General features: G+C 39.7%; 6 protein-coding genes across 10 annotated transcripts; 4 read left to right on the top strand and 2 right to left on the bottom strand.

The window, feature by feature from the left end:
* Window positions 1-17,678: 17,678 nt before the first annotated feature.
* Window positions 17,679-25,137, bottom strand: LOC143722668 (uncharacterized). The gene is made up of 4 exons (XM_077214153.1): window positions 24,901-25,137; window positions 19,236-19,367; window positions 18,798-18,935; window positions 17,679-17,948 (listed from the first exon to the last, which is right to left on the bottom strand). The coding sequence occupies exons 1-4, from the start codon at window positions 24,986-24,988 to the stop codon at window positions 17,815-17,817; spliced, it is 492 nt and encodes a 163-aa protein (XP_077070268.1). The 5' UTR covers window positions 24,989-25,137; the 3' UTR covers window positions 17,679-17,814.
* An 834-nt stretch (window positions 25,138-25,971) lies between these two features.
* Window positions 25,972-33,665, bottom strand: snx21 (sorting nexin family member 21). Of its 2 annotated transcripts, none has more exons than XM_077214135.1 (4): window positions 33,482-33,665; window positions 32,355-32,640; window positions 30,322-30,479; window positions 25,972-28,250 (listed from the first exon to the last, which is right to left on the bottom strand). In XM_077214135.1, the coding sequence occupies exons 2-4, from the start codon at window positions 32,620-32,622 to the stop codon at window positions 27,486-27,488; spliced, it is 1,191 nt and encodes a 396-aa protein (XP_077070250.1). In that variant the 5' UTR covers window positions 32,623-32,640; window positions 33,482-33,665; the 3' UTR covers window positions 25,972-27,485. The 2 variants fall into 2 exon arrangements, with proteins under 2 accessions (XP_077070250.1, XP_077070251.1); XM_077214136.1 differs by lacking the exon at window positions 33,482-33,665 and adding an exon at window positions 32,915-32,980 and having other exon boundaries at window positions 32,355-32,824.
* Window positions 33,666-34,132: 467 nt separating this feature from the next.
* On the top strand, window positions 34,133-39,237 carry haus8 (HAUS augmin like complex subunit 8). Its single transcript, XM_077213999.1, has 10 exons — window positions 34,133-34,275; window positions 35,049-35,110; window positions 35,204-35,262; window positions 35,402-35,534; window positions 35,693-35,800; window positions 35,894-35,985; window positions 38,106-38,264; window positions 38,350-38,491; window positions 38,734-38,875; window positions 39,048-39,237. Exons 1-10 carry the CDS (start codon window positions 34,208-34,210, stop codon window positions 39,175-39,177), a joined length of 1,095 nt encoding a protein of 364 aa, XP_077070114.1. The 5' UTR covers window positions 34,133-34,207; the 3' UTR covers window positions 39,178-39,237.
* A 716-nt stretch (window positions 39,238-39,953) lies between these two features.
* sac3d1 (SAC3 domain containing 1) lies at window positions 39,954-44,294 on the top strand. The gene is made up of 4 exons (XM_077213997.1): window positions 39,954-40,016; window positions 41,212-41,584; window positions 41,666-41,942; window positions 43,700-44,294. Exons 1-4 carry the CDS (start codon window positions 39,991-39,993, stop codon window positions 44,161-44,163), a joined length of 1,140 nt encoding a protein of 379 aa, XP_077070112.1. The 5' UTR covers window positions 39,954-39,990; the 3' UTR covers window positions 44,164-44,294.
* A 702-nt stretch (window positions 44,295-44,996) lies between these two features.
* mrgbp (MRG/MORF4L binding protein) lies at window positions 44,997-53,196 on the top strand. 3 transcript variants are annotated; one of them, XM_077213995.1, is made up of 6 exons: window positions 44,997-45,432; window positions 45,934-46,055; window positions 47,759-47,840; window positions 47,932-48,006; window positions 48,206-48,354; window positions 52,319-53,196. In XM_077213995.1, exons 1-6 carry the CDS (start codon window positions 45,297-45,299, stop codon window positions 52,334-52,336), a joined length of 582 nt encoding a protein of 193 aa, XP_077070110.1. In that variant the 5' UTR covers window positions 44,997-45,296; the 3' UTR covers window positions 52,337-53,196. The 3 variants fall into 3 exon arrangements, with proteins under 3 accessions (XP_077070110.1, XP_077070109.1, XP_077070111.1); XM_077213996.1 differs by having other exon boundaries at window positions 45,077-45,432; window positions 48,206-48,242; XM_077213994.1 differs by lacking the exon at window positions 48,206-48,354 and having other exon boundaries at window positions 45,037-45,432.
* Window positions 53,197-54,066: 870 nt separating this feature from the next.
* eef1a2 (eukaryotic translation elongation factor 1 alpha 2) lies at window positions 54,067-60,437 on the top strand. Of its 2 annotated transcripts, none has more exons than XM_077213992.1 (8): window positions 54,067-54,312; window positions 55,108-55,302; window positions 56,824-57,003; window positions 57,214-57,510; window positions 57,645-57,795; window positions 57,953-58,209; window positions 58,298-58,532; window positions 59,701-60,437. In XM_077213992.1, exons 2-8 carry the CDS (start codon window positions 55,159-55,161, stop codon window positions 59,826-59,828), a joined length of 1,392 nt encoding a protein of 463 aa, XP_077070107.1. In that variant the 5' UTR covers window positions 54,067-54,312; window positions 55,108-55,158; the 3' UTR covers window positions 59,829-60,437. The 2 variants fall into 2 exon arrangements, with proteins under 2 accessions (XP_077070107.1, XP_077070108.1); XM_077213993.1 differs by having other exon boundaries at window positions 54,087-54,312; window positions 55,044-55,302.
* Window positions 60,438-70,060: the final 9,623 nt, after the last annotated feature.

Genomic DNA, 70,060 nt, shown 5'->3' with positions numbered 1-70,060 from the left:
TATTTTTGAACAATGACTGGTTACGTTTATAATTATTATTATTATTATTTTGGATAATTTTTAACCAAAAAAGTTACGGACTGCAGCTTTAAGACCTACCGCTGCTGAGAGAGACGGGCATCTCACACGCCTCACACTCTTTACGATCTTTAATATTTTATTTAATTAATTTTAAGACTGATCTTATGAAGACACTCACAAAACGGACATTTTGCCGTGATCACGGAGTTAAGAAAATTTTCCAAGCTAGATTGTAATTCAAAATCTGAGTTAATAACAAGAGGGAGGTATACGCCAGCCTTAGATGGACTAGTCCAGCAAAAGGGCCAAAAAATTGTCAGATCGTTTCAAACAGACGTAGCTACTGGTATCATTGATGCGCGGGTTGATCCAAAATGAGCGGGTGCCTCCAGGCACCCGCGGTTACCCGCGGTTACGAGTCATCCAAAAATATTTTTTTATGATATTCGGGTCGCGGTCGGTCGGGTCGTTTGAAATAAAGATTCCAATTAAACCTTTGCAATTTATAACGCCTAGTACTATATAGACACAATTTTCTATGAAATATATAGGCCTACACTTTATTGGCTGAATAACTGGCACGAAGTATGCCTGTTCGTGGTCAGTCAATAGCCGCGTGTGGTGTCTTAGGGCCGCGTCTGATATATTTGTATAGCGATTTATTCATGAGTGCCGTGAGGCCTGATTTCGGCCTCTGTGCTCGCGCTGGCCAGTGGAAAAGCGGCTAATGGGTTAAGATGGCATGAAGAGTACATTCGCGAGATGGACGTATGCGCATTAGGCTACTCTATTTGTTCTGTGTTTTCTTTCTAAACAGTTAGGCTATGTTTAGGTGGTATTTTTCATGTTTTCATCACGCAATCATGTTTTTGATGCGGTGGTGACGCGTTCACGTAACATGATGTAGGCTAAGGGTGGCCGCGGCGCATCCGATAAAGCACCTAAAAGATGTCAAAAAGAACCGGCAAAAGCAATGAATGATTATGAATATGTCAAATATAGCAAGGAGACATTTTAATTGTTTATTAATAAAGATGAAGTTAACGTTGCTGCCTCGCGATCTTCGCAGTAGTGAATGCGCCAGAGAGAAATGCACATTTCATACAAATATAGGCTAAGCAGAGAGCAGTCCGTTTTCCTTCGTTTTGAATTGTTCTGTTTACAAGTAGACATTTCAATATAGATTGAAATATATTGTTCAGGTCTGTGAAGTATACGCTGAGTTTCAGTTAATTTATGAGACGTGCTCGCACAGGCGCCTCCGTGTCTATTGTCTGCTATATTTACTTCTTATTTATTAAATTCCAGGCAATTGGTTGATGAAACATTGATTAAAATTAAGATACAATTAGTACAAATCGAAATTCACTTTAAAGAAAGGCTTTGTGTCTTCTGTTTGAGGTGAAAGTTTTAAAACAGTAGCCTAGCCTATTTTAGTGCCGCTTCAGAGCGGTCCCGTCCGGAGAACTGTCACGTCCTTACATTGTTTTTCCCTCATAAATACGAACACGAAAAATAAAATGAATATTTATGTTCTGTGGAGAGCCAACCCTTCTTCATCCGGTGGGTAGGCTAGTATTACTTTTGATTTGCGCAGTGTAATTCACAGAATTACAAACAAAATATTTTACCTCCTAAATATTTGTTTTGTCACGCATGAATGCGTGTCTATTTCCCTTATATTAAATATAAAACGCATGTGTAGACTGATATTTTTTCTAATGTCTGGACTCCTTTAAGGGTTAGCCTATGGATAAACAGACGTTTCAATATATTGGTAGGCATATGCTATTAAATGCATTTTCTGAACATTTATATTTCAAGTTTTGACTCCAAATGTCACGTCCATACGCTGGAATTCCCCAATTATAAATAATGTATCCTCAACTAGTTTTTTGGTGTAGGTTTACGTATTTTATAATGTTAACTATAAAATTCAAGTAATACTAACAGTAATTTAAAGATGTTGTAGCATTGGATCTGGACGGGAAGAATAACTCTTGGAGTTGGAAGGGGTGTGTTGCGATTCTGCAGGTTCGTGGATCCGAGTGTTTGATATCGCATATCGTTACAGCCTTAGAATGTTAAGTTCTACTACTGTATATCTATTTTGGTGAAAGTAACTCAAAAGTAATACAGGATAATGTAACGCATTGCAATTCTGAGACAGTAATATTGTAAGGTAATGAATTAGGCTTACAAGTAATGTATAATGTATTACAGTTTGGAAGTAACTTCCACAACACTGACTACTTTAAAAAAAAATGCGGGTCAGGAAGGGGGTCGGGTACAATATTTTCTTCTTTTTTTGCGGTCCGAGTTGCGGGCGGTTAGTTGAAAACGTTGGTCGGGTGCGGGTTGTTTATACATTGACCCGCGCATCACTATTTGATACCAATCTTTCATTTGAAAGACACGTGTCTAGTATCTGTAAAACCGAATTTTTTCATCTTAAAAATATCTAAATTACGTCATATGCTCTCAATGAAAAATGCAGAACAATTAGTTCATGCGTTCATGACATCAAGGCTAGATTATTGTAATCCTATTATGGGTGGTTGCCCTGCACGCTTAATAAACAAACTACAGCTGGTCCAAAATGCAGCAGCTAGAGTTATTACCAGAACCTGGAAGTATGACCATATTAGCCCGGCTCTGTCAACACTACATTGGCTCCCTATTATACATTGTATACATTTTAAAATATTGCTGATTACTTACAAAGCACACAGTACTTGAGTGAGCTCTTAACGCATTATAGTCCTTCACGTCTATTGTGATCTCAAAATTACGGTCAGTTGATAAAACCTAGAATATCAAAATCGACTGCTGGCGGTAGATCCTTTTCCTATTTAGCACCAAAACTTTGGAAATATCTTCCTAACATTGTTAGGGAAGCAAACATACTCTGTCCGTTCAAATCTACACTAAAAACACATCTCTTTGGCCTAGCATACACATAACACATCATAGACTTCTATAATTGAATGTTAGGCTGCATAGTTTAGATCAGCCAGGACCTGGAAAACTTCCCATAAATCCTGATGTACTTGGTACATCATAAGAAGGATGGCGTCTATGCTAATATTAGTCTCTCTGTTTATCCTGAGGTTTACTGCAGTCCGCTGGATCGAGGCTGTATCCAGATCTGAGGAAGGACCAGTGCCTGAACATGACGACAACGCAGTCCTGAAGTGTCAACTAGTCTCTCCCCTGTGAATGCCTCCTTCCTTTTACCTCTGTGCAGATAAAACTTTGTCGGGATAATTCCGGTTTGCGTGGCTACGCAGACGCGACAAAAATGTATGTATTATACATTTTTAAGGCCAGACAAGTAGTTTGTTGAGGGTTGATTTGTGAAGAAGGACTACATGCCTGCACACATATATATTCAAACGCGCATACCTATTGTCTGAACACGTGATACGCATGTGCGTGCTGTCTGCGTTTTCGCGGGTTTGCGTTTTTGAGGTTTGTGCAGAGAAAACGGATGATAGTTTTCACCTTCGAATCTATTTGAGGGAGTGCATTCTCAAGACACCAGGCACTGTTTTGTGCAGATGGGCGGCCGGGCCACGTTAGGGTTTTTTTCTGTTAGAACGGTGTCGTGTTAGCGGCCTCTAAGTTAATAACTAATGATCTTCGCAACGGAAGTGAATCAATCAAGACTATCTTTAGCTGGACAATAACTTTGTCCTAGAGCTGTGGTAAAGCCTAAACAATCTGTTATGGTAATTTCTATGATCACTGTAAAGCTGATTCGAAACAATCCATACTGTTAAAAGCGCTTTATAAATGAAGGTGACTTGACTTGACTTCTGGGAGCAACAACCAATAGGTCAGTGGAGCCCATGTGATCTGTTGCTCTTCAGTGCCGAGGCAAGATGAATGAGAAGCTCATTTTAGCAATCAGCAACTGTCTTATAACTTATGATATGTCTCTGTGTACATAAGGTGGTACTCGCCATACTGACTCCGAGCCTGAATGGATTTGTGAGCCCAGATAGACCGACATTTGCCCTTTTGCGGCAGATAAATAGCTGTGATGGCAAAGAGAACTCGCTGTTTTTCGTTAATCTTAAATAGGAATTTGTTTACTGATTCCATTTATATTTAGACTTTTCCATCCAAAATGCATGTTGGTAGCAACAAGAAGCAACGTCCGCCCGCTAGCAACTTCACTGCCAGCCACTTGAGACATGCAGCACCGGTAGTGTGAATGCAGCTTAAGAGGAAGTAACAATGGAGTTGCAGGGCTGAGTGGACGGGACTAAGTGAGCTCACACCTGTCCATATCCCACGGCTCTAGAAGTGCCTGCCCACAGCAGCTTTGAGGAATAGTTCCTGCAGCCAGGGTGATCCCAGCGAGCCCCCCACCAGGAACCTACCCCATTCGTTTATGATGAACTTACCAGTTGTGGCGCACCCCCAAATGTACCCCCATGCACACTCTTCTGCTTCGCCGATTGTTGACAGTGCCGAAAGCTTCACCCTGGAGGAGGCTGTCACAAACCTACTCTGTGGCCTGTCAAGCTGAATCCGCTCTCCATACGATGGTGGTCCTTCAAGTGTTTCAAGCCAAACTCCTCCACACTATGGATAAGTGCGGCCCAGACCCTGCTGCTTTCAAGGAGCAGCACAGCGCGACCGACCTCGCTCTCTGCGCTATTAAGACAATGGCCCAGGTGATCAGCTGTATGACAGCCTGTTTAGTGGTGCTCAAAGCGATAGTTAAACTTGAAGATCAAGTACGCCGACAAGGCAGCCCGCCTTGATTCCTTTGTTTCTCCCTCAGGCCTATTCGTTTCTACATGACTTTGCAGAGCATTTCATGGCGGCCTGGAGGGTGTCACAGGCTATGCACCACTTCCTATTGAAGCAAGGCGTGCCAATTGGGTTTTAGAGAAAATAAAGCGCTCCAATTTACTTGCAGACCCCCCTCTTCAGGGGTGTGACTCACACTTTGGTCTCTGATGCCACGCTCATGTTCTCCGAGCCAAAGTACAGGTTCTGCTAGCAAAGGCATGCAGGAAAAGTCCCCACAGCGAGTCAGGCCTTTGCAGCCGCTACTTTCTCATCCCCAAGAAGTATGGTAGACTCAGGACCATCCTCGTCTTAAGATGTCTGAACCACGCTCTGATAAGAGTGCCGTTCAGAATGTTAACTTTGAAACAAATCCTCCTGATGATCTGCCCAGGGGATTGGGATTGGGCCCTACCATTCAGACTGTCCCTAGCCCCATGCAGATCTCTGCTCCATGCAGATCTCAGGGGTTCATGATCAAATTGAGCAAATGCATGCTGGTCCCCAGCCAAAGCATCACATTCCTGGGGGCGGTATTCGATTGATCCCAAATGCGGGCCTGGATTTCACCGGAACGCTCCCTTAAAATTCTGAAGTTAGCAACTCCATTCAGATTGGAAAATGTTCCGTTCACCCCTCACCTTGAAAATGTTTCAGAAGCTACTGGGCATCATGGCAGCAGCCTCCACAGTAGTTCCCTTGGATCTGTTACCCATGTGGCCATTACAATGATAGTTGAAGGTTCACGTCTTTATTCTCAGGGTGACCTACGGCTGCACCAGAGCCCTGGTCCCCTGGAAATCACCCCATCTGTATCAGATGGGAGTGGAATTGGACATGGTTTCCAGAAAGTCGCCTCCTCCTGTGGGGACAAGACAATCTCCTCTCAGTAATGTGCTCAGTGATACATGTGCCGGGCACCATGAACATAGGAGCAGATATTCTGCCCCAGGACAGACTACCTCCAGGGGAGTGGAGACTCTACACCCAGACTGTCTGCATGATTTGGAGCATTTTTGACTAGGCAGAAGTGGATCTCTTTGCATCGAAAGAGAACACCCCCTGCCCAATATTCTTTTCAAAGGAAAGGATGCATTATCCACTGGTGGCTCTCTCTGCGCCTTCATGTCTTCCTTTGAGTATCACTGCTCCCTCAGGACATCATCAAATTCAGGGAGAACAGATGCTCAGTCTTACTCATGGCACCAATCTGAAGAACCAGCCATTATTCCCAGGAGTAGTTCAACTGCTGTCAGCAGCACAATGGCCAATCCCGCTGAGGATGGACCACCTTTCCCAGCGGAGGGGTCAATATGGCATCCTCAGTCCGAGTTGTGGAGCCTCCATCTGTGGCCTCTTGACAGGAGCCTTTTCGTCTCTCCAAAAAGGTTGTGAACACATTAGGGCTAGGGCACCTTAGAACATTTATGTGCATAAAGACGCCTCTCGTAGATCTTTTCCGGCTAGTGCTCAGTACCCCATGTCTTGTGAGATCACTTCCATTCTCTCATTTCTGCAGGAGCTGTTGGATGGTGGGTGCACCCTGTCCACACTCAATGTATACGGCAACGTACCACGCTCCTATAGCTGGCCAGTTGGTTAGGAAACACAACCTGGTTTTCAGATTTCTCAGAAGGGCCAGGAGGCTAAATCCGCCTTGCACCAACACAGTCTCTTCCTGGGACCTGTCTTTTGTTCTGAGGACACTCCAGGGCTAGGGATGGGAATCGAGAACCGGTTCCACTCGAGAACCGGTTCTAGGTTTTACGAACCATCGATATTGTATGCCCTCGACGTTAACGATTCCTCTTATCGATGCTCCTGCTCTGAGTCCCAGCCATAATATACAGACCGCGAACTCACAACTTTACCTTTTGTCCTTTATCGAGCACCATAGCGCGACGTCCAAGTGATTTGAGCAGAGAAGGTAATCATGGAGAGGAAAAGACGATCTAAAACTTGGCTTTATTTTACTAAACGAGACAAATTATGTTTTTTATTATTGAATTTTTTTAGGTGCCCGCCAAAGCGAATTTTTGTCCCACCAAAGTCTTATTTGATCGGTGAGTAATGTGGATAAACGGCTGCGCTTGTGACAGGGTACATGTTTAACTGAAAGAACGAGCAGAAAGAGAAAGAGAGAGAGAGACCCGGTCGCACGAGCACGCACTCTCTCACTTCGGAGCCAGGCGAAATTGTAAGCAAGACTTCACCATATCTCTCCCTCACACATATTAACCAAAATAAATCGACACGATGTTAAAAGGTCGGAAGACCAAAGTTTCATGTGGAGCATTCTGAGATTTTGTTTTCCTGAATTACCGCTTGGTGTGAGTTGTGCTAAAATAAGTTACCATATCTTCTCTGAAAAGCGTTCCGTACATTCAGCTGACATAAAACAACCCTTTTAATAAACGAAAAAGAAAAAAAAAAACGATCCAGTGATTAAATGTTGACACAAATCTTGTGGGATGTCCATTCTGCTGGGATTATCACACAACGCGCATGACACGTCCAATTCGTGAACATTTGAACCGATTAATTGAATGAATGGTTAAAACGACTGATCTTTCCAACACTGAACTCACCAGACGTCTGAATCGGTGAATAACTAATCAGTAACACTTTACAATAAGGTTCCATTTATTACATAAAAAGTACAGTTTGCTTACACAAGGGTAAGTTAAAAAAAATGACTATTTTCCACACAGTGCTATCAGGAATCGATAAGAGAATCTTTAAAGAATCGGATCGATAAGCAGAATCGCCAGTGGCATTGATATTTATAAAATCGTATCAATTCCCATCCCTATCCAGGGCCCTTAATTTGAGCCGCTTATGACCTACAGCCTCTCTTGCTATAGACCACCCTTCTGCTGGCTCTGGCATCAGTCAAGCGAATTGGTGACCTGCAGGATCTGTCTCTGGACACTTTCTGCCTCGAGTATGGGCCCAACAACAGCAAAGTTGTCCTTAAACCCAGACAAGGCTATGTGCATAAGATACTTTTCACAGCCTTTAGGCCACAGGTCATTTTGCTCTCTGCTCTCCCCTCTACTAAAGCTGAGCAGATGCCACACCCACTTTGCCTGGTTCGGGCCATTAGGGTGTACATTGAGCGCTCTAGCCAATTCAGGCAAACAGGACAGCTGTTTGTAGGCCGCTCTAAAGGGCTGCCAGTTACGAACAAGAGACTGTCACACTAGATAGATGCGATAGTGCCTCGCCGTCTACCTTTGCCAGGTTTTATAACCTAGACATCCCTGCCCTTCAGGCATGGATTCTTTCTGCCTAGCCGGCCACCCTTTGGATTTTATTTAAGTGACATCATTCCCACCTCGAGTCGATGCTACTGCTACTCAGTCAAAAAATTGAAAATGTTCAAAATTTTCTTATTTTGTTTAAATATAATTGTATTTTTATTTAGTACTACCTTTCGGAAGCAACATAAGATACTTACATGTTTCCCTGAAGACAAATTAGGTACAATTTACCTTGATCTTCAAATTCAAAAAGTTTTCACCCCTGGCTCTTAATGCATCGTGTTTCATTGTGGAGCATTTAGTTTATAAGTATAAACTGGCCTTGGTGTTAATAGTAAATTAGGTGTACATTATTTGTTTTGGTTCTTTATAACTTTTCACCTCTGATTTCCAGTGTCCCAGTTAAAGAAGTATCAAGCTACTTTGTGCGAGTGTAACCCGAACCCCTGTCACGGTTCATGGATTCATTGACTCTCTCTCGCTATGTGTGTGCGTGTTGAGTGAATGGGCGCGGCTCATCAGCTGGCTCGTTTTCCACTGATGAGCCAATCAGCGCCAGCTGTTCTGAATGAGGATGTCCTATATATTGTTTGTTCACTCGTCTTGTGTCTGTCAGATGGTTGTGGAGGTTCTCCTGGGTCTCCTGAGCCTTGTCTCCTGTTCCAGTCCTCCTTCTTCGACGTTTTCCCGAGGATCTTCTTCTCCACGCAGATCTGCATTCCGCCCACTGAGTCCCTGCGTTACCGAGTCTGCCTGAGGATTATCTGCCACTTCAACTCCGAGTCTGCCTGAGGATTATCTGCCACTTCAACTCTGAGTTTGTCTGAGAACTGTCTACTATTCATTCACTGAGCTATCCCTGTGGATGCTGCCTGTCAAATTGAGTTTCTTGTCTTCTCTTTTTGACTAATAAATACGTTTTCACTCGCATCTGAATCCTTGACTATTTTCCAGCGCCGCATGACAGAACCATCTGACCATCTTCTCATGGTTTCAGCGAGTGATCACGGAATTGAGCAGATGCTCGCCGGAAACCACGCCCGGATGGATCACCAGCACGAGCAGATCGGAGCTTCGGGACAGGCGATACAGGCTTTGGTAATGCAGGTGTCCGATCTCACCTCTCAAATCCAACGCCTGAGAGCTCCCACTGCGCCAGCACCGCCCCCGCCTGTTCCCCAAGGGATTTTCCATCAACCAGAGCCGCGTGCCCCCGCACCAGAACCGCGCATCCCAGCACCTGAGAGGTATTCGGGCGAGCCCAATCTTTGCAGAACGTTTCTAACCAAGTGCTCTATTTCTCGCTTCAACCAGGGACATTTGCTTCTGAGGAGTCGAAGGTAGCCCTGGTGATGACACTACTCTCTGGGCGCGGGACTCAGTGGGGAACAGCGGTGTGGCAGAACAAACATCAGTGCTGCTCCTCGTTCCAAGCTCTCGAGCTAGAGATGACACGAGTGTTCGACCGCGCCGTCGCTGTACGCGAGGCGGCCCGCCAACACGCCGTCCTTCGCCAGGACCAACAGTCAGTCTCTGACTATTCCATAGAGTTCCGGACATTGGCGGCCGAATGCAAGTTGAACGAGGAGGCGCAGTGGGACATGTTCCTGCATGGGCTGGCTGACTGCGTTCAGAGGGAGATTTATACCCTGGAGCTGCCCAAGACACTAGATGGACTGATCGAGCTAGCATTACGAGTCGATGCTCGTCTTCAACAGAAAGAGAGCCGACCGTACCGGATGCCCACGGCCTATTTCACTGTGAGTTCCAGTGCCCGGAGTATGAACGCGGTCAGTCCCCCTAACGACCCTTAGCCCATGCAGGTAGGTCGAGCTCGGCTTTCCCGGGAGGAGAGAGAACACAGCCGCTCGAGGGGTCTATGTCTTTACTGCGGGGAGGCCGGCCATTTCATCAACACCTGTCCTATAAAAGGCCAAGCCCGGCGGTAGGTCGGCGGCTACTGTCGGGCGGGCTCTCCATGATCGGACCCTCGAGCGCCACTCTCCTCCCGGTTAGACTCTAGTGGGCGGAACACTCCTTCAGCTGTCAAGCGTTGGTGGATTCGGGAGCAGAAGGAAACCTTATGGACTTCTCACTGGCACGCAAGCTTCCCCTCCCCATCACTGCGTTAGAGAACACGATCACCATCAACGCACTCAATGGGCAAGAACTCCCGGGTATCACTAACTCCACTGGACTTATTACACTCATTACCTCGGGAAACCACACTGAAAGGACTTCACTCTACCTCACTTAGTCACCCTACGCTCCTATTGTCCTGGGTCACCCGTGGCTGGTGAAGCACGGACCTAGGATAGAGTGGGGCCAAAACTCTGTTTCTGCTTGGAGTAATGATTGTTATGCCTCATGTCATTCCGTCTGTTTCTCGTTCTGTGTTGCAGGAGGAGTCAGTGAATCTGTCTAACGTGCCACCGGAGTACCGCGACCTGAAGGAGGTGTTCAGTAAGTCTCGGGCTGCTTCTCTTCCTCCTCATCGTCCCTATGACTGTGCCATAGATTTACTGCCAGGTACGTCTCCGCCTAAGGGCAAGTTATATTCACTTTCTGCTCCAGAAAGGGAGGCTATGGAGAAATATATTTCTGATTCTCTAGCTACCGGGTTCATCCGCCCTTCCTCTTCTCCAGCGGGGGCGGGATTCTTTTTTGTGGGGAAGAAGGATGGTTCTCTGTGACCTTGTATTGATTACCGGGGGTTGAACAACATCACGGTTAAGAATACTTATCCTTTGCCGTTGATGTCTTCGGCTTTCGAGAGGTTGCAGGGAGCATCTATCTTCACAAAATTGGATTTACGTAATGCATATCATTTGGTTCGCATCAGGAAGGGGGATGAGTGGGAGACCGCTTTCAATACTCCCAGGGGACACTTTGAATATGCGGTTATGCCATTCGGTTTATCGAACTCCCCAGCGGTCTTCCAGGCACTCGTCAATGATGTGTTGAGAGACATGGTTGATCAATTTCTATATATTTACCTGGATGACATATTGATTTTATCTTCGTCTCTCCAGTGGCACGTTCAACGCGTCAGACGAGTGCTTCAGGGGTTGCTAGAGAATGGGCTTTTTGTCAAGGCGGAGGAATGCGCTTTTCATGCACAGTCTGTTCCTTGCCTAGGGTACATCATTTCGTCTGAGGGAGTACGCATGGATCCTGAGAAGGTTAAGGCTGTGGTGGAGTGGCCAAGTCCAGATTCCCGTAAGGCCCTACAGAGGTTTCTGGGGTTCGCCAACTTCTACCGGCGTTTCATTCGCAATTTCAGCCAACTAGCCGCGCCGCTGACTGCCTTGATCTCCCCCCGAACTGCGTTCAGGTGGTCAGACACAGCTGAGGCTGTGTTTGCCAAACTAAAAGGCTGCTTTGTTTCAGCTCCCATCTTGATAGCCCCTGATTCTTCACATCAGTTTGTGGTGGAGGTCGACGCATCAGAGGTGGGGGTAGGAGCAGTGGTTGTCCACCGAATCGTTTATTTGTACCGGAGGGATTACGGTCAGACGTCATTCAGTGGGGGCATTGTTCCAACGTAGCTTGCCATCCAGGAGTTAATCGCACCAGTTTTATGTTCAAGCAACGATTCTGGTGGCCACTTAAGGCACGCAACATTCACAGTTTTGTTTTGGCTTGCTCTGTATGTGCCACTGGTAATACTTCCAATCGACCCCCAGATGGGTTACTCCGCCCGCTGCCTGTCCCTTCGAGACCCTGGTCCCACATTGCGCTCGATTTTATCACCGCCCTCCCACCCTCTCAAGGGTACACGGCAGTTTTGACCGTGGTGGACCGATTCTCGAAGGCGGCTCATTTTATTCCCTTGCTCAAATTAACCTCAGCCAAGGAGACAGCGGTGATCGTTGTAGATCACGTCTTTCGCTTACATGGCCTTCCGATTGACGTGGTTTCCGACAGAGGACCCCAATTTGTGTCCAAATTTTGGCGAGAGTTTTGTAAATCACTGGGAGCGACCGTTAGTCTGTCCTCAGGGTTTCACCCCCAGAGCAATGGCCAGACCGAGAGAGCCAACCAGGATTTGGAGAGAGTGTTGCGTTGTTTGGCCGCCAGGAATCCTTCCTCTTGGAGCCAACATATCTCTATGGTGGAGTAAGCCCACAATGCATTACCAGTGTCATCCACGGGCCTATCTCCGTTTGAATGTAGTTTAGGTTACCAGCCACCAATTTTTCCAAGTCTGGAATCCGAAGTCGTGGTCCCCTCCGCTCACGCGTTAGTCCAGAGGTGTCACCGCACATGGACCAGAGCCCGTGAGACTAAGGCTAAGGCTAAGGCCGATCGCCACCGGTCGAGGCCACCTGTATACGTCGCTGGTCAAAAGGTGTGGCTTTCTACTAAGAACATTACTCTCCGTTCCGTCTCTAATAAGTTAGCTCCTAAATTCATTGGCCCGTTCACTATCACCAAGATTATTAGTCCGGTGACAGTCCGCCTCAACCTGCCTCTAGCGTACAAGAGAATTCATCCCGCATTTCATGTCTCCAAAATTAAACCCGTTTTTCGATCGCCTCTTAATCCGCCTGCTCCGGTGAGAACCCAGAGAAGTTGGGTTCCTGCCAGGCACATCCTGGATCACTCCCTTATCGATGATTACAATCGACAGGTAAGGGTGTCTGGGAACGCCAGGCGGCGTTCCTAGGAAGGGGGTACTGTCACGGTTCATGGATTCATTGACTCTCTCTCGCTATGTGTGTGCGTGTTGAGTGAATGGGCGCGGCTCATCAGCTGGCTTGTTTTCCACTGATGAGCCGATCAGCGCCAGCTGTTTCTCAATGAGGATTTCCTATATATTGTTTGTTCACTCGTCTTGTCTCTGTCAGATGGTTGTGGAGGTTCTCCTGGGTCTGAGCCTTGTCTCCTGTTCCAGTCCTCCTTCTTCAACGTTTTCCCGAGGATCTTCTTCTCCACGCAGATCTGCATTCCGCCTACTGAGTCCCTGCGTTACTGCCTGAGGATTATATGCCACTTCAACTCCGAGTCTGCCTGAGGATTATCTGCCACTTCAACTCTTGAGTTTGTCTGAGAACTGTCTACTATTCATTCACTGAGCTATCCCTGTGGATGCTGCATGTCAAATTGAGTTTCTTGTCTTCTCTTTTTGACTAATAAATACGTTTTCACTCGCATCTGAATCCTTGACTATTTTCCAGCGCCGCTTGACAACCCCTGCTGGTAAATCTACCCACATCTGACTTCAGTATGCCCTACAACGTCATCTGCCTCACCTGCAAGGTGGTCACGGCTCCTTTTACAACCTGCTGACCCGCATGTTCCAGGATGCACCGAGTCTTACACTGCCCTAACGGTTGGCCAACCTCGTTCACCGCATAAGGGGAGTGCAACTGCTGACCTAACTGCCAAGAGCAGGTCTGATGCCTGAAATGTCCATATTAGGTGGCTGAGAGGATCATGACCCGGCATCTGCTGGAGTTTAAAAGGACACGATGCCTGGAAGGACACGATGCCAAGTGACTGTTCTGAATTTTTGTTGAAAACCTCCAACTTTTTTTTATTATTATTGTTTTGTCGAGACACATTTTGTTGCAGTGTTTTTTTTTAGAAAACCATTGCTTGCTGTCATAAGGAACTGGGTGGTTCCGGCATCTGGGAGAAATATGCATGGAAGAGCTTGGATTTTGTCGTCTCAGTTTACACCACACCTTTGAGAGCGTGACCAAGTTTCACAGAAACACAGACACTACAACCCAGCTGCTGAAGATGGATGTCTAAGAATGTGGCAAGTATTGTCCACTCTCTGTAAATCACTGATATTCAAATATGTGTTGTTTTGAAGGACTGGACTGTTTTTAGGGTTTTGCCTTTATTTTCATACATTGCCTGTGGGCTGACCCCATAATGATATCCAGACTGGGTGTTATTAAATTCCAATCCTGAAGCAGCTCTTTAACACTTGTTAACTGTCCTATAATAAACCGACTGGAAACCCATAACATGTTGAGAACGATTTGCAGCATTTTTGTTGTTGTTGTTCAGTATGCTTCGAGGGATTTTGAGGAAGAATGTAAAGTTTTTTATCCCACTCATCTGTGCCATTCTGTTTGAATTAATGTATGTGAAAGAGCCTCTGCATTGGCTGACTGTAAATCCTTTCTATCATCTGTTATTTGACATGGTAGTTTGTAATATACATATGCAAGTAATGTAGTTGAACAGATTTGTAGTTTCTTAAACTAAAAGTACCACTGATTAAATCAGACTATCCAAGTAGTACCAGCATCAGTTTACCTATTTTTGCCTGGCACTAAAGACGCAAGTGTGTGAAACTGCTGTAAACATGATACAATCCCAGCCAATCAGAAGAGATTGATGTAAAATCTATGGTTATGAATGGGATTTCGGACAAGTGGGATTTGTAGATACCAGGGCTACTCTCTCTCTCTCTCTCTCTCTCTCTCTCTCTCTCTCTCTCTCTTTCGTTAGGTGGTAGTTCCTTTTATTTAGGTTTATTTAGGTGGTACTTACTCGTATTTAGCACCCAAACTCTGGAATAGTCTCCCTAACATTTGTTCGGGAAGGAGACACACTCTGTCCAACATGACATCATGACTTTGCGTAAACATACACGCCACTTGACTTGAAAGTGTTATCTATGTTATCTATACGCATTTTGAGCTATCCGCGTGTATATCCACGCCGAAATCTTTTGCGTGTATGTCTACGCCATTAAATGTCCGAGTGATTCCGCGTGTATGTGTACGCCGCTAAATGTCCGAGCGAAACGAAGCAAAATCTATATCTACATCTGTGGAGCGATCTATTTTTTCCTAGGATGGTAGGAGAACACTCATAAATGGTATTAACCCCAGTGACGGGTAGGTTTAGGGACGGGGTTGGGGTAGGTCATATATCTATATATACATAATACAGTAATATAATGTTAAGTCAAAGGCGTTGATAAACACGCTGAAAAGCGATTATGCGTGTTGATAGCACGCCAAAAATGGGAATACGAATTGGCGTGTCATACATACGCCATTTCATGAGATCAGTCTGCTCTGTCAGTTTAAATCTAGACTAAAAACCTCTTTAACCTGGCAGACACATGACACATTATCACTTTATATTATTCAAATCAGTTAAATATAATAATAATAATAATAAACTTTATTTATTTAAACATTTAAAAGTTGCATCTCAAAGCTTTAAACGGACATACAGAAAAAATACATTGAGATAAAAGGAAAAAAACATAAATAAAAAATGAATAGAATAATACAATCAAAATCAATTTAAAAGACATGGAGAAAAAAAGAAAAACAATTCACATATATGCTAGCAAGAACAGATTGGCTTTTAAGAGAAGATTTAAAAACACTAAAGGATTCAGCATGTCTAATCTCAGAGGGGAGAGAATTCCACAATTTTGGAGCCAAAGAAGAAAAGGCCCGGTCACCCATAGAGCGTAAACGAGTTAAAAAGCCAGAATCAGAAGAGCAGAGATTATGCATTTCTTAGGGTGTAGAAAGTAAAAAGTTCAGACAGGTATTCTGGCGATAAATCATGCAGGGCCTTGTAAGCATGACAATTTTAAAATCAATGCAAAACCTGACAGGAAGCCAGTGCAAGGACTCCAAGATTGGATTAATGTGCTCACTTGTTCTGGACCTGGTCAGGATTCTGGCAGCTGAGTTTTGAACATACTGCAGTTTATTTAGAGGTGATTTAGAGACCCCAGTGAGCAGAGCATTACAATAGTCGATGCAAGAAAAAACAAACCTGTTGATCAGTTTTTCTGCCACGTAGAAAGATAACACGAGCCGCAGTCTTGCAATGTTTCTCTAGTGAAAAAAATGATATATCCCCGTGGACATGGGGATCAAATGTTAAGTTTGAATCAAATATCCCTCTAAATATCAAATATCTAAATGATTGTTAGGGCACATAAATTAGGTCAACTGTAACTGGGAATACTTCCCATAACAACCAATGTAGTCGTTACATCGTAAGAAAAATGGCATGCGCTAATATTAGTCTGTCTGTCTCATCCTTATCCTGAGGTTATTGACGTAGATCACATGGTGGACCTGCACCTAGACACGACAAAAACGCAGCCCTGAATGTCAGCAAAGATCGTGTCTCCTAGACAATCCCCTTTGAAGACCTCGTTGACATGACAGCCATCACCACAGATCCTCAGCAGAGACCACAAGAACCAGACCGATCCTCCGCTCACACCCTATGGCCAGCTTCGGCTCCATACCGGGTGAAGAATCGATCTTCAAGCAAAAGGAACTGGATGAATATTTGAATTCTGACTTGTGATGCAGCCATGAATGACATCGTGTTCGTTTGTTGGCCAGAGGAGAACTGGCTCCTGACTGAGCCTGGTTTCTCCCAAGGTTTTTTGTTCTTCTCCATTCTGTCACCTGATGTAGTTTGGGTTCCTGCCCATTGTTGACTCTGGCTTGCTTAGTTGGGGCACTTAATTTCAACAATATTATTGATCTGACTGTACTGATTCTGTTGTATGAGAACTGAGCTGGGTGATGACAATTTTTTTACAGAACTGCTTTTTATAAAACTAATTTAAAGGTGCTCTAAGTGATGTTGGGTGACGTCACTTCTTGTTGACGTTCGAAGCATTGTCAAACAAATAGCAAGCTACCTAGATCCTCCCTCCTCCTCATCTGCGCACTAACCCCCCAAACCCTATCCCCAAATCGTCTTGTCGGTTTTTGGCTGGAACAGTTTATGTTTCGTGGTGCAGGTTAGCCCAGTTTGTTTTTGTTGCCGTTTTTGGAGCCTGCGGTGTCTGCAGAGACTGCGTGTTTTTGCAGTGTGTTCAGGGGACAGTCAGCTTGCGGACAGTGAGGAGATGTTTGCTGTATGTGAAACGCGTGACATCGCTTAGAGTAACTTTAATAATGGATCATTTTTACAACGGAACTGAATCCACACTGAACTGACTTAAACTGAACAACAGCCGAAATGCATAATTTTCCTGTTATCACTGTAAAGCTGCTTTGAAACAATTTGTATTGTATAAAGCGCTATATAAATAAAGGTGACTTGACATAAATGTTGTCTTTCTTAAATATAGTATGTAAACATTGTTTCCTTCCAGACAGAATTCAAAGTCTGTTCACATTCCTGGAAACTGATGCAAGCTAACCTCGGTTCAGCACAAATTCCTTTCATTTTTCCACTTCTTTTCTCTTTATATGACTAAATTGCCAAAAGTACAGCGTTAACCTGCATTATCTGATCGATTAATTTCTGGTAGCTTAGTACTTTTAGTTCAAGGCTTTTCCATCACTGTCATGTTTCGCTGACAGTGACAATTGTTTTGACACTTTTGCTACCAAGCTCATGGAGAGGATGGTAACAGAGGTCTCTTTCATTACAAAATGTTTTGCACGTGTTTGGGTCTCAGGGAGGGGAACTTGTACATTCCTAAGCACTGATGCCAATGAGCTGTTATGTGAGAAGAGAACCTCCAAATGAACACTGGCACACCAAAAAATACCAACTCTTCAATGAAGCAATTTTCTTTGTTTTTTTCATGACCAAAAAACTCAACACTAAAAGAAGGTTTGATGTCTAAAACTATGATGTTTTATTTGGTGGTTACAAAGAGGGAAAACATCCCCTATGAATAAAGCACTGAATTGATTTAAGTAAAATAACTACTGTTTATTATGCAAAATTTATCTCAGGACACTTTCTGGTGGTTAAATCAGCACGGTTCACTGCATGCATGACCACAGGTGGTCGGGCAGCATTTCTGTTCAGCAGGGCACTGACCATCATGGTAACAGTATTCGGCACACATTGGAGTCCCCTTCGGTAGGGCACATCGACCAGGCTTCACTGCATGGATGGAGATATTGAGCTTTAGTCAGGCCATTTAGTGGCATTCAGCCTCAGATGTATAGCACAAAAAATAGAAGCTTGATTCTGTCATGGAATAAAAAATTTAAAAGACAATCATGACTTTTTGTCTTACAATTCTGACTTGTGAGGAAAAAGTCAGAATTGCGAGAAAAAAGTCAGAATTGTGAGTTATAAAGTCCAATTCTGAGGAAACAAAAGCCTTTGTAACTCAAAATTGTGAGTTTATCTCGCAGTTCTGACTTTATAACACGCAATTGCGAGTTCTGAATTGTGAGATCGCAATTACCTTTTTTATTTTTTATTCAGTGGGGGAAACAAGCTTCCATACAAAACACTCAAAACAGGCATAAATTGCTAGTTTTCTTAGTTTTACTTACAGAGTGAATTGCATTCTAATTATTATTCTTCATCTTTTGTAAAACCACATTGTGCCTAAAACAGTGCTATAGGCTGAATTCATGTACTTTTGGCATAGTAACTAATACTTAGTTACTAGTTAATAGTTAAAAATCATACTTATTAAATAAGACAAACTAAAAGGCAATGAGAAAGCTGACCCAAACATGAACAGAATAATACGGTAACACTTTACAATCCATTTGTTAACATTATTTAACTATAATAACTAACATGAACTGACAATGAAAAATACTTTTACCATATACTATTACTTTATCAAAATCAAAACTTCTGATCTGAGCTGACATGAACTAGCAGTTGTATTTTTATTAAAGTTAATAAAGATTAATAAATCTTGTATCAAATGTATTGGAACCTTATAGAAAAGTGTTTAATATACTATAATATAATATAAAATAATAATACCTGTATATGGAGCAGTACATTCATGTCCACATCCATTGCTGCAGCATTTCTCATTGTTGGGACAGTCACTGTCATTGACACAGTACTCAGCACACACTCCTGCTCCAAATTTTCTGCGTGGACACACTCCTGGCTTTGCTGTTATACAGACACATGACAGAGAAACCATATTACTAAATGCTGAATGCATTTTTTTTTCAAGTTTTACATATTATTGTAATACGTTTTACAAGAAAAAACTATTTCAGTCTTTCTACTTTAAAATTCCATGTATTATTCAAGTAACACACTTGCCGTTTTCTTGTAATATATATATATTTTTTACCTTTATTAGCAATTTCTGATCCACCCATTATTTTTTTTCAAACTGTCCAATTTTTTCCCCATGTTCTTTTGAAAGACCTCTAGTATTATTATCTATTACTCATTTAAACTCACTGAAAGCAGGCGGCACACACACAGCCCCACATTCAAATACACAGCATCTGTGTCCTCCAGAGCAGTCTCTGTCAGAAACACATCCTCGACTGGAAGGCACGACCATCAGTTTCCCCGGACAGTGATCGACCACTACAGAAAGAGCATCATTAGTTTGAAATAGTTTGTTTCAGCATCTTTAAGCTTTTCACATATTTATCTGCTTCAAATCAAAGTAGTTTAGAAATCTACTGTATCCCTAAACTATGTCAATTAATGTCATATAAAAAGTGTGTAACAAGAGTTGTAACCAATTGTATCAGTCAAAATAATTGTTATGCCAACCCAGGGGCGTCAGTTTGTGTTGAAAAGTGGTGGGGACAAAATATCAGATGAAAAAAAAACATTAACGTTACAGCAGGACGGGAAAAATATTGAATAACGCGCATCAAAACGGGCATTGAAAAAACGGGTTACAACTCAGTCGTGGCCAGTCAACAACACGAAAATACTAAGCATAAAACCCTCAACAATGTCGACTGCACATGTAACAGTCTTTTACAGTCTATGGTAATAGTACCTGCAACAGCAGCTCAACCGAACAGTGCCGGGCACCATGCTGTAGGCTACAGGGCTCGACATTAACGCTTGTCCGGGACAAGTGGATTTTTTGAAGGGACAAGTAAAAGAGAATTTTACTTGCCCGACCGGACAAGTAGCCTGATTAGGACATCAATAACAAAAATAAACAAATAACCAGGGAATCACTAAACCGAGAGAATGATTCTAATTGTATTACATTTATTGTAAGTTGCGAGCGATTGTGAATAATGTAGCTATTACTGACGGAAAGGTTGCGCTGTTGACGCTCGCGCAACCTCTCGAGGAGAAATCTACACAAATTAGTTTTTATAATTTTAACATATGTTAAGCAACCTCAATTATTTTTCCTGAATACCAAAACAAAAATCACAGCAGAACCACGGCGCATCTCACAGGAACACTCAACCTGTTTTCATTACTGAATGATTCAGCATTTACAACGAATCGGTTGAGTCAAAGATTCAATGACCCATTCATAAACATCTGTCTCATACTTCAATGAATCAGCCGTTTGAACGAATCGTTGAATGAATGAATCAGTGACTCACTCATTAAGACGGTCGCCTGCCACCACTTACTGGCGGTTTAGCGTTATGTTTAAAAGTAGTATCATTCTTTCCAACGTTTCTTCAATTTCATAACATTATTTTATGCAATTGTAATTTTTCAGCGTAAATTATTTAATTTGATCAGCCCTACCTAGGTTCCAGCCCTATAGTGTCTTATTATTCTAAATAATTGAATTTATTGATCAAATTTAGGAATTTAAAAAGAAAGATGAAGCATACAATTAATAAGATTGGGGGAGGAGATGCCCTTTAAAGGTGCAGATATTACAATATGCTGATTTAAATATCAGAGCTGATTGAACACTGATGAGAATATTGCTTCAGAATAAATTAACGAAAAAAAAAAAAAAAAAATCCGGACAAGCAACTTTTTTACTCAGACAAGTGAATGACAGATTTACTTGTACAAAGGACAAGCACATGAAAAGGCTTAATGTCGAGCTTTGCTGTAGAAAACAGCAGCACGTTAAGTCAATGATTAGAATGAAATTCATTACATATGTAAAAGAAAACACACACCATAAGCATACAACGCAACATATCTGCATCAAATTAAACCAAATTAAAACAATGTGGGATTTGCAACCCACATAGAATGCAGTGTGTCATGTTCACAGAGAAAGAATGGATAACTTGGACAAGAAGAAACTGTGTCAAGAATTTGTTCAAGTTACTGATCGGCTGATCTTGATTTTTCAGAACATTTGAACCAAAGGCTTTCAAAAAGTTGTGGGGACAAAATCAGCCATTTCAAAAAGTGGTGGGGACATGTCCCGAGCGTCCCCGTGTAAATGACAGCTATGTGCCAACCCCTTGAACACCCTTATTTCATTTTAACCATGGGGGGACTATCTGAGCCGCTCAGCTTGATCATGTCACTATGGGACCCTAGTTGAACTCTAGGATTTTATGTCATCCTGGCATTGCAGCTGAGTGGATCCGCATTTACTGTGGGTGTCATGGAGGAGGAACGCGACATTCACTCTGTCTGTACCCGCCACTCTAGAGGTTCCAACTATCATGGCCGCCACGCCAGAGTCTCAAACTGTCATGGCGGCCACTCTAGAGTCTCCAACCGTCGTGGCGGCCACTCTAGAGTCTCCAGCCGTCGTGGTGGCCACTCTAGAGTCTCCAACCGTCGTGGCGGCCACTCTAGAGTCTCCAACCGTCATGGTGACCACTCCAAAGTCTCCAGCCGTCGTGGCGGCCACTCCAGAGTCTCCAACCATCATGGTGACCACTCCAAAGTCTCCAGCCGTCGTGGCGGCCACTCCAGAGCCTCCAACCATCATGGTGACCACTCCAGAGTCTCCAGCCGTCGTGGTGGCCACTCTAGAGTCTCCAACCGTCGTGGCGGCCACTCTAGAGTCTCCAACCATCAGGGTGACCACTCCAAAGTTTCCAGCCGTCGTGGCGGCCACTCCAGAGTCTCCAACCATCATGGTGACCACTCCAGAGTCTCCAGCCGTCGTGGTGGCCACTCTAGAGTCTCCAACCGTCGTGGTGGCCACTCCAGAGTCTCCAACCATCATGGTGACCACTCCAGAGTCTCCAGCCATCGTGGTGGCCACTCTAGAGTCTCCAACCGTCGTGGCGGCCACTCCAGAGCCTCCAACCATCAGGGTGACCACTCCAAAGTCTCCAGCCGTCGTTGCGGCCACTCCAGAGTCTCCAACCATCATGGTGACCACTCCAGAGTCTCCAGCCGTCGTGGTGGCCACTCTAGAGTCTCCAACCGTCGTGGTGGCCACTCCAGAGTCTCCAACCATCATGGTGACCACTCCAGAGTCTCCAGCCGTCGTGGTGGCCACTCTAGAGTCTCCAACCGTCGTGGTGGCCACTCCAGAGCCTCCAACCATCATGGTGACCACTCCAGAGTCTCCAGCCGTCGTGGTGGCCACTCTAGAGTCTCCAACCGTCGTGGCGGCCACTCTAGAGTCTCCAACCATCAGGGTGACCACTCCAAAGTCTCCAGCCGTCGTGGCGGCCACTCCAGAGTCTCCAACCATCATGGTGACCACTCCAGAGTCTCCAGCCGTCGTGGTGGCCACTCTAGAGTCTCCAACCGTCGTGGCGGCCACTCTAGAGTCTCCAACCGTCATGGCCGCCATGCCATTAAAGATTTTGCCTAATTTGGCATTGACATTACCCCTGGATCATGCCTGCTCTGTTATGGCAAAGCAGGCCATTACGGAACTTTCTGCCTGTCTTTACACTGCCTCCAGAAGCCAACTCTAAGCTTTCGGTACGCCGTGGTGGTCACCAGCTCCACCTGCTCTACCGTGGGGAACTTCTGTCGAGTCTGCTCTATCATGTTGGTCCTCAGTTACACAGTGGTGGTCTTCATCTCCGGCAGCTCCGCTGTGCTGGTCATCAACTCTGCCTTCTGTACGGTGGGGGTCTTCAGCCCCGTCTGCTTTGCTTTGGTGATCTTCAGCTCTGCGCTGGCCTCCTGCTCTGCCCTGGTTACCCATTCTGCTGGCTCCACCCTGGCTCCCTGATCCTCCTCAATCTCCAGTTCCACCACACTTGCCTGGCCCTCCATCCCTCCCCCTCCTGGAATTATGTGTCTGTTTGTTGAGGAGCATCTGGAATCTGCTCCTTGTTTTGCATTCCCCTGGTCTTATGTGGACTTATTTATTATGTTATTTCCTGCTTTGAGCCATGTTTTGTAGTCCTTTGTAGTTGTTCTTGTTGATTAGTTCCTGATAGTTCCCAGGTGTGTCTTGTTTGCCAGTCACCTCTTGCCTATAATTTCCACAGTGATTCTCATGTTCTTTGTCTGGTGTTGTTCTTCTATGGATGTTATATGTGCGCTTGGTGTCAGTTTTCTTGGCCTTCCTTGCCGGTTTCTGGGTATATCAGTTTTGCCTAGATTTACTTTTATTAGGGCTGGACGATTTTGGCTAAAATCATAATCGCGATTAATCGAACAAGTTACCTCGATTACGATTATCGAACGATTATTCAAAAAAAAATTCTTCCTCATGTGTCACTGGCAAGGCTTATACTGTAAATATGTTCATCTTTGTGATTCTAAAATAAGGAAACACACAGATAGCTTTTAATGCTTACTTATTAAATATTTCAAACAATTGAATCAAACAAAGCATACAATGCCTGAAATAAAAACGTCTTATAAAAAAGTGATTAAGTTTTAATGCAAAAAGAAAGTTTCCTAAAAATGTAGAAAATAGTTCTTTTTGTAAACAAAATAAATTATTGAAAATATTGCCATCTTAAAGTAAAATATAACTTGTATAAAACTAAAAAAAACTAATTCTTTTCATATTGTGTAGCATTTGTAAATGCTTGTGTTATCGAAACCTGCTTTATGGAGTGGAGGCACGTGTTCCTGGGCGTTTGTCAGTCTCTCTCTTTTTTCGCGTGTTTCTATGGTACAAGCGGCTCCTGTTGCTGAGTTGACTTAGTGTTTGAGTTCCCTTTCACACAGAGATTCCGGAAAATACACGGATAAAGTGGCCCGGGATTTGACCCGGGTTCGTTTGACTTTGGTTCATTCAAACTGACAGTGATTTTCCGGAATCAAGAGAGTGCGTTCACACAGACACGCACAACCCGCAAAGACACGTGACATGTCCCAGCGGCGTCTATAGTTTGCTTATGAGCTGCGATTTCTCTCGAGAAGCCACGCTTGTGCATTTTTTTTCTCTGATTCGATCATAAACTAGCGCATTACGAACCGTTTCACGCTGGCGAACGATCCCGGCTTAGCGCCATCATTACGACACGGCATTGATTACGGCTTTTGCTCTCGGCATCTCGAAAACGCTTTGCCGATATTAATCCTCGTTTTAGTTCTCCTTTTGTCCCAAAGTCTGCTTGCCATGATCCATAATTTTTGAACGAAACAACAACAGTGTGTCTCAAAACATTACGCAATTGTCCACATATGTCGCCATGGTTAAAATGGCATTACAAGTGGAAACCAGAGATAACGCGGATATAACATCATTGGTCATTGACAGGCTACAAGTGACAATGGACGGGCACTATTTAAAATTGTGCATTTCTCTGAATTTACAAATTCTTGGAAACATTTAGGATCATGTAAATACATAATTGAAAGAAATATATAACATTGTGCAATTGGTTTTTTGGATCTTTGGATACAAAATTCTTACATATTGCACCTTTAATATTAAATATAAATAACATTGTCTATATGTGTTTTCTTGTACAATAGGAAATACACACACACACACACACACACACATATATATATATATATATATATATATATATATATATATATAGCCTATAAATTAATAGCCTAGATAAAACATAAAAGTTAACTTTAATACAGTATGACAATTTATATATGCATATAACTTTTTTTTAAACTTAACTGATGTAGGCTTTATAGTTAATCTTTCACTGGACGCCTATATGGTACTCTGCATGTTTGAGAATTGAGATGTCATAATATGCAAGGCACTTGTTAAATGCATTCCGTCGGGCTGCGTATGAAGTTACAAGAACATGGATCTCACCTGTAAAGTTTCGTCCTGGAGCAGCTTCTGTTGAGCTCCAGGATCCAGACAGACACAATAACACAGTGCAGTACACTCGAGCTGTCATCGTTTCGACCTGCGATAACAATGAACTCTGCTGGAAAGAAAATGCGCTGACTGAGTGAGTTCGTGAGTCAGGAGGGGCGGAGAGATCTTAGAGAGAGAGTCCGTGAGGCTTCAAGGTCCTTGCGCGAGTTATAACGTTACACTGGCGACGAACCTACCATCAAAAACAGCTGACATAAAAAAATAAATGCTGGCCCTACATTATGTCAAATGTTATTATAAAAAATATTGCTAAAAGAAATCATACTTTTTTCAGAATGAGAAAGTATATGAGCGCGCCAGTAAGCCAATCAGAAAACTTGAAGTTGGCACTCAACCAATTGCGTGAGTTTGGGGCGGGATGATCTGAACACATCCGCACGTTTTGTTCTTAGTTCTGAGTATTCAGAGAGCTCTGATGCTGGCAAAAAAGTTTTGAATGGCCTCAATGGAGTAAAATACTTCCCCCCACATATTAGTTTGATTTAGATTATGATACAATCCCACCGGAATGTTTTTTTATGACAACCAGTTTGGGCACTACTCAATCCCAAATCTGGAACTAATCTCTTACTAAATTATATTTTTTCTCAAAGTAAACTGGATGGAAACCCCTCATTTGTGCATGGAAACAGTTTTTGAAAAGAATTAAATTTAAATAATTTTGAAAGAAAGAAAGTTGTACGGTGTTTCCTCGCTGGATGGGGTACACAGAAATATTTGGCAGCAGTTATGCTTGTTGTTGGCATAGGATATATTCTATATATTCCTTTGAAACAGATTATGCATTAACACAGTAATGTGCATAATGCTGTATAGTTTTATATGACCACTAGATGGCAGGTGTATAAAAATTAGCCGTAGGTGTTTGTTAGCAATGCAGTGTAAGAACATCACATCGAATGGGCCTTTTATTCTGTGGAACCTTCTATTGGCAAACTTGAAAAGAAGGACAAATAATATTTTTCCATTACCAAAGTGCAGTTCAAATTTAACACATCTGAGGCTGGTGTAAAAAGTTTATTGATATACTGTAAATTGAACTGGATTTCCCTTGAACAATTCCAGTGCATAAAACCATTTGAAATACAACATTTTAATAAAAACAAGGAAGCATTTATTTATTGTATAGCCCTTTTAGCCAAAATGCATTTCTTTTAATTGGAAATTTTGAGAAACCTTAGAAATCTCAAGTTTTGCAGAGTATATTACGCTGTTAATGTGTGAACTATACTCAACAACAAATAAATTAACACATAAATAAATATATTCAAATTCAAATTTAGTAAGTAACAGAGGGAAAAACAGTAAACTGTTTAACCAGTATACAAATATATCTGACTTTGTGTGCAACAATCTGTAAAACAATGCAAGATTTTACAAAAAAGATTGGGCTCAGATATTAAAAATACAATTTTTGAAATGAATAACTATGTAGTATTGAAAGAATGATTTTGTTTTCTAAATATATTCAAAATCATTCAATAAAAAGGCTCTCCATGACACATAAAGGCAATCCTTTGAATTATATGGAAAGAACAATCTGTTAAAACACGTGTAGTGTTATTTGCACTGCAGAAATGAACAGATTTGACGTTTGTGCAAGAGTAATTCAAAATCACTTTGAGCTCAGTAACAAAACATACATTTAAAACTGTACTTTACAGCATTACCATTTGAAGGCTTCTGTTGTAGCAGTATCTGACAATTTCCTTTATAATTTACACCAAAAGTGGATATTCCCTTTATTTTAAGAATTTATACATCATTTACTGAAAAGGCAAGTCAGTCCAGATGCTGAATGTAAACAACACCGTTCAGAGTCGACAGCCTTGCTTAATACTTTCCCATGTCCACTTGAAATAATGTGTGATAGTGGTGCTGAAATAAAGGCTGATAGTTTCAAGTCTCCTAAAGAACAAGACAAACACAACTGTGTTGCATCTCTGTGAAATTCATGACAGCTGAAAATAAATGTTCTTCGTGTCACACCAAAAAACACCCGATTCCCAGTTGAATATTAACTGGATACAAAAAATTGTGTAACACTTTACAAGTTCAATTTGTTAACATTGATTAATGCATTAGGTATTACGAACTAAGAATAAACCACGATTCTTTACAGCATTTATTAATCTAGGTGAATGTAATCAATACACTATTGTTGACGGTAAATTAACTCATAATTCACTAATGTTAATTTATACTTGTATTGAAATGTTACAATTGTATTAGTGTATTTTAGATATGAACTTCACCTTTAAACGTATTGTTTGTTGTCAATTCATAATACTAAGTCTTAAGGCATTAAGTTATGTTAACAAACTATGAGTCTTATTGTAAAGTGTCACAATTCAAGAATAAGGCTAATAAACACTATTGAAATGTGCCCATGAAATGCATGTGTTTTAAAGTGTAGTTAATCTTAATTCCACAGGTTTCCATAGTGACCTAACCTTACATATTGCTTTCAGAAACACCCCTCATATTCATATATATAAAAAAAGAACCCTTAATGCTTATGGGACATCTTCAGTTTTGCTCTTAGCCCTGACCAGCCCCTCGCTGTCCTCGATGCTCTCTTTAATGAGAAACTCCTTCAGGTTGGGCTGATTCCCTAGATCAATCCCCTGCTCCTGGATCTCCAGCAGAAGAGCTTCCCAGCGCCTCTTGTCCTTCGAGATCTTCCAGGACAGCCTGACGTTGGATTGCAGGAGGGGGATGAGCAGAGGGTGCAACTGGTGCTGCTGCAAAGCCTCCTGGGAAGGCGCTAGATCCTGCAGGGCTCGGTCGCAGTGTTCCTGAGCCTCTCCGAGTTGTTCCAGCTCTTGGAAGCAGATGACCAAGGCGGGGAGCGTGAAGAACCAGTGAACCCTCTGCATCTGGTTGAGCTGCAGGATCTGATGACATCCTAACTTCTCCTGGAGTCTCAGAGAGTTGAGAAGAGGCCCCAGGGCATCTTGGTAACGGCCCACTCGCATCAGCATCTGGCCAGCGCGCAGATCACCCAGGTAGAAGAACTCAAGGAACGTAGGTGTGGTCCGCAGTTCAGGGAGGGACAGAAGGTGGGTCAGGTACTGCTCGAACGCCCGGCTGCGCTTGGCAATGGTCTCGGCGGCGAAGTTTTTGCGCAGCTTCTTGCGAGGGAAGTGCACGCCATCCATTTCGTCTCCGTGACGCCGGCGCAAGCGGCTGTGTAGCCGTTCGAAGTCAGTGTAGCGTCGCGTGATGACAGCGGGAGTTTTGTCAAATGTGCCAGAGTGGATGACATGAATCGTGTAGAGCTGATGAGAAAAAGTGAATGTGACTTCATGTGAAACCAGAGAAACAAAACCAGCAACTGTTCAATTGATCCATGAAATGACGCTTGTTTTTGTTCAGAAAATGCAGTTCATGCATACACAGAGACCGAATGATGAGCATGTTTTTCATTTCTGAATTAAACGTTTTTGGAGCATAAATTAAAAAACTGTGATTATACTATCCTGATATAATAATGAAGAATAAAGCCTCATTCAAATGTTTGCATAATCGTTTAAACTAACATTTATACAAAGACTACATTTCTTATTTTAAAAGACTTTTGCTTTTCTTTAAAGGCCCTTATCAAGGCTATTAATTTTTTGTTTTTTTTAATAGGTATACATGCATCCAATTGGCTTACATTGCAGCATCACTTCTTTTCTCAAAGCAGGGGTTCTCAAACGTTTTGGGGCCTGGGACGCTTTAGAGGGGGACATTTTTTCCAAGGACCTCCTCATAATTATAACAGTAAATAAGTGCTTGCTACAGTTTGTACTCTTGTAATCAAAAAGCATGTCTAAAATGAAATTATACAACATACACAATTTATCAAAGATTTATTAAACGTTTAACAAGAAATAAATGTTTAGGGCCATATGAAATCCATTTGATTTTTTCTCTTTTTTTCAATTTAAGGATTGAATTCAATTTTAATAATCAAGAAGCAATTCTAATCAATTGAATTCATTAAACTTAAGTTATTGCAAACATTTTAAAAATTAAGTTATGTAAAAAAAAACAAATTTATCAAAAAAGGATTAATTAAATGTTAATTTAATTATTATTATTACTGTGAGAATTACATTGTACAGTACAAGAGTAATATATTTCTGTTATTATTTAAGTTAAACTGAACTTGAGTTTTGAATTTTGATGAGTTTGAAGACTGCATATGATATGATGATAGTTTTATCAAGTGAAATGCTGGTGAAGGGACTCTCAGAGCAGGTCTGGAGATTAAGTTAATGTGTTCATGTCCTGATATAGTGAGACAGTAAAAACACCATGAGCATCGTGCGTGCTTGAGCATGTGTACAGACGAAACTGCTCGCCTGCGGCGCTCATTCACACACAGACGCACAGAACATGCAGAGTTCATATTTAAATAGCAGTCTTTAATACTCACAGAAGCTAGTGCAGATCGCAATTTGATAAAGTGCACAGTCCTACTTTTGATTTAATAATCCAAAATTTGCCAAATTCTGTGACATTCCACGTTATACTGTGAATTCCATTTTCATAACTGAATTTCTGCGATTCGGTCCGCGTTTTCCGCATTGCGAAAATCATAGGGCCCTAAATTTATTTTGAGGACCGCCTGGCTATGGGGCACGGACCCCACTTTAAGAAACCCTGCGATAAAGGATCAAGTCTCTTTAAACCCCTACTTTCAGAGAGCCTGCTCTGCTCTGATTGCTAAGATAACTCAGAGTCTGTTGTGATTGGTCCACCGCGTGTTGGAAACGAAACACACCATATCTGAATTTCAACTCCTGATCATCCTCAGCACTTGATACACAGTAAGATAAACAGTAATGATGTTGTCTTTTTTATTCGAGCCCGAGTCCTCATCATTTGAAAGTTCATGCAAATTGGATTTGCTTTGGCAGAGCAGAAAACAGTTTCTTCTCAACAACACAAACTCAAACTCATTCCAGTTTGAGGGTCAAAATAGATGCTGTTCCGGGCAGCTAATGAAGACTATAGGTTGGCATTATGCAAATTTCTTACAAACCTACGTAGATTTGAGCAGGAAGTAAGACTGGTATTACTAAAGTCTCCTTTCAGGCAGTTCAGAATCGAAACTTTGCAGACCTTTTAAATTCTCAAACAGCTATATTACACATTACATGAAAGGTAATATCTGAAAAAGCATACCAGTGTACGATAACTTTAAGAAAAGTCATGTAAAAATGACTTTTATTTGGACAATCTTATTTGTCATTGGCCCAAATATAAAATGCTGTTTTGAATGTTTGTACAAATATGTAATGTGTTTTGAAGTTGCTAAAAATGACTGAAATGGTTCACAATTGTGTCTTGTGTACTTACCACATACTTGGAATTTGTATCATGGACAACACTGGCATCCGTCACCTCAAAAATTAGTTTTTCAGGAATGCAACGAGTTCTTGAGCTCTTGTAGTTTTCTTGTAGTTGTCTGGTTATCATATTTGAGGTTTTGGGGGAAGGACCTATTGGGCTGGTCTCTATAAAGCAAAGACAAAATTAACTACAAATGTGAAGTATCAAGTGAACTAAAAGTGAACCAAAAAGAAGAAGTGAAATTTGCCTACAAATGGATTATTGTAAGTTCACAAACAACATGTACATATGGTTAAGCTTAAAGGAAGAGCTCATTCCAAATGCTGTTTCTAAAACAATGGGGGGGTTTCCCATGCAAACTCTTTTTCCATACAATAGCAGTTTCATAATGACAGCTGTCAAGCTCCAAAAAATAATACACCATCAAAGTTGTTCATTCAACTTCTGTGCTATAATACAAATCTTTCAATTGTAAGCTGCTGTGGGAAAAAAAAGTGTCAGCTAAATCAACAAATTAATGTAATAAAATGTAACTGTAAATCATCTGAAGTCATGTTATAGCTTTGTGAACAGAAACTTGCTCATCACTAATGAGGTTCCATATCACTGAAGATCTGAAATCGCATTCATATTTAGATAAAATATAATCATTGTCACTAAAAGCTACTGTTTTTCATGTGTCCAAATCATTTGGCATCATAAATATGCAGAATAAGGAATGTGATTCGAGAACTGCAAGAACTGAGATGATTTTCAGTGAATTCTGAGCTAAAATTGAGTATGTTCCTCACACACAGTTATCCATAAGATGTGTAATATGCCGTATAATATAGGCAAATGGGCTACATTTAAGTGTTCTTGTCCTTTTTAAAGCTTGACAGCTTTGCTCAATAATAACAGCATGTACACTACCATTTAAAAGTTTGGGGTGAATAAGATTTTTTTTTTTTAAAGAAATTTAAATGTTTATACAGAAAGGATGCAAATAAATGTATTTAAATGTCTGTATACATTTATTTTAAAAAGTTTTCTATTTCAAATGCTTGTCTTTTGAACTTTTTATTCATAAAAGTATCCTGAAAATGTTTTATCTGTAACATCAATGTTTTCTATGGAAACATGTTTCTGCCAGGGAATAAAATGTAATATATATATATATATATATATATATATATATATATATATATATATATATATATATAATAATTTTGACTTTTTATCTCACAATTCTGATTTTTTTTTCACAATTGTGTGATATAAATTTGCAATTGTGAGTTATAAAGTCAGAATTGTGGGATATTAACTGGTAAATGCAAGAATAAAGTCAGAATTTCGAAATATGAAGTCGAACTGCGTGATATAAACTTGCAATTGTAGAATTGACAGCTGATTTTCCCCTCAGAATTGGACTTTATAACTCTTTATACGTTTATTTCTTATAACTCTGAGAAAAGATGTCAGAATTGTGAGATACAAAATAAAAAAGTAAATTGCAATTAACTTTTAGATTTGTTTTATTCCATGGCAGAAACAAACTTCCATAGTTTTCAACATTGCAAATAATAAGAAATATTTTTGAGCATCAAATCAGCATATTAGAATGATTTCTGAAGGATTTGTGACACTGAAGACTGGAGTAGTGATGCTGAAAATTCAGCTTTGTTATTATAGGAATAAATTAACTTTTTCCAATATATTAAAAAAGAAAACAGTTATTTTAAATTGTAATAATAATATCTCACAATATTACTGGTGTACTGTATTTTTGATTGAATAAATACAGCCTTGGCGATCACAAGATACTAAAAGTTTTGAACAGTGTAAGTTTTGGGACAAGATAAGGATGAGTAAATGACTGTATTTTAATTTTTGGATAAACAAGCCTATTCCTTTAATAGCTTCTGCACATGTAGCTTTGACTTCAATTCACCAACACAAATTTTGCTGTTCTACTCCTCTATGAAGCATATACTTTGTCCTTTACACTACCAAATTATAATATGTTAGCTTTTTAAAAGATAGGTATTATTGATGACTACCTGTGCTGCTACATGCATTATCTATGGACTCTCCAAAAAAGTCAGAGTCACTGTCTGGTCCCGACGCATCTTCCGGATCCTCAGAGTCCAGGACCCCATCACCCTCGAAGCACAGGGTCCCCCCGAGCCTGGCCGACACGCAGTCTATATCATCCTCAAGCTCAGAACTTTCTGGAAAGTCATCCGTTCTGTGGCCGACTGTCTCTGAAGGAAGCTCCCCTTCTTTGAACAGTGAACGGCGAAGTCTGTCGAATAGTTTAGAGGCCATCCCAGCTTTGCTCCAACCCTGAAGAGCACAAAAGAGGAGGATTCCTGAATATAATATGCATTCAAATCATGACATTACTTATGGCAGATGATTTAATGTCCTGTAAAACCATTGACTATCAAATGTGTCAAACAAGCCTGCTGACAGTCTGAGGCAGTAATGGAAACACTGAAGTTCAAACCTCTCATGAACTTTCATTGAGCTGTGAAACGAGAGAGCAAACCTTCAGGGAAACTGATCTGTCACACAAATATTTATTATTTATTGAGGGGTTTGGTGTAAAGAGCCTCACAACAGCATTGAATTACTGTTATTTCCATGGAAGAAATTTGAGTAAAACTCTTTTTTTTTTTACAGTCTATGGTAAAAAACAGACGTCATACTTATTTATCGTTACATACATTTGTGAACACATTATGCACAACGTTTCATAAACACTCATGAGTATACAGCAAGTTTCAGGGCTCATATTTAAAGTTTTCCTAATAATTAGTATAAACAAGTTATATTTATCACGTTTCGCCATTTGCAAATGGAGAAACTTTATTTTAAAAAAAACATCCAGGAAAGTGGGAGCAGCGACTCCAGAAAGTGAATTATAACTCTTAGCTTGCTAACGTACGTGCTAATAATAACATCGCGCTTAAGTTCAGCAAAACTTCCACAACTTATAAATGTGAAGAAATTTTACAGTAACTAAACAAAATCATCCCTTAAATCAATCAAATGTCTGATAAGCAGCACTACAAGTTGTCAGACACCAAGTTTGATGTTAACTTTTCTTGCTAACTATGGCTAATCTAACATTTCAACTCCAGAATGATGAACAAATATATGAAACATGAATATCTCAACTCACCCGAGTTATAGACCTCTAAACTACATGATCAGCTCTTCATGGTGCTGGATAAATCATTTCTAGAATGCAAATTAAGAGAAGGAGCGTTGTAAACATGGATGGGAGTTCAGTTGGGAGTTGTTCCCTGTCCATAAGAAGAGGACGGACAGACACGCGCTTGACAACTGATTGACAGACACAAAACAGGAGAAAACGTTTTACATGTCTTCATAAAAATGCATTTCATAATACATTTATGTACAGATCTGTGCAGTTTTGCTTGGTGCATTTGTGTTTAACTTTTAATTCTGAATTATTTCGTGGACATGCGAATCGTTTCTAACTGTCTGTTTTTAATTTAACCGCCATACATGGAACATATTGCATTCAGAGTATAAGAATATGATTCTATGATCTATAAATTAAAGCTACTTAATTATTACGTCACGATTTTTTAAATTACAAAATGTTATAAAATTCAGGAAGTGAATTACTCATACGTGATTCATTACAATGGGGAAAAATAATTGCATCATTTTATTTGTGATGTAAATGTTACAGGAAAAATGCGAAACTATTCGCAATCTGACTGTGTGTGTTTACACTCCAGGCTGAGAGGTGGCGCTGAACGCAACTCGTGTTAGCGCTTCAAGCACACAGAGGAAAACAATCGATAAAACGCGGGGTTACAAAACATCATAACAGACTTCACTTCGATCCGATTAGGAGTTGTAACGTTATAACGAAATGGCATCTAAAAAGCCGTCGTTAAATATACGTAAAGTTGAGAAAATAGCTTCAAGTGACTCAAAAAAGTAAGATTTTATGTTTTAGTTCAAGTTCAATTCTCATTGTGAACTGTTGAATTATGAACTTGCTGCTTGTACAATGTACACACTAATAACTTTTTGCATTATTTGTTTTATTTTAAGTGTCATGTGTATTAGCCTTACTCTTGGGCTAGTGTTGATATTGTAAAGTAATAGTTAAGATAATATAAGTAATATAAATATCTAATTTATTTATGTAAAAATATGTTCAAATATTGTGGCCCACTAGACACTATTTTGAAAATGACAATGAATTAACCTATTGACTTGAAAACTGGAAATGAAAGTAACTTAAGTGGGCTAGATAATATGATATTATTACTACTACTATGAATTATTTTTGGTCTAAGTTACTTACTAAAAGACATGTGATATCTGTTTCTGCTACATAAGCTGAAGTTTGGGTTAAAGTCCAATTCAAACTCTCAGACCGTGATACTAATTTCACAGAACAGTTGAAATTTACTCTTTAGAGGTGCAATAGGTGATTCTCTACCAAAAAATGTTATGCTGATTGAAAGTCTTCTCATATCTTCATGGCAATCACTGTTAAGCGGTCTAAATGCATTTTTATAAATATAATCGTCAGTGGAAGACATATGACCATTAAATTTTCGTTAAATCGTTGCATTCGGTCCGAATAAAAAGATAACGTGTGTCTGTTCATGCAGACATCATACCTCATCAGTGCGTTCACGTACACCCCTATTGCAGTCAATTTCATGAATGCAAATATTCAGACAGCCTCTGTCTTTCAGTTTATCCACCGAAAATGAAGTCAGTAGTGGAAATAACAGTGGTGCGAGGAGGAAAACCAAAAGTAAGAGCATGACTTAAAACTTCTCATAACTCATTAATGTTATTATATTGTAATTTCTGACCGAAATTCATTTCATCTGATCTTGATTTTTAGCCTCGGGCACAACTGTAAAGTCTAGGTACATGCAAACTGAAACAAAGGCTCCTGCAAAGGTAATTGAATAATTCCAAAATAATGGGAATAAGCTGTACGTCATGTTTCCATACTAAATCTTGACATCTGTGTTGTGTCTGTTTTCTGTCATTTCATAACAATATCAAGGTTGATTATTTTATATGATGTGTTGTTTAGAGCAGTGTACAGCAGCAATCGATGCTGATGCCACCCAGACCGTCCTCTCCCAGAATAGGCAACACACGAAAGCCGAGGGACGGCGTCCAGTCGAGACGTACAATAAGCACTCTGGCATACAATGACAGTACCTGTAAGTGTTGGGCTAATCTGCAGATATGTCAGATTGAATATTCACTATCTGTATCTATATAGGGTCTATGTGTTGGTTAAACAAGTTCAGTTGTTGTATAGGCTTAATTTTATTAGATAAATTACTTGATGACTGATGAATGTGATGTTTTCCCATAGTGGCCTCCAGCATTCTGGAATCCTCAAATTTGGGAGGAAATGTTTTTCAGTCGACTGTGTTGGATGGCCACTGCATATGTCCAGATTTTGATGTCTCCGTTATTAAAGGTGTGGTACGCATGTCGTCTGGAGTAGAGCAGTAATGTGATTTTGTTTTAACGGTCGTTTGAACGGCTTGCATAACAAGTTTACATTTTCCAGACAGAGTTGTGCTGCCAGGCACAGTGGACCCCAAGAATGAAGAAAAGGACATGGCGATGGAGACGTTTTTGCTGGCCTTCCTCACTGCTAAGGTCTGATGTTAAGTTTATCAATATAGTTATTGAATATGTCCCACAACTTTACCTGTGATTTGTTTTTGAGATAGATATATACATTTCATTTGCCAGCATTTGATTTAAGTGCCCCATTATGTTCCTAATTTTGTTTTGGAGGTCTCCTACAAAAGTGTACGTGCATCCATGGTCAAAAAACTCTTAATTTTCTTCTAATATATATTGCAGCATTACTTCTTTTCAGCTCGATCAAGGATTCTCTAAACCCCATCCTGATACTCTGTCTACTGTCTACTCCGCTCTGATTGGTCAGATGGGCCAGTCTGTTGTGATTGGTCTACTCCGCTCTGATTGGTCAGATGGGCCAGTCTGTTGTGATTGGTCTACTCCGCTCTGATTGGTCAGATGGGCCAGTCTGTTGTGATTGGTCTACTCCGCTCTGATTGGTCAGATGGGCCAGTCTGTTGTGATTGGTCTACTCTGCTCTGATTGGTCAGATGGGCCAGTCTGTTGTGATTGGTCTACTCCGCTCTGATTGGTCAGATGGGCCAGTCTGTTGTGATTGGTCTACTCCGCTCTGATTGGTCAGATGGGCCAGTCTGTTGTGATTGGTCTACTCCGCTCTGATTGGTCAGATGGGCCAGTCTGTTGTGATTGGTCTACTCTGCTCTGATTGGTCAGATGGGCCAGTCTGTTGTGATTGGTCTACTCCGCTCTGATTGGTCAGATGGGCCAGTCTGTTGTGATTGGTCTACTCCGCTCTGATTGGTCAGATGGGCCAGTCTGTTGTGATTGGTCTACTCTGCTCTGATTGGTCAGATGGGCCAGTCTGTTGTGATTGGTCTACTCCGCTCTGATTGGTCAGATGGGCCAGTCTGTTGTGATTGGTCTACTCCGCTCTGATTGGTCAGATGGGCCAGTCTGTTGTGATTGGTCTACTCCGCTCTGATTGGTCAGATGGGCCAGTCTGTTGTGATTGGTCTACTCCGCTCTGATTGGTCAGATGGGCCAGTCTGTTGTGATTGGTCTACTCCGCTCTGATTGGTCAGATGGGCCAGTCTGTTGTGATTGGTCTACTCCGCTCTGATTGGTCAGATGGGCCAGTCTGTTGTGATTGGTCTACTCCGCTCTGATTGGTCAGATGGGCCAGTCTGTTGTGATTGGTCAGATGGGCCAGTCTGTTGTGATTGGTCTACTCTGCTCTGATTGGTCAGATGGGCCAGTCTGTTGTGATTGGTCTACTCTGCTACGATTGGTCAGATGGGCCAGTCTGTTGTGATTGGTCTACTCTGCTCTGATTGGTCAGATGGGCCAGGCTGTGTCCGATATCGCCCCCATACCTTTAAATAGGGCACTTTTTAAGGGGACAGCCATTTGTAGTGGTGTTCGAAACCATAGTGGATGTTATCGAGTGCACTCATTCAATCGCACAATGCACCGCATTAACGAGTGTACAACTGATGTTCGCTCAACGGCTAGAGAATACCCATAATGCCCTGTGAGAGTCGTGCGCTAAATGAATTCTCGCGTCTCGCCAATGGTGCCTGCAGCTGAATCAATCCATACATTTTTAAAGCAGTGCTGGTCTAGCGTAATATTATACAGGTATAAATTGTTTAAGCAAGGCTTATACTGTATGCTAGTTTCCATGTCAGGGTTCAAGATAAATCTTTTCATTACTACTGGAGCTGCCAGTTTACCAAGTTTAAAATGATTATTAAACAGAAAGTACAAACTATGCAGAAACAGCAGCCATTCCGGCGCACTCAGTGTCAGATTTCACTCACTCGTTTTCATTCACCTTCAAGTGGCCTATATTTATGGAGTGACGTAGGGAATAGTGAATGAGGGTATAGGGGGCGATTTCGAACACAGCACTAGTCTGTTGTAATTGGTCTACTCTGTTCGGTCAGATGACCCAGTCTGTTGTGACTGGTCTACTCTGCTCTGATTGGTCAGATGGCCCAGTCTGTTGTGATTGATCTACTCTGTTCTGATTGGTCAGGTTAAATAGCTACTGCATTTAGAGCATAAACAAAATATGAAAAAATATTGAGCATATTAATCCAAAATAGGTAGGTGATGCATAAACATTTAAATTTTTTAAAGCCCTTGTTTGATAATGTTTTTGTTTCTAGATTGAACATAATACCCGAAAAATGAGAGAGGAGGCTGAGAGGAATATTCTGGCCGTCATGGAGAAAGAGCAGCAGTTGAGAGAACAAGTTAACCAAAAGAAACAACAGTATCTGCTGCTGGAAAAGCAGAAACAACTCAACAGTTTACTGGACGTACAGGTGAGGTCATCTTCACACATTTAACTCTGTTGCTTAAATCTTAATGTTAACACATCTCACTTTTGAGCTCTTTTTTTTAATGCAGATTGAAGCTTTAAGTCCTGTTGCTACTGCAGCAAACACATTTGCAGAGGAGTACAAGTCATTTGCCCAAGCCGTTGATGCCACGAGACACAAGCTTCCTGTGAAGAATGTGCACATTGGAGAGGACCCAGAGGAGTTTTTAGGTGAGATTTGCTCAACATTTGATTTTATTTGTTTTATGACGTTTGTATTTTATATTGTGCAATTTTTGGGTATGTCTTCTTTGTTAAACATGTTATATTGTTGGACTTGAAGTCATTAAGTACGAGACATTGTGTGTTATTGAGGGATTGAAATAACTGGTCGGTGTGCATCCTCCTTGAATCCAACTGGGGATTTTAAATAATTCCAATCAGATCTAATGAATAATATTTGTCTTACACAGACAAAGCGGTCGGATGTCTAAATCAGAGCGAGCGACTCTTACAACACTATACAAAGGACATTCCCATTGCCTGTGAGGCTTTATCAGAGTGTCTTGGAGAGATGAAAAATACAGCAAATGAAATCAGCCTGCAGCTGACAAGGTAAGAGCAATTCAGTCTCCATATACTATGAAAGACTTTGCACATTGTGAAGCCCCTAGTACTGAAACATGTGCCTTATTTTTCAAACAATGCTTGATGTGCATTTCATCTGTGCTAGTCTATATTTTAACTTACTTTGCATGTCCATTTATTGTTTCATATTTTCTCGTAGGACTTTTTCTGATCTTCTGGAGGTTTCTTCATTAGTAAGCCGGGAGACAGTTTTGGTCCAGCAGTCACTGGAGGAAGGCCAGATCGGACAGAGCACAGCCCAGACACTCTTCTGCCCCTCCATGACATGATATGCTGTATAATTAAGGCATCTATTTACAGTGAAATAATTAAAGAATGTGAATAATCAATTAATTGTAGGTATTTATTTCATACGTTACTGAAGCAGGATTTAAGGAATTTGTCACATATTCATATGTCTGGTGATGGTGTGTATTTTATTAGAAAAACTACAGTGATTCATATTTGTATTACAGATTAAAACATTTTGGTTGAGAAATTGATAGGTTTATGTTGGATTTGTTTTTTATTGTCTAAATTCTTAAATTGAGATCAACACACCAAACATTATGCATATGTACACAGAGAGAGAGAAATATTTGATACCATACTGAGTTCATCGTTAACTCTAAAGTCCTTTACACCTAAAACCTGGGAACTGAACTGACTTGTGAAGGGGATTTTGTAGTCATAACTGGTTGCTTTTAGTATTTAAGGTGATCATATATGTGATTTGCTTTCCCTAAAAAAATAACCATAATAATGTGTGTATCCTATTTCAAAAAGATATTGTGAACACTTTAAAAGTTTATTTTGTGAATTTTAAAGTTGATGGTCTTAACCATAGACTGTAAAAGGTATTAACGAGAAAAAAATAAATCCATGAATAGAATCTCTGCAGCTTTTAACGAGAAATAATTTTGAAGTTATATTGCACAGTTCGTTATTTTATGGTCATAAATAATTTTCTGTTGTTTTAAAATTGCTAAAACATAATATATAAGAATTTAGCGGATGTGACGTACAGTGTCGTAGGAACAGGCGACCAATCGGAGATGTATTTACGGCAAGTGACGTGTGAGCAGTTGTTATCAACAGACAAAATGAACAACACATCCATGAGTAACGCGTGAGTCTTCCGAAAGCTTGTTTTTATTTTGATTAATGCACGACGATACGACATGAACATATATTTAAATACCTCCTTTAAAAGTTTAACTGAAACCCGTTTGATACTAAGAGTATCCGCAGACAGAAACCGTCTTAGTTAGAACAGGGCTGATGTCAACAGTATAAAGCACTACCTAGTAGCAGATTACTACCACTTTACTACATTACTACAGATTACCAGATTACTACAAGCACATGACAGATTGTTATAATAGCATAACATGTGTTTTGGCGATGTAACTAGTTTTGAATCTTTAAAAAGATAAATTATTGTATATAAATATAAAATAATTGCTCAGAAAGGTTACAGTGAGCATCTAACAGACCTGTGCAATACTAGAAACTTAAGAGATGATAGAGTCTATTTATTTCACTGCCTTTTTGCAATTATTAATAATTTTCATATATATATATATATACTGGTTAAAAGAGCTGATTTTTCTACTTGAATATAAGTGTAATTTATTCCTGTGATCAAAGCTGAATTTTCAGCTTCATTACTCCAGTCTCAGATTCAGTGTCACATTCAGAAATCATTCTGATATCTGATTTGATGCTGTTTTTATCAATTGTATGATGCTCAATTATTAATAATGGTTATAGTCATTAATATTGATAACAACAGGTTTTACTGGTTAATTATTTGTGGAAATAATTAATAATTTTTTTCATTCTCTGATGAATAGAAAGTTTAAAAGAACAGCATTTATTTGAAACAGAAATCTTTTGTAACATTATAAATGCATTTACTGTCACTATTGGTCAATTTAATGTGTTTTTACTGAATAAAAAATATTAATTTATATTTCTCCACAAAATATTAAGCAGTACAACTGTTGATAAGAAGCAGCAGCAAATCATCATATCAGAATGATTTCTGAAGGATCATGTGACACTGAAGACTGGAGTAATGATGCTGAAAATTCAGCTTTGACATCACAGGAATAAATTACATTTTAAAATATATTATTAGAGTAGAAAACAGTTACTTTAAATTGAAATAATATTTTACAATTTCACATACAAACATATGTACAGTAGCCTATATATATATATATATATATATATATATATATATATATATATATATATATATATATATATATGTGTGTGTGTGTGTGTGTGTGTGTGTGTGTGTGTGTGTGTGTGTTCAGGTGGCATCACTCTCGGAGAGGTCGAGGAAACAGGCATAAGGAGCAGGGTCGACCGAACAGGGAGCGGGCGGTTGAGCAGAAAGCTGAAGACTCAGTGCCCCGTGGCGCCTGTATGACTATGTGCCCTGCCATTGAATTACGCCAGCGGGAGGCCCAGAATCGACTGCACAGGTTTGAGATGTTGGCTGGCACAGAGCGGGATCGCTTGCCGTGTGCTGATGTGTCACGTGCTGTGAAAGAGTACTCGCGACCTGCCGCGGGGAAAGACTCCACGAGAGGCAGTGACCTTCGGCCTCCATCTGTGCTTTTAAAGACTGTGTACTACCTAGTTGATGACATTGCAGCTTCCTCTACATTTCAGCCATGGACGGAGGTATGGAAATTGCATTTTGTCATCTTTATCTATAATATGATGGCCATTTGAAGCCTGTCTTGTTTACGTTCTGATCCAAAGGTGTACAGTTTTGTGTCTGACCGCCTGCGTAGCGTTCGGCAGGACATGATTATCCAGCGTGTGTCGGGGCCGGACTGTGTGGCTGTGCTGGAGAAAAGTGTGCGATTCCTTCTCTATGCCTCCTACAGACTCTGCGGGGAGCCACTTCAATATTATGACCCGCGTATCAATGACACACACCTGCAGGAAAGCTTGAGCTGGTTGCTGGAGAGCTACAGAGATGGGGAACACCGACATCAAGAGGAGTTCCAGGCCTTGAGTTTGCTCTATAACTTGGGTGAGTGAGTGAGTGAGTGAGTGAGTGAGTGAGTGAGTGAGTGAGTGAGTGAGTGAGTGAGTGAGTGAGTGGAAACTGCTAGAGAGCTCAGTGCTGGTTAGTATCCGTATGATGATTTTTTTGTAGTGTGTGTATTATAGTGATTGCCTTGACTTTGTTCATCTCATACTGCGTGTACACCGGACACAAGCAGCGCAACACAACACAACAAAAAACAATAAAACCCAAACAATAATTATATTTTTGTTATATAAATAATTATATTATTTTAAAACAACATTATAATTAGTGATGCACCAAAATTTTGGCTACCAAAATGTTTTTATCTGAAATTTTCAGACGGAAACATTGACCGAAATGGCGACATTTAATTAGCGCTTCTTCAGTTTTGACAGCGTCTATTTTGTTCACACAATGTGGATAAACGTGTGGAAAGCTGTGTGGACGCTAGGGCTAGGTTGGCTGTATAATTTTCATGGATTATGTATCACTAAAATCTTATATCTTAAGTATTATATGACAAGGGGGAAAGATGTGTCAGGTGTATTATTTTCTAGTCTTGGGACCATATATTTAGATTTTTAGGCTCCGTCATGTACAGCAGCCTGGGAGATGTCCATGAAAGTAAATGAGAATATTATGCTAAAAACTCATTTTTTCATGTCAAAGTAAATTTTATACATGACAGGTCAAATCAATTTTATGTCGATGCAAATTTATCCAGGTGTAGCGAACTGCTAATGTACAAAATCATGTAAATTATTTGGTTAAGGATTAGCTGCAAATTATTATAGGCATTTAAGCATTTTCCCAAAAATTGTAGTTGTGGGGTAAGTTGTGTCAGATGGTTTAATATCGGTATTTTAAGGGTCCGATGACTTCCATGATGCGGAAAACGCGGACGTAATCACGGAATCCAGTCATAAAAACAGAATTTACTGTATAACACGGAATTTGTCACATTTTTGATGAAGAAATAAAAAGAAGGTCAGTACACTTAAATCAAATCACGATGTAGACTAGTGTCTTTGAATATTAAACCTCAAAAAGACAAATATGAATCCTGCATAAATATAAATTAAAAAAATTATAAATATGAATTCAACTAATTAGACATGCGTTTTGATTATGGGAAAAAATTAAATGGGACCTATATTTTGCCTTCATATGCTGGAAGTACTTGTACAGGTACTCTTAGAAAAAGTTTAAAATGTGTTCACCACCTTTAAATATCCTGAATATTTCACCTTTTTTTCTGAATAATGAATAATAGTTTGCAGCAAAATAATAGTCTGAAATGGGATTGGGTTTGTTGTTATCATTAACAAATTAAAACTATCAAAAAAATATTTTGTTAATTGAAATAAAGATAGTAAATATAAATGGATGAAAAATTATAAATAGATAATAGTTTATAATTTAAGGTGTAGTTCTAATATTGCTAAATAAAATTCAACTAAAACTGGAAAAATAAAGAATAATAAATAAAAAACCTAGGAATATATTTTAAAAAATGACAAAAGCATATAAGAAAAATACTAAAAAGTAACCTGAAATTACAAAATAAAAATAAAAGCCAGTTCAAAATATAAATAACAATAATGGTATTTAAATAATACTAAAATAACTCTGGCAATAGTATTCATATTTCCACACACGTTCCCCATTACCATATTTTACTTTGTTGCTCTCAAGTGTAAAAATGGAGTTCTAATAGAGAACAGATAAACATTCATATCTTTTCTTCATGCTTTCAGGTTCAACTCATGCCCTTCAACATGTTCTTGAGCTTCCCGAGAGAATACGCAGCTCTCCTGCTGTTCAACTTGCTCTGGCCGTAAACAGGGCACATTTGGAGCGCAACCCAGTCCGGCTGCTCCGTCTAGCCCAGAGACTTGACTTCATCCAGGTCTGTGCCATCCACCGACACCTGCTGCCCTGCAGGAGAGACCTGCTCCTGCTCTACAGCCACGGGCACAGCAGCCGCAACTGCCGGTACCCTCTGCAGAGACTGGCACGCCTCCTCTCTCTCAAAGACCCGCTGGCGGCCGAGCTGTGCCGGGTGTACGGCGTCAACGTCAGCGGAGAGTGGGTGAGCTTCTCTAAGAGCTCCTTCACCGAAGCTCCGTCTGGAGATCTGCAGTGCAGGCGCACGCATGAGCCGGTGGATGACGAGCAGTGGAACTGTCCTGCCGGCAGCGTGATTCACGGCTGTGCCTGAAACCACTGCTTTTAACTCTTGTTCATTTGCACTTGGCGTAATCTTTTAATAATGAGCATTCCAGAGGCATTTCCCACTTCTGGAATGGTCAAAAAAAGTTTCAATAAAGTTTTTGTATTTTATATATATATTAGTGGTTGACCAATATGGGTTTTTCAGTGGTCATTGCCAATATTGACAACAGAAAGGTGGCCGATGGCTAATAATTAGCCCTATGTTAGTGATATCGGCTAACACTGTTTCTTAACCTGTAGTGACACAATGAAGCACAATTTTGTTTACACAGTATATACTAGAAATTCCTTTTTTTCCCCCTTTAATGACATTTATCCATCAACAATCAGTTAGGCACATACAGCTAAATACTGTTAATTAGACAATCTTAAAATAAGCAAAAATTGTCTGATTAGCATTAATGTCTATTGCTTCATGGTAATGCATGTATTAAATGAATAGCATAAAATTACCAAAATGAATAACAAGTCATAACAAAGCACTGTAAGCAAAAGAGTGTCATTCTGATCTAAACAGTTAAATATTGCAAAGAAATAAAAATTAACAATATTAGTAACAATTCATAACAAATCCCTGTTAGAAAAAAAGTGCCATTCAGGTATATAAATAATTATTATGCAATGTATATTTTTGTTTATATTATATTTTAACTATAATATAAACAATAAAAAACAATGCATTAAATTAATGTGAACCGACAGTTAATAACAATCCCCTGTAAGCAAGTGTCATTCTGTTGTGTGTATATACAACAACAGAACGACAATTGCTTTATATGTACCTATAATGTGTGTGTGTGTGTGTGTGTGTGTGTGTGTGTGTGTGTGTGTGTGTGTGTGTGTGTGTGTGTGTGTGTGTGTGTGTGTGTGTGTGAGAAAGAGAAAGAGAGTGAGTAAGTGAGTGAGTGTGTGATACAAAGCAAGTAGGTGGGCACTTAATGTGTGTGTGTGTAAGAGAAAGAGTGAGTGAGTGAGTGTGTGTGTGTATATGATACAAAGCAAGTAGGTGGGCACTTAATGAAATCACGCAATAAGTGTATATGATGGTTGTGATTATGAAGAGTTGCTGCAGTGACTGAGGCATTTCGTTCTCGCCTGCGAGTGTGTCAGTGCAGAAACATGGGGGAGGCTGAGACTGAGCCATCCGACGAAAAACAAGCAGAAACCGGCATCTGTACTGCTGAGGAATCGATTGTATGGAGTCAAGAAGTAGAAGTGTGTCTTTTTCACGCCATGTTGGGTCACAAACCCGTAGGTAAGATTAATTAATTTGTGAGTGATATGAATAACAGGCCTGGTCTCTGTGTATGGACCTCAGGCGTGAAACGTAACATCATAAATAAGGACCATGTGCTCATTTTCGCATTTTAAAGATCTAAAATAAAATGTATTTTATTACAACCAAACATATTTTAAAATCCTGGTAACACATTTTAGTTCATCTAAGGGTTTTAGTTATCTTTAGCTTTATCAAGTCCAATCGCTAATTGTTTAAGACAATTTAATATAACGATTACATGTACGGCGGCTTTATTATTGCAACGTTAGAGAATTCAATAATTGGACTATTTATTATAATGAATAAAACTGTGTTTACGGAAGTAATAGAATAGTTTATATCTGTTGACATGTTAGCAAACGTTAGCGCGGCTGCTAACTAGCATGATAGCATAATGGCTAGGCTAATCTACATCAACACAAAGGTGTTTTCTGTGCTGGAAGGTGTGTCTTTTGTGAAACTGTCTCTTGTCTTCAGGGGTGAATCGTCATTTCCACATGATCTGTATTCGTGATAAGTTCAGTCAGAACATCGGCAGACAAGTGTCGTCTAAAGTCATCTGGGATCACCTGAGCACCATGTATGACATGCAAGCGCTGGTAAGAGACAACTATTTTATGAGATTCAATCATTGCATGCAATGTACATTTATCATAATGAAATGCGATATATTATATATACATGGGATCCAAAGTCCAAATCTGGGATTCACAATATCAATATTAACTTTACATTATTTCCTAAACCTGGAATTGAAGTTGTAGGGTTTTTAAAACAATGAAACGTTATAATGTGACCAGGTCACTTCAAGTAAACACATTTGTGATAGTAAGATCAGATGTCTAGATACTAGGCTGTTCATGTTATCGTTCAATTCAGCTTCTCATAGTTGTGTGTGTGTGTGTGTGTGTGTGTATGTGTGTATATATATATACACACACACACACACACACACACACACACACACACACACACACACTACCTTGCAACTATGTTGAACTTATACATTCATAATACATAAATTTATACATTCTTTCCATTCAACTTTTGGCCTGCAACAATAGAATAAAGACAAACAAATAAAAATAGTTTAGCTTTTAACACCTTTTACATGACACTGTTTCATGACCATTGGTTAAAATAATTACCCCCCCCCCCCCCCCCCCCCCCCCCCCCTATGACACGTACGTGCCAGCTTTGCTTGTCATCTGCTTCACACAGATCCCGACCGAGCCGAAAACAGGAATTTTCTCTGTAAATCATCTGTGAATTTACAATTTATTTGTTTTTACGCTGTTCAGGAGCCATGTGCCACTGTTGACAAGCAAGCACTGCTCTGTGTCTCTTGGCTGTTGCCATGGTGCTGACTAATGGGGTAATTACAGGGTAATGATTAATGATTGAGATGCAGTTTGACCAATGTTTGCATTACATACATGACCGACCAACCTACCGACCGACCAATGGTGCTGTGCGAGAAAGCGGGACCTAAAGCAATGCAATAACGCACATCAACCCGATCATTTGTTGTACATTCAGATACATCAATCTGAATGAATTCAGTCTGATTGAAACAAAAGTGTCCATGTAAACATAATGAATGGTGACTGTAGAAAGCAAAAGCGGAATCCTGGACATTTTGGGCTGTCTAGAAATTGTTTTGGTCCAAAAAGAGAACATGTCCGGGGGAAAAAGGTCATATGGTTACCCTACTTTAAATATTGTATAGAATTAACAAAATTTCATAAATGTATTCTCATATGCTATCATTTTATTATCTCTTACATGTATACATATAATATAAGGTCTGAAATTATCACAAAATAAACCGTGGCAGGGTGATCAGGATCATATTTTCAATTAAAATGGCAACATTTCATAAATCACTATATAGTTGGTCACTCAACATTTTTTATCATAGAACAGTTGTCTAATACTTAAATCTACTTGCATCTTTCCACAAACTCACATTGCATTGTTACAGTGACCGTAAGATATTAAGACCTGCCGCCTTTGATTTGATTGGCCATCTCGATCATCTTGACGAGCGCTGTCAGACCGCTGAGGAAGAGCAGCCTAAAAATATAATCAGCCTAAAAATTTTACTTTTCAAGAGATTTCGTCATCCTAACAACAAACAGCTTTACTCATTCTACAGTAAAATAAGATATATAAAATGTGACTTCTATTATTTTTAAAATGTTTATTTTTTTTATTGCTGCAATTTCAAGTGTAGAAAAATAACATTTACTACTACAATACTACTCAAAGCTAATCATTAAATCACATTTTGTTGCTGCAGCATGAATCAGAAATACTCCCGTTCCCAAACTCAGAAAAGAGCTTTGTGCTGCCTGAAGAGATCATACAGGATGTCAAGGAAGGTGAGCTGATCTTAGTTTCTGTGTTGTGATCCTCCACAGTTGATCCATTTGGTTTTACTGATCATTAAAAGCTCTTTATGTCTCTGCGCAGGTAAAGTGGGATCAGAAGATGACGTGAAGGAGGAGTTTAAAGAAGAGAGCGACCCGCCTGCAACCCATGAAGAAGGTTCTCTCCTCCTTCACTCTCTTTATTTCTCTCATCTACTCACCCCTTTCTTTTTCCTTTCCTTCTCGCTCTCTTTCTTTTTGACGTAAAACGTCTATTAAAACCTGCGTCATTACATCACTTTTTTTGCTGGATCGTTCTCCCGTTGGCGTGAAGCTCAGCGTGGCTCACACTGGTCATTTGTGTCTCATTTTCAAAGGTCTGGGTCCCAGTATGGCTGGCCAGGATTTTGCGAGGTATGGACAGAAGAAAACGTTTCGCTCTGTTCCAAAACTCCAGCTTGAGCTCAGTACAGACCAGCTCATTACCAGAGGCCTCTGTAGACAGCCTTCAGAGTCCTCTGACCATGTGCGTCTATTCGTCTTTCTTTCGCTGTCCTTCTTTCTCTTTCTCTTTTGTCTTTTTTTGTGTGTTATGTGCACCCTACCTTGTTGTTGTTCTCTGTGTAAGGGGGGCATGAAGCATGGCATGTTGAGGGTTTGTTGTTGAAAACCAACCACTATATTCTGTATGATAATGAAATAACTTGCAGAAAGGTTCTCCAGTTTTTCAAATATTTCTGGTAGCAAGGTTGAAGAAATAATACACATGCTTTCGACCTTCAATTTGAAAATTGTTAGTTGTTGAAGCAGACAGTAAAATGTGGTTATTAAACATAATTCTAGCCTTTAAAAGAATCAAAGATACAAGTTCTGTTCGTAAACTAGGTGTTTTGCCCCCATACTTATAGCCTACATAGGCAGAATTACTAACTTTATTAAGTGACTGATTTGGAACCCTCTACTTTGGCAGCAACATACATCAAAGTGCACTCAATTCAATTTCAGCAGTGTTGTGTTAGCATGTTGCTAAGCTAACAACAACATGATAAGCTATTTTCTTGAAGATATTATTATATTTAGGAAGTCAGCACATTCTTGGATCTTGAGTTTCAGTTGCATCAGAAAAAAAAAACTTATTCTTAAAGGAATGGTTCACTCAAAAATTTAAATTATCCCATAATTGACTCACACTAAAGCCATCCTAGGACTATTCTTTCCCAAATTTGTTATGGCATTGACTAGTGCCCAAGGTTAACCTTCCGTCGAAACTCGGCTCGCTTGTGAACGCGTGTACGCCGATTGCCGGAAGCCAGTGATTATAGTTTATATTCAAATATAGATATTGTTCTTACAAAAACCCATCGCTTCGCTTCAGAAGGCATTTATTAACCCACTGGAGCCGTATGAATTACTTTTATGTTGGATGGATGCACTTTTTGGAGCTGGCACTTTGTAATGCCATTACAAATCTGGGAGAGCCTGGATATTATTTGATATCGTTTGGTGAAAAGAAAGTCATATATACCTAGGATGGCTCGAGGGTGAGTAAATTATGGGATACTTTTCATTGTTTGGTGCCTTTAAGAAGGCAAATTGTACTGTCATTTCAAAACATGTTAAAAATCCACCCAACTCTTTCGGCTTCTGCAAATGGGCCTTAGAAATTCTATGCGCTTTATAGCCCCAAATAAATGGCAAAATGACAGAAGCTAACTGTTTAAAAAAAGAACGTGGCAAATATATTGGCAGGTTCTGAAAAACATAAACAAAGCGAGGCAAAGAGACAATTTTAATAGCATTGACCCAACCAATTAAAGATAACGGAAGAACCCTCCATTTATCAATGTATATTTTTAGCTTATTTATGGCTTCTCTGAAATTTTGACTGAAAATATGTTTAGGAAAGACTAACCCTAAATAAGTAAACAACTCTGTCATTCTAAAACACAACGACCTCAGAAACTGAGCATCCAGTCCTTCACCGAAGGGCATGAATACACTCTTCTCCCAATTAACAGAATAACCAGAAAAAGAGCCAAAAACCTCAAGTGATTCCATTAAAAATGGCAAAGCAGAAGAAGGATCACTCAAATATTAAAGCAGATCTTCCGCATATAAGGACAGCTTAACCTCAGAATGACCACATGATATACCCCTAATCTCAGAATGATTACGAAGATGAATGTCCAGGGGATCTAAAGCTAGATCAAATAACAGTGGGCTTAGACAACAGCCCTGTCGTGTACCACGCCGAAGAGGAATGAAAGCAGACCTATCCGAATTAATAAGTATTGCAGATTTAGGTGAAGATTAAAGCATTTTTATGAATGGTTTAAAATTCTCACCAAAGCCAAAACGATCCAGCACAGAAAACATCAAACTCCGTTCAATTCAGTCAAAGTCCTTTTCAGCGTCTGAAAAAGCACTTAACTCTTACTCTGATTACTGTACAAAATATTTAGCAGGCCACGTGAATTAAAAAATGAAAATCTTTCTCAGACAAAGCCAGTTTGATCTGGGTGAATTAATGAGCCCACATGCTTATTCAAATGGGTGGCCAAAATTGTGGCAATCGCAATTGAGAACGCCTAGAGGGCTCCGTTTCTGTCGTTTTTTTCTTTAAAAGGCATATATGTGCAAAAAATTTCCTTTTCAATCGGATGATTTACTAGACTGGGTAAACCCGATTTGATTTCTCCCTGCAGCTCAGTTGGAAACCTGTACATTTTTCTATCCTGCTTACTGTTTCAAATCTGCGAGGACCAATCACAAACTGGCTTATCCATCTGGCGCGCTATTGACGCGTTTAACACGATGTCGATAGAGAAGCAAGCAGCTTTTTGTTTATATTCAATATGGCGAATTTATATTCAATATGTTTTTTTCTTTTTGCACAACCTGCAAAAATCGCTCGATGCCATTGCTGCTTCTACAAACCGCTGATCAATGCGACAAACTAACACGTTTGTTGACACGTTTCCTGCCTTGAGTTTTCGCGTCGCTCTGCAAAGTACGTCTGCGGGATCCTTGGTCTGGCTGGTTGAAGGACTATCCAATTGCGTACAGTGTCATTTGAACTAAGCCCGTTGATCACGCCTCTTGTGCAGTAAAAAATACATAGCATACTCCCCAGACTAATGTTCAATCTTAAAAGATTGAGCTTGGTCTGGTGATAGCCAGACTAATGATTTACCATTCTAAGCAACAAAGGAACATTTGCATTAGGCTTATAGAATTCCACACCGAACCCGAACGGTTCCACTAATTCCTCTCTGGCACACTCATTGAGTTTTGGAAAGTCCACCGCATCAAGAAATTGGTGCCCTGTAATGTACAGCTTAGAACAGCTGGAAGAATAAAGATACTTATAAAATTCAGCAAAACAATTATTAATTTCTTTAGGATGTGTTAATAAAGTACCATTCTGAGATTGTATTTGATGAATGACCCTACTAGCCTGCGCACCCCTTAGTTGACTGAAACTGTTTATTCATTCATTATTTAGGATTGAAACGCCAACAATACTCCGCCTTTAATAGCAACATTTTCAGACCCATAGAAATTGGGCTATGATCAGAAATTAGAAGATTATGATATTTGGTCACCCCCTAAATGAGTTTGGAGTCAATAAAGTAATGTATAGGATTTATGAAAATGGGGAAACAAAGAATAATCACGAGCAGTCGAGTTAAGTAATCTCCATATACCTACAATACCCATGGATTTTATCACTTATTTAAAACCCCAACAGACTGATAATTACAGTAATTATGACACGGAGTGAATGGGTACAAAACGGTACACAAAAATATAGGGTAAAATCCTGAATGGGAATAAATACAATGCAAATTTTTTTCTCTTAGTCCACTATCTAGGATGTTTTTTTCACAGAGCTCATTGCATTCTGGGATTGCATTTTTAGATAAGAGAAATATGATTTTCCCAAACTATAAATGTCAATATTATGGAAATGAAATTGAAGGTGAAGTGTGTCATTTCTGTGCCAGCATCACCAAACTGTATTGCAAAATGAATGCTTTTCCGCACAGTTTTCCCTTTCCGTCTACCATTGTTCAGGTTGTTCTGCAACTATTGGTTAAACTAATGTCAGGCTTCATTTAGTGTAGTCTAGTGGTGCAGAAATTACATACAACACTTTTTAATTAGGATAGAAAGTTGAAATAACTTTTATTTGGTTTCACTTTATTTTAAGGTGTCCTTATTACAGTGTAAATATACATTTAAGTACTTAGTAATAATAATTAACTACATGCACTTTCTGTAGGGTTAGGATTAGGGTTTGGTTTAGGGTAGCTGCATAATTTACTGCTATAACTACAGCAAGTACATGCGACGTGTTACAAGGACACTGTAAAATAAAGTGTTACCTTTTTTCTTTTGTATTATTGTGTTACAAATCTGTTTTTTCTTTGTGTTCCATTATCCCACCCTTTTTTTCCTGTTTCATCCTTCCCTTCTCCCTTTGTCAGGCAGCAATTCCTCCGTGAAGATGTCGGAGAGGTCGGGCAGCGGGCGCGAGAAAGAGAGAGAGCGGGCCGAGAGGGCGGGCTCCGGTGAGACGGGCAGCGGGTCGAAAGAATCAGCCGGGGAAAAGAGAAAGAGGAGCCGAGCCGTGGAGAAGGTGATGAACTCCAGCAACCCCTCCAGCCCTGGAGGAGCCAAGCGCCGCAGGACGTAGCCGCAGCTTGCAGCAGGAGGACTTGGGACATCAGATGTTTGAAAAGAACTGACTGAGAAAGGCGTAGCTAATATCGGTCGCGCTAGAGTCAATGTGAAAGTGAAATGACATGACGTGCAGGGGATGTGTTATGTTCGTGTGCGTTATCTGCAGTCCAGGGGTTCACTGCGAGGCGTTCCTGTGCTTTAAGCGTTCTGAGCTGTTCACAGACAGAGACAGCAGAAATGTAGAGGAAGGACAGTCTTTGGTGGTTGTGTAGGATCAGACTAGACTGATGGGGAAAGTATGATAAACCAATACGCTTTCCTTTGCTGAGTTTGGAAACATAACAGCAACTTTTTTTTTTAAAGGGGAAAAAAACGTTTCTGGGAATTTTAAGTGGTAGCTTTATTTTATTTTTGTCCAAGCCAACGTTTTTTGAGATGGACCTGAGAATCAACTAGTTTGTTATGTGGTGTATTAGGACTTGCACTGCAAATAAGTTGAGCTAAATGTCTGTTATTAACTGTAAGAAATAAGCTGATTCTATTAGACGGTCATTGATCAAATGCTTAGAAAATAGTTATGGATATTTACACTGTTTCTGAGTCATGCTTGATTGAATTATTTGACCGTATGTGTGTTGAGCGCATCAGGAGTTTCTCCCTGATTAAAAAATTGACTGAACAATGTTGGTCTGATTTGAATTCTTAATTCCCATTTCTCAGCCTGATGCCATCTTAACTTAAAATCTTAACTCATGATGCCACAGAAGTTTTTGTAAAAAAAAAAAAAAATTAACTATCTGGTGGTGCTTCAAGGAACATTGGCTTCTCTTTCCTGTCAACAGATGATACATAAACTACCATTCAAAAGTTTTTGTTGTTTTTAATTAAATTAATACTTTTATTCAGAAAGGCCACACTAACTTTTATTTTTTATGGCAGTGAAGACTTTTACATTGTTACAAGTACAACAGATTTCAAATTCAAATAAACTGAGTTTTTTATTCAACAAAGAATCCTGAAACATATCAAAGTTTTCACAAATATTAAGCAGTGCAACTGTTTTCAACATTGATAATAATAATAAATGTTTCTTAAGCATCAAATTATCATATTACAATAATTCCTGAAAGTCCGAGAGAGTAAACTTAATCAAAATGTTTTCTACTGTGATCTGCTTGTTTTTTCAGATGACCAAAATGCACTTTAAATTAAAGTACCTGTACAAAATGAGCATAATAATATAATTCATAGATGACTGAGGTTTAGTATGAAATTACCAGCTTCAGAAAGTCTCAAGAACAAGACTAATAAAACTGATCAGATTCATATGATAAATATAAAATTTCAGATGTTGTTCTAACTAATCATTGAAATAATAATGAATACAATAACCTGGTAATAAACATTGTCAATGATAATACAAACTAAATTATATTACCGGTACGAATTTGTATTGACTTTTCATATTTCAAACGCACATTCAGACCCACACAGCGAACCAATCCGATTCTTCTCCAGCAGGAGAAAATTCAGGATAACATGCTGAGTCACTGAACACTGCTCTATTCCAGTGTGTTCCTCCTTCATCTCTCCTACTCTTCCTCTCAGCTCGTTTCTGCTGCTGTCTCACTGCAGTCCCTCATCACCACCAGCCTCCCCCCCACTTTGAGTGCCGCATTGCTGTATCAAAGTGGGGTGAGTTGATTACGCACACAGACTTGGACTGTGCCGCCACCTTTGCAGGAGCACAGACTGTCAGTTTGCTGAGGGGAGAACAGGGTCTGTCTGTCAACTGAAGGTAAGAGGCCACAAACATCTTCCTGCTGATAGACTTTAACTATACTCATAATGGATGACAGCTATTTTCTGTTCTGTGTTTTTATTTTGTACTTCCCTGATGAAGCTATTTGACATTGTTTACTTGTCATTTGATATGTAATCCACAAGACCAATGAATAACAGAATCGACACATTCTGTTCAAAAGTTCACATACCCTTGTATCTTAATATCATGTTGTTTCCTTCAGCATCAAAGACCGTAGGCTTGTGTGATAGCTGCGCATGAGTCCCCGGTTTGTCCTTAGCAGTATAGCTACCCTCTGTTTTTTGACAAGAAGCCTGAAAGTTATTTGCGTATTCTGCACATTTTAGTTCTTCCCCACAATGGTGTGATTTAAAACACCCTGCTTGACACTATTTTGAGGTAATCACAAAAGACTACAAACAATAATTGTTGTAGATGCTAAATATATCTTGAGAACCAAGGGTATGTGTGTATATATAAATACTTCTATGAAGAGTTTTGAAATTAATAGGAGATGGTATTTTAGGATTGTTTGGTCTGAATAATAAAAAAAAAATGTTTTGATATTGTAATTTTCCAAGGTTGTTATCTCTTGGTAAACTATTGATCTCATTTAATGAGATTAAATAGTCATCGCTCATTGGTCATATGTTATGTTGGTCAGAAATTACCTTGATTGGCTTTGCTTTGCTGTGAAGACTGTCTAATACTGAATTGTGTTCCAGGATGAAAGTATATGTTGGTGTCTTTGTGTACAAATGTTCTTTGCCTCACGTGCTATGGCTGTAGTCAGAAGAAAGCTCCACCCGTGCCCATCCTTTCTTCCTGCCCTGTGTCATCATGGGAAAAGAGAAGATCCACATCAACATTGTGGTCATTGGCCATGTTGATTCTGGAAAGTCAACCACCACTGGCCATCTCATCTATAAATGCGGAGGAATTGATAAAAGAACTATTGAGAAGTTTGAAAAAGAGGCTGCTGAGGTAGGTGAACAGTCTCAAGAGTTTTTCATAGGAATTTGACTTTGGTGTTCTAGTGGAGTCAAATTGCTGTACGAAGTTGGTAAAGTGATAAACATTGATCAAGGGAAAACCAGGAGTTCAGTTGCACCTTTCATTAAAATTTAAGTGAACTCATAGCATAGCGTTCTGAGAATTGGGGTCTGTGCTGAATGATGGGTAGCTCCAACCCACTTACAGTGTCGGATAATTGTGTATTGTAAGACTCTCATCAACACTATGCCTTCATCTCTGCTCATGCACTGGAGAGTAGAGGGAGATTTGCTGTATAATTACATTAAGACATTTACTCATTGGAAGATGCCATTTGAGATGAAAGGAAAAAATGATGAATGGATTTTTGAAGCAAGCAGTACCATTAGTTAGGCCCTGAACTTCTGTCTACTTGACACACACACCTGACAGTCAAAATGAGGCCTGAGTAAAGTCCAATCCCAATGGGTCTGACACCTCACCTCTGTATTTGAAGGAAACTTGTTCTTCATACAGAAAAACGTAGGGGGTAAACACTATGTAGGCGCAGAGAAGCCTGTTGGGTCTGTGTTATAGGTTTACCAAAGATTAGGTGCTTTAGTGACCTTGACTGAACATCATCACCCTCTGCATGGGGTTTTACCTACAGTACAACAAGAATGGGCAACTCTGGTTCTAGGGGGCCTCTGTCCTCCAAAGTTTAGCTTCATTAAAATTTTCGGCAGGAGTGTTTGATTAGGGATGAAACTAAACATTGCAGCACTGTGGACCCCCAGGACCAAAGTTGCCCATCCCTGACCTATAAGCTTCCTTTTCAGAGCAGGACTGTGTTGGACTGTTGTGAAAACTGTTGAGCAATTTTAAAGTGTGAGAGTTGTCTGGAGCAAGTACCTTGCTCAGGGGCACAAGGTATGGACCATTCTGGGATTTGAAATTACAACATTCCAGTTGTGAAAATTGTAAAGAGACTTATTACAAGGACAGTCAGAATGGCACATGTAGAGGCATAGCGTATGGACCCTTATGAGATTTAAACCTAGAACCTTCTGTTGTCAAAAATGAAGAGACTTATTACAAGGACAGTCAGCTGGAGTAGGTGAATTACTGAATGACACAATATTGAGGCATAATGTAAAAACATTTGCAAGATTTGAACCTAAACCTTCCAATTAACAGTTCAGGGTTCACAGGTTACAAGAGTGAAATGTTTCTCTACTTGGGGAAAAGCAGGGTTTAGAACAATGATAACCCGGGATTAAGCACAATGAGAAGTTCCCAATGAGCTTTCATAGAGCAACAATGAGCACTTCAGAGGAAAAACAAGTTACCGGATTTCCAGTATGCCAGGAAAAAAACTTTAATAGATATTGAATAAGCTTCATATTTCATATCATCTCCTGCCTGCAACCACTTAGCTGTGTAAGGGGTATTTATTTATTACTCTAGCCAGTTGTGAGGACACACAGTGAAGGGATTCTTCCCTTTTACCCTCACGTTTTTTTGTTTTGGCAGATGGGAAAAGGTTCCTTTAAGTACGCCTGGGTTCTGGACAAGTTAAAGGCAGAGAGGGAGAGAGGAATTACCATAGACATCTCACTCTGGAAGTTTGAGACCACCAAGTACTACATAACTATAATAGATGCTCCAGGACACAGAGACTTCATCAAGAACATGATCACTGGGACGTCTCAGGTAGTGACAGTTCTGACTCAATTACAAGAATGTTCAGGAATAGTGATGCTTGGTGAGAACATCCCTACCTAATGCATAGATTCTCCAAAGATTCTTCAAAATTCTCTCTTCTACAAATACCAAATATGAATTTTCATTTGTAGGTGAACTATGCCTGTAGACTGTGATCCATGCAAAAGTTTACTGTGGATCTCATCCTTTCTCTCCCAGGCAGATTGTGCTGTTCTAATTGTTGCAGCTGGAGTCGGTGAATTTGAGGCGGGCATCTCTAAAAATGGGCAAACGAGGGAACACGCCCTGCTGGCCTACACACTGGGCGTCAAGCAGCTGATTGTAGCCGTCAACAAGATGGACTCCACTGAGCCGTCCTACAGTGAGAAACGCTATGATGAGATTGTTAAAGAAGTCAGTGCCTACATCAAAAAGATCGGTTATAGCCCAGCCTCCGTACCCTTCGTCCCGATTTCAGGCTGGCATGGCGACAACATGCTGGAACCGTCTTGTAATGTGAGTCCTCTTGGCATGTGTGTGTTTGTGTTCGTTTTCTACAAAGACTTCATACCATACAGCACTGTTCAATTAAACTGTTGGCAGAATGCTAGTGATTTGATTAATAAAATCATCTCATTTGTGCTGTGCAGATGCCGTGGTTTAAAGGCTGGAAACTGGACAGGAAGGAGCACCATGCCAGTGGCGTTACTCTACTGGAAGCTCTCGATACCATCATGCCTCCAACACGCCCCACTGACAAACCCTTACGTCTACCCCTACAAGACGTCTACAAGATCGGAGGTGGGATTAACCCACTCAAATCAAAACCACATTTTATGGGGTGATGTCATTTTTAAGATCAGCTTGTGGTTATATTTTGAGTTTAGAAAGCTTTTATGGCTCGCTACACCACTGTGTTTTCAAAACATGCCTATTCAAAGATATCTAATCTCCTCAGGTATAGGGACTGTCCCGGTGGGCAGGGTGGAGACGGGTATCATGCGGCCAAGTATGGTGGTGACCTTTGCCCCAGTCAACATCACCACAGAGGTAAAGTCGGTAGAAATGCATCATGAGTCTCTGAACGAAGCTCTGCCGGGAGACAATGTGGGCTTTAACGTAAAGAACGTGTCTGTAAAAGACATACGAAGAGGTAACGTGTGTGGGGATAGTAAGTCAGACCCGCCCCAGGAAGCATCAGGGTTTACAGCACAGGTGGGACAACACCTCTTTGTCAGCTTGTTTATTTTGATATATTTCTTGATATCTAGATTTTTGTTCACTCTCTCTCTGTCTTTTTCAGGTCATCATTTTGAATCACCCAGGTCAAATCAGTGCAGGTTACTCTCCTGTCATAGATTGTCACACCGCTCACATTGCCTGTAAGTTTGCTGAGCTTAAGGAGAAGATTGATCGCCGTTCAGGCAAGAAGCTAGAAGACAACCCCAAAAGCCTGAAGTCTGGAGATGCTGCCATTGTGGACATGATCCCAGGAAAACCAATGTGTGTTGAGAGCTTCTCCCAGTATCCTCCACTGGGTATGTGTCCGGTTCCCAACCTTACATTGAATACTTACATTAAAACAAAATGCTATTGTTCTCTTTGATGTTTTGCTTTCTTTTATGTTTTGTTTAGCTTTTATTATTTGTTTTGCTTTGCTTTCTTTTTGTTTTGTTTAGCTGTCTGTAGTTTTTTTCTTTTATTTTCTTTGATGTTTTGATTTTCTTTGTTTTGTTTAGGTTTTTGCTTTGTTTTCCTTTGCTTATTTTTCAGCATTTCTAACAATGTGAATATATTTATGGGGCTGCTTTATTTTAATCATGTTAAGATAGATGGGGTTGAAAATATTAATTGAAATTAGCTTAACTGAGATCAACAGCTACAAAAAATGCCATTGAAAAAAGGGATAGGATAAATTATTTTAACATCCAAAAAAAATAAACATATCTTAAAACGGCTGAAGCAATTTGTAATAAGTCTACACACAATAATGAGGAGATATAATAAAACCTTGTGCACGGCTCTGCTAATTAGTTCCTTGATATTTTTAGAGTTTTTCCATGCCCTGTAAATCAATTTCTATATCTGAGGCTTTATAAAAAGACATGATCCATTTTTGTTAAAGAACCAACTTCACCAAGCAAATCGTAGTTAGGTTTGTCATACTTATTTGGAATTGGCGTCTCAGGCTTACATTACCTTTGGTCACCCAGTCTCATGATTAATGAGATTTACTGCAATCGTTGTCAGGTTAAAGGTTTTACTCATCAGTGATGTGAGCCTCCACATCTTCCTCTCGAAAACTTGAGTTCATGAAGTTCATGTTTCTCTCTCTGGATTACATTTCCTCTGATTCTGCAATTCCACTGAAACTGGTTATTAGGCTTGTTTCATTATACCGTCTCGCATCACTTTTGACCCGCAGCGGCATCATTTTTATTGCATCTTGTTCTCATTATTTTTTCCCCCTAAAATCTTATAGCATATCTTGTTTCTGTAAGGCACAATCCTGATAGATGGCTGTGATTGGATTGAAGTCTTTAGTCAGCTCTCTTTCTCACACAGACACACACACACACACACACACACACACACACACACACACACACACACACACACACACACACACACACACCACTAGGTCTTTCATACATTTTCATAAAAAAAGATTTTTTATTATGATTTTTTGTTTTTGTGTTGTCTTAGGACGTTTTGCTGTCAGAGATATGAGACAGACTGTTGCAGTCGGTGTCATAAAAACCGTGGAAAAGAAGATCGGCGGCAGTGGGAAAGTGACTAAATCAGCCCAGAAAGCTCAAAAATCTGGCAAATGAATCTGAATCTCAAAATTGCATTGTCACCTCGGGCCTCACCCCAGCTTACATGCCCCCCTCATCTGGGCATGCTCAGTCTTTTTCCCACGTGTGCTTGAAATATATGCTTGAACCAACTAGAGTTTGATCATATGAAGGAAATAATGAAAGACTGACATTATCACATATTGAATGGATGCACTGTATATTCACTTTAATAGCAGACCCGTACACATGTTGCATGGATGTCTGTTTGGATATATGCACGGCATCTATTAAATGAATGTAGCTGGTATTGCTGAGTAATGTGTGTGTGTGTGTGTGTGTGTGTGTGTGTGTGTGTGTGTGTGTGTGTGTGTGTGTGTGTGTGTGTGTGTGTGTGTGTGTGTGTGTGTGTGTGTGTGTGTGTGTGTGTGTGTGTAAAGAAATCAAAGGAAAACTACTCTTTGTTCAATATAACAATGATTAAGATGTCCAAAGTAAATGAACTGCTGAAGTTTTGTATAGTTTATAACTGAGCACTGATAAAAAGCTAATCAATCCAAAGCACCATTTGTCTCTTTTCAGACCCTTGCAGCCAAAACCTGTGATGAATAAAAAAAATGTTTCCAAAGTACATGAGTTTATAAATTAAATGTGTTTTTATTGCCGCATCGAACTTCCACTGTAAACACATGTATGATGCGAAAACGAAACCATCGAGCGAAATACCGGAGTGAACATGGCTGACCGAGTTTTGCTGCCTCCTTAACCTGATTCTCCATGAGTGCAACCAAGGGGGACACAATCACAACTATCGCCTTGCCGGCCTTTGGCCTCCCCCAGGTTCTCGCTGACGATCGGTAATATTTGATAAATTAAACTTTCTCCAAAACCTGTCGGGAGTAGGGCTACAACATCACCTCCATTCAAAATGTTTACCAAACACTCTTCTTGTTCAGCCTTCAGTTTGGAAATGCCAGGAATATTCTCCACAACAGAGCGAATTGCGTCCTGTGTCTCCATATCCGCGGTCGTTTTCGATTTCCCCAATCTTAAACTCGCCGCTTAGCGTCTATGTCACGGCTTTCAGCCCGCCCTCTGTTCGTTGATTGCCCGGCTGTTTTCAGGCCGGAGGAAAACTGAGAGACATGTCGATGTCTCAGACTAAGTACAGAAGCTAAATGAAATTGAGCGGAAGTACGAAGTCTGACGTAGTCAGGCTAAGCGGAAACGGTCGTCAGATGCAAACAAACTCTGGGATGGACTGAGATAAGTGGCTGTTTATGTAGAAATAGGCCTGGTTTCACAGTCAGGTCTAAGACTAAGTCAGGATTAGGCCTTAGTTCAATTAGGGCATTTAAGTTGCTTTTATAGACATGCCTTATAAAAACATTACTGGTGTGCATCTTGAGACAAAACAATTGCACTGAAATTAAAGTTGACAAAAAGTTGCTTTCAGTTAAAGGGGTGGTTGATTGCGATTTCACTTTTTTCATTTTAAATAGTGTGTAATGTTGCTTTTGGTGCATGAATAGTATCTGCAAAGTTGCTGCGCTGAAAGTTCAACGTAAGCAGAGATATCGTCTTTTAAAAATCAGGAAGTTGCCTACAAAAACGACTTGAATGGGATTACAACAAGATACTTCCCGGGTTTTATACGTAACTAACCCATAATCAACCCTCCCTCCGGAATATGCAAAAAAGGGGGCATGGCCATATTTCTGCGGCTTTGTCGAAGAGGAAGAGTTATAGTGGAGAGCAGTAGCCATGCCGTGGAAAGTGTGTTATTTTCACCCAGCTGTCAGGTCTTCTGTGTTCGGGCTTCTGAGATCACGTGATCCTTCAGAAATCAATTGGAGTCTTACTCTTATGGTTTTGGTCTTCAGACTGCTTAAGACCACATATAACTTTGGTCTATAGGCCCGGGACTCCTTTATTTGTGTCTTTGTCTGAGACTTCAATGTAAAAAAAAAAAAAAGTTGCTGCCTTAAATTTTTAAGTAAAATCAACTTGGATGTTTAAGTAATTTCTACTTAAATGACATTAAACTGACTTTAAAAAACCGAGTTGAATCTTTTATAACTTAGGCTATTAAAAAGTAGAAAATTGCTTAACTTATTTGGAAGAGTTAAAGCAATGTAAATACATATTTTGTCACAACTTATTGTTATTTTGTGTTAAAAACAAAGTGTTAAAACAAAGCTTTCTTTATATTTTATATTTTATTAAAAAAAATATTAAAATTGACAAAAATTAGGATTAGGTCTGTGCCTGGGCTCCTGTCTCCCTTTTGATCAAGGTCTTTAAGTCCCTGTGGTGTAAATCAAGTTTTTAATGTTGTTTAGCAGCTTTATCTATGTGCATGGTGTTTTTAAAATGCTTTAAGAATAACCATTTGCAAATTCATAAGTAAACACCATTGCGAGTATTTTCTCTGTAAACCTGCAGTGATCTAAAAACAGTTTTAAATCGCTGGTGTTTCTGACGTCACAAACCAACTTGTAACCAATCACACCAACGTGCAGCGGTCTTTAGCATATCTTTAACTATGCTACGAACCAGGGGAGTCTGAAGAGAAGCCAGGTTATCCCGGTATATTTTTCTGTTGATATGAAAAATCGGGTAGATTTAGCAATATAGCAGGTGTATGATGTAAAATACGATGTTATGATCAAATATGCCTTTCTCCAGTGATGTTCTGATGATTGTTATTTAGATGGAAGCTGCCTGCTTGACTGAGATGGCGAACGGGAACATGGTTTGTGTAACATAGCAAGACATTATTAGCTGCTTGATAACATAGTCAAGCAAAAGGCTAATCATATTAATAACCGTAATGTGTCCGACGTAAAGAGCAATACCATTGTGCAGCGTTTACCTCAGTAAGTTGGCCCGGCCGAGTGAATCTCTGAGCTGGTGTGAGCGAGTGGAGGCGGGGCTAATTTGGATATTCATGGTTGTAGAGTTGCATTCAAGCTATTTTAAAGCAAGAAGAATTTTTTTTTTCACAGGGAAAAACGTTTACATATGTCATTTTGGTGATCAAAGACGAATTTTAATGGATACAATTATTTACTACAGTTCTGGTATTGGTCATTGCATTACTCAGTACAGCCATAAGAGGTCACTATTGTACTTGCTTGAAGGTGACTGGCGCGATATTGGTGGCTCTATCTTTCCCCCTCTCTCTCTTTTTTTCAAGTAATAGTAGTGTCTTGACTTATAGCTTAAATCAAAAACTCAAAGCGCCGAAACTCCATGGAGGGAAAACAGATTATAATGTTTGGGTTTTCAGTTTATTGAAATCTAAGGTTATTTCATTCACAGAGTTCACAAGCCATTAATGTTCCGTCCCGGCCCCGCCCGCCGGCCCCCCCCCCCCCCCCCAAAAACACACAATTTTTTTTAGCAATTCTAAGAACTTAAACAACTTTTTAAATGCAAAAATACTCTTTAAAGTGGCAGGATGTTTGGAAAAGTGCAGTCTGGTTAGGGTCTGCACACAGTGCACCAGAATGGATTTAGTGACAGGGTTTTTTGCCTTGAAGCTTTCTATCCTTTTCTCTTGTCACTAATGCTTCTTTAGAATTCCACTCACTGCTTTTTAAATGGAGTTTTAAATGAATCTGAGGCTGAATCACAGCAGTTAATGGCAGTTGGCTCTTTCCCTGTTGTGGTATGAATGGCGATGGAGGCCAGAAGCAGTCTTTTGAAATGATAAGTGAAATAATTACGTTGAGTGAGAAATGCCTGTAGAAGGGCCGTGGGGTTGGGGTGTTGTGTTTGGTGTGATAAATTAAATCGTCAGGCCTTTTGTCCAGCCTTTCAACTGAGGTACATGAATCATACCCCTGTTGAGTCCACGAAAACAGTCTCTGAGAACGACTGGAATACTAACTTACTGCCTGCAACATATTATATAAGCTCTGTTCCAAAAGCATCTGAGCTACCTAGCTAGACAGCATTTTATGGGCTTATAAGCAAAGGAGGATCTTCTACACTTTTAAGATACTGCATTTTGACTAAAAACTCTAACGCAGGATCATGTGTCCTTCACAGAGAGATGATTTAAAGGTGCAGTGTGTGATTTTTAGCAGCATCTAGTGGTGAAGTTACGAATTGCAACCAACAAAAGTCACGGTGGCGACAGGAAAATATTTCATCGTCTGAGACAGCAGAGAGTAGCCAGTTCAGCAATGAGGTTTCTTTACAAGGATAAATTAAGAAATTTTGTTTACTTAATTATTCAGTAAAACAATATGTTATTGCGAATATTATTGTTACTTGTCCATCATTGTGTCAGTGTTTTATTCGTAGAACTAAGCTTGCTTCTTTGCACGAAGTGCAACATGGTAACGAAACGCGTTTGTCCGTTTGGGCTACTGTAGAAACATGTCGGCGCATTTCAATGTAAGGGAACCCGCGGTGTATTTAGATAGAAACTGCTCATTCTAAGGTAATACAAATATAACGGTTCATTAAGTAAGGTCTTTATACACCACTGAAAACTTATTTTTCAAGGTAGTGACGAAACGCGCTCTGTAGCGCTGTGTGTTCGCTATCGGCTACGGTAGAAACATGACGACACAATATGTCGACCTCCATAGAAGGGGGAGCCGCGGTTATGGAGATAAAAATGTCTCATTCTAAGGTAATAAAAACGGGTCATTATGCAAGGTCTTTATACGCCACTGAAAACATAGTTATGGATCTTATATTGCATTTCTGTCAATAGATCCTCAGAAATATTACACATTGCACCTTTAAGAATGTACTGCAACAAGCTCAGTGAAAAAAATGATTGAAAGTAGACAGAAATGCAGATTACAAATACAGTGTTTCTTTTGCTAGACATGTTTAGAAACTATATATTAGATAATATTTATGTTAGGCCACCGTGTTGTTAGCTGAGCAACATGCTAATGATTGCCAATCTCTAATGGAATCAGCTGTACATGTTAGACAAGCCTTTTTGTGTTTTGCAAGAGGGCCATTATACAATTATGAAAAAATATATTTATTTTTCAGTATTAGTTTTAGTAATTATTAAAGTAAAGTAAGTAATTCAGTTTAGTAATTACTTTATTTCAGTTAGATGCCAAGACAACATTTATCATCTAATATTGATATTTTATTTGAGCTTTAATTTACTGTAGATTTAGTTAACAATAAAACACTGATTCTATACAGAATTAATAAGAGTAATTCTAAATTCAGTCAGTGCTCTCTCTTAATGCATATTTTGTAGTGGGTAATGGGAATATTCTATGTATACAGAAACGTACAGTACAGTATACATAGTCATACTACCAACTACATACAGTAATATGGAATTCATACGCCACTAGCCACATAATAATGGGTAGATATGCATGGAGAGAGAATATACTTTACATCCAGAACTTGAAGACATGAATTGAAATCAACATCTCAAAAACATTTGCCTTATGAGACCAAAATACACAGTTAGTAGTAAGACTAATATATTATTTTTAGGTGTGTGTTTATGCATTTACCGTGAGGGAATTTGATAACAGGGCATGTGACCTTATCAGTATTCATGGTCTTCTACTTTGCACTGACATTTACAGGAAGTAATTGGCTGTGGATTGCACAGAGTCCTTGTTGACCTAAGGAATCCTTCACTTTTGTGGACAAAGGCTTACTCAATCCTTGGGGATCGAGGCCAGCGAGAACAGCAACCTACACCAACTGACTTCAGCTCAGTAAATATGTGAACAGTACCAGAGAAACCCCACAGGTTACGGCTCTGCACAGGTCTCTTAACTGGAGATTTTTTTAGCATAATTTTGTTTAATTAATTTCAAAAAGGCACATCTTCCCATAAACTAGCTTTACTTATGTATGCGGACCCCATTAATAGATTAAGCACACATGGACATTAACATCGAAGATGGGAAAAAATTATTGATAATGGATTTGCACTGTCACAGCTCAGTCTGACTTTCTGCCAAAACAGACAGAATTACACACTATTTGCTTGCAGATGGATTCTCCAGACTTTTTTTTCTTCTAAACCCTGCAGAATAGATTGAGCTAAGTGTAGGCTACTAAACTATTATTGGGCGATAAAAGTTATCACATTGTTAAAGTCCGCTTGAAACGGAGGTTACGATAGTCTTTTCTTCCCTATTGTGAGGTATATTCGAGTGAGATGGAACAAAAATAAGTGTAGGGTAGGACTTGATTTTTGTCCATTGGGAATTGATTGGATGGTTGTGGTTTGCTATTGGTTGATTTCATTTGAGTGACAGGTTGCCCCGCCCTCACGCCGGTTAACACATCATCAGAGAAGAGAAGATGTTTCGCTGTAAGAGGGAGGGGAAGTTCTTTTGATTAAAGATTAAGAGGGCACCTGAATTTAAAAATAAAATGTGCACAAATAAACTATTATAACAAATCCTGCAATATAAAAAAACAAGGTTTGTCAATTTTGATTTCAGGGTGATTTTAAAGATGTCAGAGTTTTCTACAGAGTCGTTGTGCAAGCAGATTATATGTGTGCCTGCTTTAATGGACCATGTTGGTCTGAGAAGCTATGGACTTGTATTTTACTGCACGGTGTTCATGGATGGGCAACTATTCCATCCAGCAGACTCTTAACAAACGATCCAAATATACCAGACTGATAAATAATTGAGCGTGAGCTTTGAATAATTCAGCACACATGTTAAAGTCTGGTCGCTGGGATGGTTTTGGCGAGTGGATGTTAAAGAGATAAATGTTTAGAAAGAAAAAACAAGACCTTTTGTCCTTCCACTCGGCAACAGATCTCATTTGTATATGTTAAAATAAGAGCAAATGCCTGAAGAAAAAACGTCAAACCCTTTGCAAGTAGCCACGACCTCTTTGACTGATAATAATCAGCTTTTCTAGTTTGATGTTATTCGTTCTTCCTCAAACTTTTGTTGAGGATGTGCTTGTCTGAATGTTGTCTTAATTCAGAGGTCAGGAATGAACAGTCTTCTTGAAGTTAGCCTAGTTTTCAGCATCGGTTAGAATAACACAGTGGTCATCACTTGACGGATGAGAGAGGCTCAATGGAGCTGGAGTTACAGGTCAGCTTTGGGAGCCATGCAGATCCACTGTCCAAAAAACAAAGACAATAGCATTCAAATGATTTGTTTGTCTAATAAAATAAAAATCAAAGAATTAAAGGGATAGTTCACCCAAGAATGAATATTCTGTCATCATTTAGTATATGGAATAAATACTATGGAAATCAACTGTTTGGTTACTCATGTTCTTCAAAATATCTTACTTTGTGTTCAGCAGAAGAAATAGATTCATTCAGGTTTGGAACAACTTTGGGGTGAGTAAATTATGTCAGAATTTTTATTTTTGGGTGAACTATATCTCTTTAAGATGGTGCCACATTTACTGTTGTTTGGCAAATTCGCGCAGGCCATTTGAATAGGAATCCGTACGGTTGGGAATTTCGAGTGTGGGTGAAAATGTCCCCACCTAGAGTACACAACAGGTTTGTCCTGTGGATTCACAGTGTTGACTAGGGCTGTCACTTTTGAGAAAAATCAAATTCGAACGGTTATCGAATATCAAGTAATGTATTCGAATATATTCGAATTTCTACGAGATCTTACGAGATACAAAAAACACCGTAACGGAGATTCAATCACAAATTTATTAACAGTCTGAAAGTCATAAACAGGACTCAGGCCTGTCTGAAAACATTTTTTTTTTTTACTTAATGTTTTAAACAGCAGGTTATCAATTTAATCTAAAGTGCCACTAAGCTACATGGAAAAAAACTGCATCGGAACAGCACGGCACAAACAATAACATGACGGCTTAAACAGCAGGAGTAAGGCCTATAGCCTAGCCTCATTTCTTATTTCAATTCATTTCTTAATATTGTTTGCTAGAAACACCCATTTATCAACTTGATCTGGGTCAAGTGCGGCTCTTTTTTTATTGGCGATGTTCCCCGCGGTGGACAACACGCGCTCAGTGCGCGCACACGTGCCTGGCACACACAGATTTGCGCGTCAATGTTGAGAGAAGTGGTATACGGTGTAGTTGCAGAACCCAAAATATCTCCAGACTCGACTTTTTAGATGAGTTGTTGAGGTCGTAATTCTCCGCTCGGGCTGTCGTTCTGTGCGTTATCTTCCATTTTCAGAACAGGGAGGCTATTATTCGCTTGATTTGGTCACGGGCTTACGCTACAATACGTTTAGAGCGCCCGCTCCTGGATGAGATGGCAAACAATAATAAAAAACAAAAAACGGTCTAATCATAGACTGTAAAAAATGCGCTAAACATGGCACTTTAAAAACCGGATAGTTTATTTATAGTTCGAATACGGATATTTCACGTCATGTTCGAATGTATATTCGAATATCGAATAAAAAGTGACAGCCCTAGCGTTGACCAACATGAAGTTGCTTGGTTTGAAAGGGATTTTTGTGTGAGAATTGCTGCACTATTGACAATACACTTTTTTTGTCACATAACATCTTATCAACACGTCTTTAACATGTTATGTGTCACAAAATTCCTTGTAGATTTGCTAGATAGTTTTGTTTCATTTCCTCTGTAATCATGTTCGTACCCTACGGTCTCAACTGCTTAAATAGGCAATTTGGGACAATTAATTCAGCATGACTTCTCTCTCTTTATCACTGCTGCATTGTAAGTCTCTGATGGAGATGCAACAATTATAATTACTTCCATCAGTGATAAATAATAAATGAAGGCACCAGAATGTTTCTTTAAACGTGACTCCACAGTCAGTGTATTTTAATTTAGCTAAAACTGTTGTGAAATTTTAGTTTTGAGCTTCATTAAATGGATAATAAAGAATTTAATTAGTTACTAATATGTTAAAGACAAGCTTTTTAATGCATTCCCTTATGAAAAAGAAGTTGATTTAAGTGTGCAATTAGTATGCTTATTTTAAACAAAAAATAAGAAAATATACTTTGTCTACTTTTCATGTACTCCTCAGAAATATACTTAAAATTGCACTTATACTGACAGAAAAGTTTAAGTATATTTGGCCTTTACTGGTATTCAATCTTTTGATCGAGATATACTTAAAAGTATAATTAACTATTCTAAGTATAATTGGCTTGTATGTTTTCACTTTTGATTAAGTGGCCTATTAAATAGCCTACTTTTTTCACGTTTTACATACGGTCTTGTAAACTTACATTGCTTGAAAATATTGATTTATAAAGAAAACAGATATGTTCCTAATTCTGAGTATCTGAATTTTTATGTAGGCTAGTCCACTGGTAGTGTAATTTACTTCAAACTCTTTCCCCACAATTGACTGCTATTTATGTTTTCATTGTTATGCGTAAGGCCTATTACGCATCTTCTAAAAGAGTACTGAATCTCCTGATCAAAATACAGGTGAAGAAGAAGCAGAAACAAATGATAGAAGATTGCTTGAAGGTGCTGATTATAAAGGATGCATGAAGCCAGAATAAAAAGGTTTTAAAATGGAAAGAATTAAAGTACAGTTAAAGGTATAGTTCAAGTATTAAAAAAGTAGTAAAAAAACATAGTAGTATACTTAAAGTGCAAAAATAATATATAAATGCCCAGACAGCAACATAGTGTCGGCCCAGATCCAGCTCACATCTGGAATGTGGATTCCACATGGCCCAGATGTGGGCTGGATCTGGGCCGACACTATGTTGCTGTCTTGGTAAACTGATATTAAGTTCACGTAAAGAAAACTTACAAGTATACTTGCAGTATGAAACTACTAAACTAGTTGTTTACTGAGAGTATACCTCAAAATGTACTTTCATAAACTAAAAAATTTGCTACTAGTATTTGTCTAGTAAACGATCAGTTTATCTGTATTCACTTGTAGTATAGTTGCAGTACAAATTACAAACTTAGTTGTAAATTAGTTGTGTACTCAAAACTTTACTGGTGTTACACTTAAAATATACTTAAAAGTACACTTTTATACACTAAAAAGTGGGTCAATTTAGCCCAATTTAGTAGTATTGAAACAGTACAATTACAAGTATACTTCTAGTACATTGATATAAGTATACTTAGTAAGGTTGAAGTATATTTTTTTAAGAATACATACTTAATAAACAACTGGAAGAACACTTATTTTTGTAAGGGTTGTCACATTAAGCACATTCTTGTTCACATAACATAACTTATTGAAATATATTTTTATCTAGCAGACTATCGAGTTGGAAGAAATAAAACCATGACACGGGAGACCAGAGAGAACGCGAAAAAAATGCAGTGTGACA

This window comes from Siphateles boraxobius, unplaced genomic scaffold (assembly GCF_051911475.1).
Source record: "Siphateles boraxobius isolate OS27281-9 unplaced genomic scaffold, OSU_SipBor_1 68, whole genome shotgun sequence".
Taxonomy (NCBI): domain Eukaryota; kingdom Metazoa; phylum Chordata; class Actinopteri; order Cypriniformes; family Leuciscidae; genus Siphateles; species Siphateles boraxobius.
The sequence above is the reverse complement of the archived record's forward strand: the minus strand, read 5'-3'. Positions and strand labels throughout refer to the sequence as shown.

Excerpts from the sequence above, each read along its gene's own strand:
- LOC143722668 (XM_077214153.1), bottom strand. The coding sequence starts at position 24,988 with ATGACAGCTCGAGTGTACTGCACTGTGTTATTGTGTCTGTCTGGATCC. Across the intron at positions 18,936-19,235 it reads GTGTGTGCCGCCTGCTTTCA|CAAAGCCAGGAGTGTGTCCA; the intron begins GTGAGTTTAAAT and ends TCTGTATAACAG. Across the intron at positions 17,949-18,797 it reads ATGTACTGCTCCATATACAG|TGAAGCCTGGTCGATGTGCC; the intron begins GTATTATTATTT and ends CCATCCATGCAG.
- snx21 (XM_077214135.1), bottom strand. The coding sequence starts at position 32,622 with ATGGCCTCTAAACTATTCGACAGACTTCGCCGTTCACTGTTCAAAGAA. Across the intron at positions 30,480-32,354 it reads TAATGCATGTAGCAGCACAG|AGACCAGCCCAATAGGTCCT; the intron begins GTAGTCATCAAT and ends TTTGCTTTATAG. Across the intron at positions 28,251-30,321 it reads ATACAAATTCCAAGTATGTG|CTCTACACGATTCATGTCAT; the intron begins GTAAGTACACAA and ends TTTTCTCATCAG.
- haus8 (XM_077213999.1), top strand. The coding sequence starts at position 34,208 with ATGGCATCTAAAAAGCCGTCGTTAAATATACGTAAAGTTGAGAAAATA. Across the intron at positions 35,535-35,692 it reads GGCATACAATGACAGTACCT|TGGCCTCCAGCATTCTGGAA; the intron begins GTAAGTGTTGGG and ends GTTTTCCCATAG. Across the intron at positions 38,265-38,349 it reads ACAGTTTACTGGACGTACAG|ATTGAAGCTTTAAGTCCTGT; the intron begins GTGAGGTCATCT and ends TTTTTAATGCAG.
- sac3d1 (XM_077213997.1), top strand. The coding sequence starts at position 39,991 with ATGAACAACACATCCATGAGTAACGC. Across the intron at positions 40,017-41,211 it reads AACACATCCATGAGTAACGC|GTGGCATCACTCTCGGAGAG; the intron begins GTGAGTCTTCCG and ends GTGTGTGTTCAG. Across the intron at positions 41,943-43,699 it reads GAGTTTGCTCTATAACTTGG|GTTCAACTCATGCCCTTCAA; the intron begins GTGAGTGAGTGA and ends TCATGCTTTCAG.
- mrgbp (XM_077213994.1), top strand. The coding sequence starts at position 45,297 with ATGGGGGAGGCTGAGACTGAGCCATCCGACGAAAAACAAGCAGAAACC. Across the intron at positions 46,056-47,758 it reads TGTATGACATGCAAGCGCTG|CATGAATCAGAAATACTCCC; the intron begins GTAAGAGACAAC and ends TTGTTGCTGCAG. Across the intron at positions 47,841-47,931 it reads CATACAGGATGTCAAGGAAG|GTAAAGTGGGATCAGAAGAT; the intron begins GTGAGCTGATCT and ends GTCTCTGCGCAG.
- eef1a2 (XM_077213992.1), top strand. The coding sequence starts at position 55,159 with ATGGGAAAAGAGAAGATCCACATCAACATTGTGGTCATTGGCCATGTT. Across the intron at positions 57,511-57,644 it reads TGCTGGAACCGTCTTGTAAT|ATGCCGTGGTTTAAAGGCTG; the intron begins GTGAGTCCTCTT and ends TGTGCTGTGCAG. Across the intron at positions 58,210-58,297 it reads CATCAGGGTTTACAGCACAG|GTCATCATTTTGAATCACCC; the intron begins GTGGGACAACAC and ends TGTCTTTTTCAG.